Below are 69,742 nucleotides of genomic sequence, written 5' to 3' on the forward strand. Positions count from 1 at the left end.
GTCGGCGGCCGCGGCGAACACCGCAGGTGCGCACCTGGCCCGCCCCTCCCTTCCCAGCCACCCTCCTCCCGGCTTTCCTGGCCCCTCCGCCCGGCCCAGCCTAGCTTGGCTTCGTCCCCAGCCCACGCCTTGGAGCTTGTCCCGGAGCCCGGGCTCAGTGTGCTCTTATACTGCCTGTTCGGTCCCCGCCCCCAGACACACACACTCACACCTGTCCAGGCGCCCGTTTGCTCGGGGCAAATATTGACTCATGGAGGCGGAGCGCCCCCTCCCTCCCCCGCCCGGGCTCTGAGACCGGAGCTTCTCCGAGGCCTTGGTGGCGGGGGCGGAGGGGAGGGTGCTGGGGACCTGGGCGCCTCTGGAACAACACCAGATGTCACTTTTCCACCCACCTGCCTCTGGGAGGGAGGAGCCGAGAAGCAGAGGACAGAAGCTCCCGGGCGGGGGTCAGGAGGAACCGCGAGGTGGGTATCCATCCTCATCTGAGGACTGATTCACAGTGGGAGTCGCTTAGCAGGGTCTGTGGCCCGAAATCCAGTGGTGACCTCGACCCGCCCCAGCCTAGTTCCTGGCCTTCCGCGGCGTGCCTCAGTTCTTCCTCCCCAGCCTCTTGAGCACTCGGAGCTCGGCAAATGCTAAGGGGCTGGCCCTGGGGGTGCTGAGCCTCCGAGCAGGCGCGGCGCGGAAAGGTGAGGGGTGGCCGCCCTGCCCAGTGGACACCTGCTTCGCTGGCCAGGCCTGGCACTCAGTTACTGTGCACCAAGCTACGCTGGGGCAAAGGCCAGCCAGGCCCCGCCCGGAGCGCCCTCCACTGGCCAGACCCGGTCCAGCGGCCGGCAGCTAGCGGCCAGGTCTCAGTCCAGCTGCAGTGTGGGCGGAGAGGTGCATCCTCCCGGGCCCTAAGTTCCCGCCGCGCCTCTGCAGTCCGCCCGGGCTGCTCCCTGCCATCCTTCCCTCTCAGAGCTCGCGCGCGCGTTTCCCCCTCGTCGGGGAAATAAAGTCAAGGTAGATCTAGAAAAAAGACTAGATGCTTTTACTGGCGGTGGAGAGGGGGCCAGGCGTGACCTAGGGCGGCATGTCGGAGAGGCTGGGCGCGGGCATTTACGGAAGGTCGGTAGGAAGTGGCACCACCGGGTGGAGTACCTCTGCTTGCTGCGTCGGCAGCAGCGTGTCCGGGGTCGGAATCCTGGAAGACAAAAAGTCCCAGGTAGGCGTGGGGGCGAGGCTTCAGGCAGAGCCTGGCTGCCCCCGTGGCCCCTCTCGCGCGGTCTGCGCGGCCGCTGGCCCCGGCGCCCCTACCTGGGCACGCAGAACGGCGGCAGGGCGATGACGCGTGGCCGCGAGGTGAGTACCACCTCCCCGCGGCTCGCCTCCACCAGGATGTTCTGGATCACGTTCTCCAGCAGCGCCTCCTGCAGGTTGGCGAAGGCCGGGAGCCTGCGAGGGGGCGGGGGCTAGCATGAGCGCGGCCGCAGTGCCCGCGCGCCTCCTCGCTCGCCTGTCCGTGCGGTACAGTGTGCCGCGAGTTCTACGGAGATTCCCATTCGACTCCCCTCATCCACTACACTATGGGGCATCCTTGTTTCAATGTTACGGACGTTCCAAGTGTGGCTAAAAGATTCCAAGTTGCTAAATATGCTGCTGGTTTAAGGGGTGGGATTCAAACCCAGGCGATGTAGTAGGCATCTCAGGGCCAAGTTTAGAGAAAGGTAGGGAAGTGATGAGAGGGCGAAGAAGGGACTGGGTGGGGCCTAGGGAATCCCTGCAACGACATAAATCATCTGTAGGGCAGCCCCGGTGGGAAGTCCCACCTGCAAGACGGGTGGTCCTTTTCTGGCTCTAGAAGCCCATTTACAAGACTTTGCAGACTATAACAATTCTCCTGGTAAGTTGGTAAATGTCAACAACCAGTTCTCAGAGAAAAAAGAATAAAGTTCAGCGTTGGTGCCGGGCGGATACTCCCACAGAGGTCGTAAGCTACCAACATGACCTCACTAAGCACTGAATTAGGATGAGATGTGCATACAGGCAGCGGCCATCCTTGGCCATCCCACTGCCTCCTAGGAACCTTCTGCACTTCGCCTCCCTCCCATCCTCACTGGGGCCTGGCTGCTCACCTTCTGATGGCCTCCTTCTCCTCCTGTTCTTGCTCCTCCTTCACCATGACTTTCAGCTGCTGTTGCCACTGCCATTGCATGGACTCCTGGGACTCAGGCTGTGGTGTGGGCCCGATGCCTGCCCAGCTCACTTTCTCTTCCTTCTCATCCCTCTCCTCCTCCTTCTCCTCTATCTCCTCCTTGCCCAACTCCTCCTCTTCTGTCTCCTCTTCTTCCTCCTCTTCCTCCTCCAACTCTTCTTCTTCTTCTTCACACTTCTCCTCCTCCTCCCCCTCTTCCTTCTTCTCCAACCCTGGATAGTGCTCTGGTCTGTCTTCCTTCAGCTGCTTGCCCTTCCCATCCTCCCAGCTGCTGGAGGGTACAGGCAGGATTGGCATGAAGTACAGGCTGTTTTTCTGGTCCATGAACTTAGTTGACTGCTCATTCCAGAACTGGCGGAAGTACGGCACCTGCTCCACCAGGCTTTGGTCCACAGCCTCATGGAAGTTCTTGTCTTCCAGCAGGCCCCTAGGTGGCAGGGAGAAGGAGAAGCCCCTTGCTGAGGGGGTCTGAAGCCCCTGGGAAGCTCTGGCTTCAGAGCTAGGTGCTAGGTGGGAAAGGGGCTGCTAGGTGGGGAGAGGGGACCCCTTGGTCACTTGTTCCTCCTGTCCCTTCTTTCAAGGAAGACATCTTTGAGCCTCATGGATTTTTAGAAGCGAACATGGTATGGTGGAGGCAGGGCAGGTCAGATTCACACGCATGATGGGCAAGAACCCTGGGGAGATAGTGGACTGGCTCCAGACTCATCTGCCAACCCTGGAATGGGGCAGAACTCAGGATCCAGACCTGAGAATCCCTCCAGCCAGCTCCATCAGAGCCCCACTGTCCTGGGGCGGGGGGGGGGAACTGTGGCGGGATCTTGCAAAGAAGTTCTGTTTCTTTTTTTCTTTTCTCTCTCTCTCTCTCTATTTCTCTCTTTCTTTCTGGCTCTTTCTCTCCTCTTTTCTTTCTTTCTTTCTTTCTCTTTCTCTCTCTCTCTTTCTCTCTTTCTCTCTTTGTCTCTTTCTTTCTTTCTCTTTTCTTTTCTTTTTTTGAGACAAGGTCTCACTCTGTCTCCCAGGCTGGAGTACAGTGATGTGATCACGGCTCACAGCAGCCTCAACCTCCCAGTAATTAAGCTAATTAATGGTCTCAAGCAATCCTCGCACCTCAGCCTCCCAAGTAGCTAGGACTACAGGCATGCACCACCATGTCCAGCTAATTTTTGTATTTTTTGTAGAGATGGGGTCTTGCTATGTTGCCCAGACTGGTCTCAAACTGCTGGGCTCAAGCCATCCTCGCACTTCTGCCTCCCAAAGTGTTGGAATTACAGGCAAGAATCTCCGTGCCCCACCAAGTTCTATTTCTCAAGAAAGGAAGAGTGCTGGAACGTAAGGGGCTCTGGCTGAATGAGCTGGAGGGATGCGAAGGTGGCAATGAGGGCCCAGGGTGTGAGCTGGTACCTGATTATGGTGGTGAGAATGTCAACCAGGAGCTGCTGCTTCTGCTTGGAGACGGGGCCCCACTTGTTAGGGGATTTTTCCTCAGAAGTCTCTGACTCTTCCCTGGGGGCCTTCCTCTTTGGCAGCTCCCTGTGGCAGCCATGACATTCTGAGTGGCCTGGGCAAGCCACCATGCTGGGGTTGGGGGCACAAGCAGTGGTGGTAGCTGCCCAGTGATGAGGACACAGATGAGTTTCAGGTACTCCCAGCTTTAACCCAAATGTAGTGCTACTGGGTTCAGAGAACCAAGCTCAAACTCAGTTAGCGCAGGAGCTAGAGAGACTCCCAGTTGGAAAAAGAAGGAACAAAGAGGGGTAGGGGCTGCCTAGGTGTGTTCCCCAGGGGGCTCTGGCTGCTTTGTCCCCCTCTCAAAAGGGCCTAAGCAGTAATGGGGCATCCTGGGCCCAGAGGCGCTCAATGAGTCCCACTGCCACTGCCCATGCTCCACCCCTCACCATGGGTTGGGTCTGGGCAGCCCCTGCTCTGGAGTGGAAGAGGGGACAGAGAGAAGAGGAAGGTGACCCCTGCCTTCCCAAGAGCTTACCGGTGCAAAAAGTGGCAGGGAAACTCTGAGAAGAATTCAGCCAGAAAGTAGTCCGTGGCATGGGCTCGGGCAGTAAGGCCCAGGCAGAGCATGCCTGGCGAGGGTGGCTGGGGGCAGGGCCAGGAAACCTCCTCCTTTGGGGTCTGCAGTTTCCAGCTGGCAGGCCGGCTGACAGACTGCTGGTTCTTGATGGGAGGCAGCGTCTTTGGGAAGGGAGGGACACGGATGACAAGGGTTTGGGCACCACACTCACATCACCAGTGGGGTCCCTTGACCTAGTTCCCCCATCAGTCTCTTTGGGCCACATAAACGTGTGACCCCACTCATTGGCACTTTCATCCCTCCTTTCTGGGAGGCTGGTCCAGGGGTTGGAGGTCTCTCTGGGAGTAAGCAAGGACCCTCCCAAGTTGTCCCAAGAAGATGGGCCTGGGGCTCGCCACCTCACCGTGTACTTCCTCGCAGGTTCACAGGCTGTGCAGCACGTTCTCTTCTGTGGAAGAAGAGAGATCCTTGCTTAAGATACAAGAGGCCCGACCGAGGGTGGTGCCTCACACCTGTAATCCCAGCACTTTGGGAGGCCAAAGTGGGCGGATCACCTGAGGTCAGAAGTTCGAGACCTGCCTGGCCAACATGGCGAAAGCCCATCTCTACTAAAAATACAAAAATTAGCCAGATGTGGTAGCAAGTGTCTGTAGTCTCAGCTGCTCGGGAGGCTGAGGCTGAAGAATTGCTTGAACCTAGGAGGCGGAGGTTGCAGTGAGCCAAGATGGTGCCACTGTGCTCCAGCCTGGGCGACACAGTGAGACTCTGTCTCAAACAAACAAACAAACAAACAAACAAAAAAAAGATGTGAGAGGCCTAAAAAGACTCCCCCATTTTGATCCTCTCGCTGCCCTCTTGGTCCTGCCCAATTCCCAGTCACCTTTTCCTCTAGAATCTTCCCTAGAGAAGTGCTGCCTGCAGACCAGGAAATTCTGGTTTCCTGAGTGAAGGAAATGCCATCAAATGTAGGCGGGCAGCTCCAAAGGTGCTTGCCCTGGTGCCCTGGAGCTTTGTGGTTCAGTGAGGTGAGAAATCAGTCTCCCTCATTAAGATTTAATTCAGAAATTTCTTCTCTCATGCCCCTAAGAAGAGTTTTTTTTTGTTGTTGTTGTTGTTGTTTTTAGACAGGGTCTCACTCTGTCACCCAGGTTGGAGTGGAGTGACCCCATCATAGCTCACTGCAGCCTCAAACTCCTGCACTCAAGTGATTCTCCCAACTCAGCCTCCCAAGTAGCTGGGACTACAGGTGTGAGCCACCATACCCAGCTAATTTTTAAAATTTTATTTCTGTAGTGCAGGGTCTCACTATGTTGTCCAAGGCTGGTTTTGATCTCCTAGGCTCAAGCAATCCTCATGCCTTGGCCACCCAAAGCACTAGGATTATAGGTGTGAGCCACTGCACCTGGCCTTAGGAAGTAATTTGTATCCACAGTTGGGCCACAGCTTCAGAGGGGAGCAGTGACTCCCTGGGGGTTCAGTGTGGCAGACACCAAGGTGATTGAGTAGCAAGAATACCAGCGCAGGAAGGTTGTGAAATTGGGGGAGGAACCAAGATGGAAGTGTTGTCTCGTGTTTATTATCAGACCCTCCCCCTCCCAAAACACATACTAATAGCTCCCATTCAGTGAGCGCTTCCTGGGTGCCAGGCACTGTTCTAGGCACTTTACCGGTATTAACTCACTTAATCCTCACAACAACGTTACAAAGCAGATATCTCACTCACATTAAAAAATATTTTTAGACTTTTATCTTTTTTTTTTTTTGAGACAGAGTCTCGCTCTGTTGCCCAGGCTGGAGTGCAGTGGTATGATCTCCGCTCACTGCAACCTCCGCCTCCCGGGTTCAAGTGATTCTCGTGCCTCAGCCTCCCAAGTAGCTGGGATTACAGGAACCCGCCATCATGGCCAGCTAATTTTTGTATTTTTAGTAGAGACGGGGTTTCACCATGTTGGCCAGGCAGGTCTCAAACTTCTGACCTCAGGTGACCCGCCCACCTTGGCCTCCCAAAGTGCTGGGATTACAGGAGTGAGCCACCATGCCCAGCCTAGACTTTTATCTTTAACCTTTTTAATATGGAAAATTTCAAACATATACAAAAGTGGAGGGGATGCTACAAAGAATTCTCCGTTGCCCATTGCCCAGCTTCAACAACTAGCACCTCATAGCCAGTCTGGTCCCAGCTGTGCCCCACCTCTGGATTATATTGAAGCAAATCCCACATGTCACAGTACCCACCCCCACTTCTTACAGCTGAAGGAACTGAGATGTTACATAGGTTGACTGAGCTCACAGAGCTAGAAATCATTAACTCCAGGAATGAAACCTGGGCAATCTGTCTCCAGAGCCTGCCCCCAAAGCCACAGTGTCTTCCATCAGAAGGTAAACTCTAGGCTGGACACAGTGGCTAACGCCTGTAATCTCAGCACTTTGGGAGGCTGAGGTGGTCAGATCACCTAAGGTCAGGAGTTCGAGACCAGCCTGGCCAACATGGTGAAACCTCATCTCTACTAAAAATACAAAAATTAGTCAGGTATAGTGGTGGGCGCCTGTAGTCCCAGCTACTTAGGAGGCTGAGGCAGGAGAATTGCTTGAACCTGGGAGGTGGAGATTACAGTAAGCCACTGCACTCTAGCCCGGGTGACAGAGCGAGACTCTGTCTCAAAAAAAAAAAAAAGGTGAGCTCTGCTTGTCTCCCCTGAATCTCCAGTGTGCAGCACACAGTAGCCACTCATTAAATGCTGGCTACACGAGGCAGGGAATGGACAGCCAGCCTTCTCTACCCAGAGAGCCTCTCTGCATGGCTGTGGAGATGCTAAGCTGAGTCCAGTGAATGAAATCTAATCTCTTAGGGCAGGCTGGCTGGTTTGGCCTGGAGGGCCACCTTGGCCCACTACCTCTGTCCCCTCTGGTAAGGCCAGTCAGAAAGATCTGGGTGTTTGAGATCTACTCAGCCCTCCTCACCTTCACTTTCCTGTCGGTGATGGTGAACTCCACTTCCTGCCGCTCCTTCTCATCCTTCCACTCCTGCAGCTCCTTGTGATACTGCCTCATTAGCTGCTGTGAGTACAGCTATGGCCCAGGACAGAGAGAGAGAGAAGGCCAAGGTCTGGAGCTTGCCCTGGGCCTACGCTGTGGGCCTTCTCCCTTCCAAGGGCTGACTTCTGCCTTTTGCTGGGGTCTGGGGATCTCACAGCCCATCTCACCCCACCCCAGCATTGGGAGCCATGCCTCCATCCCACTTTACCCCTGGGGCTGGCTCCTACCTTGCATACCAGGTCTACACTGTAGAAGCTGGCGTGCACAGAGGCCCTCAAGGTCACCACAAATGGGACCGTCTCTTCAGGAGCCACCACCCCTATCATGGGACTCACAGACACCTGTTGATTTGGGGAAGGAGTCTCTGGAGATTCACAGGGATGGAATTGGATAGGATGGCATGGAATAGGATGGGATGAGATGGGACAGGATAAGATGAGATGGGACAAGATGGGATGGGATGGGACAAGATGGGATGGGACAAAATGGGATGGGATGGGATGGGATGGGGTGGGGTGGGGTGGGGTGGGATGGGATGGAATGGGATGGAGTGGGGTGGGATAGGGTGGGATGGGATGGAGTAGGGTGGGATGGGATGGGGTGGGGTTTTGTGGGGTGGCATGGGATGGAGTGGGGTGGTATGGGATGGGATCAGGTGGGGTTGGATGGTCTGGAGCTCTGATGGAGGTTCCAGGGCTCAGGGGACTCTCACCTCCCCAAAATCTAGAGGACTTGGCTGCCAGGAGAAGGCAATTTCCTCATTCTTGGAGATGTTGTTGAGGAAGAGCAGGCGGCTGCACTTGCTCTGCACAGGTATGTTTCCCAGGGAAATATGAGACTGGGACAGGAAGACATTCTGTGGGTGGAGAGCGGAGGTAAAGAAATAAGAACCGGCCAGGCGTGGTGGCTCATTCCTGTAATCCCAGCACTTTGAGAGGCCAAGGCGGGTGGATCACGAGGTCAGAAAATTGAGACCACTGCGCCTGGCCCTTTTGACACCTTTCAACGCCCCCACTCCTATGCCATCTTTTGACATCCTCATCCCAGTGAAGAGGGTGGGATGGAGGGCCCTGAGGCAGGTGGAGCGGTTTGAGCAGCAACACCTGTGGGCACTAGGTGGCAGGGTAGACCTCTCATGGAGCTGGTGCCGCCTCCTGAATCTGGAGGAGGGTGAGTTCCAAGGCCTCATCTCTGCCTCTGTCCCTCCTCAACTACATCTCATGTCCCTCACAGCCTCCCCATCCTTCTGTCTGGCCACCCTGGGCTCTGAGGCTCTCCCCCAAGGCCTCAGGCCTTCCTAGCTCCCCTTTCCCCACCTGTCCAGGCACCACCAGCCTAGAGTGTATGGAACTGTTGTCCCACGAGGAGATGTTGTGGAATGGGGCTGTGTCCCCCATCATATGGGGGTCGTAGCCCACTCCCTGGAAGTGGATGAGGGCCGAGTTCCATCCCAGGATGTGTATGGGCACGTCCACCTGGGGAGTTACGAGGGTGGGGATAGGGACTGGTCAAAGGGAGGCCTGCTGAGGAAGCCAGCACTACCCCGCCTCCCACGTCATCCAGGTTGCTGCTCACCGTGTAGGTCTTGGCCTCGATAGGTGAGAAGATCCACAAGACCCGTGCAGTGCTGCCTGGCTGGATCTCCCCTTTGGGGTTGAGGCAGCAAAAGATGGGGTGATCAAAATTTTTTTCCTGAACCTGTGACAGGACATCGGTCTGGACCTCATATGTCACGGGCACTGAGCCACCATTATACAGCTCATAAATCTGCAGGGGGCAGGAATAGGAAAATTGCCACATCAGCTCAGCACTGCAAACCAGAAAGCCTGGGATGCTGTGCCCACTGTGGGAGGGCAGGCTGATCTCCATGATGTCACCCTTTGAGTCTGTGAGCTCCCATGTGGCTTGATCACCCAAGAAGTATGTAACTGTATGTTCAGCTGGTGATATTTTAGGATAATCTGTAATCTTATTTGTAAAGGAGCAGCTTATTTTATTTGTCTTCAATTTAACTTCATCAAGTTTTTTTTTTTTTTTTTTTGAGACAAGGTCTCACTTTGTCACCCAGGCTGGAATGCAGTGGCATAATCATGGCTCGCTGCTGCCTCAACCTCCTGGGCTCAAGCAATCTTTCTACCTCAGCCTGCCAAGTAGCTAGGACCACAGGCATGCACTACCACACACAACTGCTTCAAATATATATATATTTTTAGAGATGGGGGTCTCACTGTGTTGGCCAGGCTGGTCTTGAACTCGTGACCTCAAGCAATCCTCCCACCTTGGCCTCCCACATTGCTGGGATTACAGGCTTGAGCCACTGTGCCTGGCCAAGGGAGTTCTGCTTAAAGGCAAGTAAGGGGGCGGAAAGGTCTGAGGGACTAAAGACCAACTCCAAAGGTTGGGAATCATAGAATGTCCTAGAAGAAACCAGAGATCTTCTGATCCAATCCTTCCTTTTAGAGATGAGAAAATTGAAGCCAGAGAGAATAGAGTCCATCTGGATTCAGTCCCAGCCCCTTTTCCCCTTTCTGAGCACTCACTCCTGAGCATGCTGACTCTATTTCTCTAGCCTGGACCACCCTTTGAGCCCCAGACCTGGTACTATGGGTTGAATGCTTGTGTCCCCACAAAATCCATATGTTGAAACCTAATCCTCAATACAATAGTATTAAGAGATGATCAGGAGATGATTCGGCCACAAGGGCGGAGCCCTCATGAGTGGGATTAGTGCCCTTATAAAAGAGGCCTGTGGAAGCTCGTTTGCTCCCTCCACCATGTGAGGACACAGCAAGAAGCCACCGAACCAGGAAGTGGGCCCCCACCAGACACCAAATCTGCCCATGTCTTGATCTTGGGCTTCCCAGCCTTTTTAATTAAGATAAATTATAATAAATTAAATTACAATAAATTATAATAAATTTGTGGTCTTTATAAGCCACCCAATCTATGGTAACTTGTTTTAGCAGCCAGAATGGACTAAGACACTTGGTGTCCACCTTCTACCTGACAAGCCCTCTTGGTTTTCTCATTAGCATCTCAAACTTGGCCAGGACCAAACTCTTCATTCTAAAGCCTATTCCTGCTCCCAGTTTATCTCCTTTTAGCAAATGGCACTATGTATTCCCAGTAGCTCAAACCAGCTTCACTGTCATAGCCCCTAGTGGGGCTGCTGGGAAGGCAGAGGGGTAGCGGGTGTGTATGGAAGTGAACAGAGTTGGGGATAGGAGACTCCCCTCTAGATCCAGGAAGCCTTGGCCTCTAGGCTGAATGGCTGGAGGCCCCTGCTCAGAAACACATGGGCTTCTAAATGATTAGAAATTGCACAGCTGTGAAACGTTTGGGAAAATATTATGTCCCCCTCTTGGAGATTACCAGTGTACATTTCCAGAGCAAGGAAACCGTATTGCCTTCAATCAGTAAAGAAAGAAAGGTCTAAAGCTTCCCAAGAATTCACATTCTAGTTCTTCACATTCCAGAAGGACATCCTTTTTGGAGCAGTGATTTTCAAATTGTGGCTAAGACCTACTGGTGAGCAGATCTAAATCAATGTTGTGGGTCATGTCCAGCATTTAAAAAATTGGACAGAATAGAATAAAAAAGAAAATATCAGTATACTTTGCATGTAGTAGTATAATTATCAATTTGTGATAATTCTACTTTGGTTGTATGTTTATGTATATACTGGGGTATAAGCATATATAACATCAAATATATTAGTATGGTTCATGGTCAAAGAAGTTTGAAGAACATTTTGCTAAAGGAAAAAAAAATCCTCATTTTTTAATTGGAACTGGGCCTGGCAAAGGGCTTAGCACCAGGCACCAGGACACTTTAGCCTCTCCCTTCAAGTCTCTCCCAGTTGCCCAGTCTGGGGGTTCAACCTGCTGGCCCAGCCCCTCAAGGGCTTCCAGAGGGCCATGTCTTTGTCACCCTCTCAAGGGCTGACACTCATACCTAGAGATCAACATTTAGGCCTTCTTGGTCAACAGGACAACGTGGACCACTGACCTGCTGTGGGGGTAGTGTGTCACCAATGGGAACAGGGATGAACTGGTGGGTAGTAGAGGTGAAGTGCACATACTTCTGCTCCGGCTTCACTGTCACACCTATGAAATTTAGCTGGAAATAAAAGTTCCCCGGGAGGAACTGACACAGCCAGCGGAGATCTGGACCCCAGTTCCCCAGGAGAACACAGCTCCCTGCTCCTGTCCAGCCAGCCCCCTCCTCCAGCCTGAAACTAGGGTAGGGCCAGGGTGCTGGGGCCTCACCAGGATCTCCCGGCCATGGGACACCTTGAAGAGCACTGGGAGGTGATCAGTACCGATGAACAGGTGGCTAGAAAGAAACAGATAAGTCTGGGAGTGAGTTCTGGAGCCCTGGTACAAGTAGGAGAGCAAATGGACATGACATTTCTGTGGCTTTGAGCTGGCCAGCCCCTGGGAGCAACTCGCCCTTGAGTTGGGATGGGGCGAGAAGGAAATTAGACCTCCTCTGCAGGTGACAAGGTGGTCCTCCCAGAGAATGGCCATTTGGGGTGCCCTGGAGTCACACAATGAAACGCTAGGGGTAGGGGTCTCTATGACTGGAAGTGCAGGGGGCTTGGGGGGTGGGGAACACCTGTATTTTAACTCCACCATCTGCTCCTGCCCGGGACTCAGGCTCCCGGCCTTGGGGCTGATGGAGAAGATGCAATTGTCCTGCACGCGCATCTGGTGGAGCTCAGTGGGATTCAACTCTGCTTGCTCTGCCCAGAGCTCCACGTCGATCCGCTGGTCACTTGGAAAGAGGAAGGCCCTGGGAGAGGGGTGCAAAGCCATACAAAGAAACTGGTCACGCAGAACAGAGAGGCAGGGGCTCTGAGATCCTGATGGGCAGGTGGAGGCTTCTTCCATGACTCCTGCACTTCATGCCCCCATTTGGCAAACTGTCCCATGTGTGCCTGAGCAAATGTGGCTGTTGTGGATTCTCGTTTCATAATGGCCCCAAAACCCAGGAATAGACTCTGGGCCATGGTGACTCAAGAAGTGAAGAGTGGGGCCTCCACTGTGTATACCAGGAGTCAAGGTGTTGCTTGAATATGGGGGCCCCTTTAAGCTGGCCATGAACCCTTCTGTGACAAAGCTCTTGGGAAAGGGCCATTTGGGACACCTAGGAAGGCTGGCAGCACCAACCAGCAGCCCCAGGGAGTGGGGTGTCCAGGCCAACTTGGACACAGGGTGGAGAACAGATGCCCCAGCAGGGCTGGCACTCTTGAAACAGAAGCAAGGCTGTGCACAGAGTTAATGCCCCGACATGCCTAGGACTGCGGTAAAGTAGATAATGCACCTTAAGTAGCCGACAAAACTAGTGACAAAGGGTCCTGAGGTCACAATCTGAAAGAAGAACCCATTTCACTCTTGGAGATGGCACAGAACTGGTTCCAGCTGCAAACTGGGTAGAGGATACGACAGGGAGCATCCAGAAAAGGAAAAGAAAGTGTGCAACATACACCTGAGAGAAAGTGTGCAACGCACACCTGAGAGAAAGCACGCAACACACACCTGAGGAGAATGTGCACAACACACACCTGAGAGGAAGAGCACAATGCATATCTGAGAGAAAGCACGCAACACACACCTGAGGAGAATGCATGCAACACACACCTGAAAGAAAGTGCACAATGCACACCTGAGAGAAAGCACACAACACACACCTGAGGAGAATGCATGCAACACACATCTGAGAGGAAGCACACAATGCACACCTGAGAGAAAGCACACAACACACACCTGAGGAGAATGCACACAACACATACCTGAGAGAAAGCACACAAAGCACACCTGAGAGAAAATGCACAACACACACCTGAGGAGAATGCAGGCAACACACACCTGAGAGGAAGCGCACAACACACACCTGAGGACACCTCAGGACCTGAGGAGAATGCACGCAACACACACCTGAGAGGAAGTGCGCAACACACACCTGAGGAGAATGCGCGCAACACACACCTGAGAGAAAGCACACAACACACACTTGAGGATAATGTGTGTGACACACACCTGAGAGAAAGCACGCAACACACACCTGAGGAGAATGCATGCAACACACACCTGAGAGAAAGCGCACAACACACACCTGAGAGACAGTGCGCAGCACACAACTGACGAGAATGCACACAACACACACCTGAGAGAAAGCGCGCAACACGCACCTGAGAGAAAGCATGCAACACACACCTGAGAGGAAGCGCACAACACCCACCTGAGGACACCTCAGGACCTGAGGAGAATGCACGCAACACACACCTGAGAGGAAGTGCGCAACACACACCTGAGGAGAATGCGCGCAACACACACCTGAGGAGAATGCACGCAACACACACCTGAGGAGAATGTGTGCAACACACACCTGAGAGAAAGCATGCAACACACACCTGAGAGGAAGTGCGCAACACACACCTGAGGAGAATGTGCGCAACACACACCTGAAGAGAATGCGTGCAACACACACCTGAGAGAAAGCACACAACACACACTTGAGGAGAATGTGTGTGACACACACCTGAGAGAAAGCACGCAACACACACCTGAGGAGAATGCATGCAACACACACCTGAGAGAAAGCACACAACACACACCTGAGAGACAGTGCGCAGCACACAACTGACGAGAATGCACACAACACACACCTGAGAGAAAGCGCGCAACACGCACCTGAGAGAAAGCATGCAACACACACCTTAGGAGAATGTGCACAACACACACCTGACAGGAAGTGCACAACACGCACCTGAAAGAAGGCATGCAACACACACCTGAGAGAAAATGTGCAACACGCACCTGAGAGGAAGCACGCAACACGCACCTGAGAGGAAGCACGCAACACGCACCTGAGAGGAAGCACGCAACACGCACCTGAAACAAAGCATGCAACACACACCTGAGAGAAAGCGCACAACACACACCTGAGAGAAAGTGCACAGCACACAACTGATGAGAATGCGCACAACACACACCTGAGAGAAAGCGCGCAACACGCACCTGAGAGAAAGCGCACAACACACACCTGAGAGAAAGTGCACAGCACACAACTGATGAGAATGTGCACAACACACACCTGAGAGAAAGCACACAACACACACCTGAGAGAAAGCACACAACACACACCTGAGAGAAAGCGCGCAATGCACACCTGAGAGAAAGCATGCAACACACACCTTAGGAGAATGCACGCAACACACACCTGAGAGAAAGCGTGCAACGCGCACCTGAGAGAAAGCGCACAACACACACCTGAGGAGAATGTGCACAACACACACCTGAGAGAAAGCGCACAACACACACCTGAGAGAAAGCACACAACACGCACCTGAGGAGAGTGCACGCATCCCACACCTGAGAGGAAGTGCACAACACACACCTGAGGAGAATGCGCGCAACACACACCTGAGAGAAAGCGCACAACACGCACCTGAGGAGCATGCACGCATCACACACCTGAGAGGAAGCGCACAACACACACCTGAGGAGAATGCACGCAACACACACCTGAGAGAAAACGCACAACGCACACCTGAGAGAAAGCACACAACACGCACCTGAGGAGAATGCACGCATCACACGCCTGAAAGGAAGCACACAACACACACCTGAGGAGAATGCACGCGACACACACCTGACAGGAAGTGCGCAACACGCACCTGAAAGAAGGCATGCAACACACACCTGAGAGAAAGCACACAACACACACCTGAGAGAAAGCGCACAACACACACCTGAGAGAAAATGCGCAACACACACCTGAGAGAAGGCACACAACGCACACCTGAGAGAAAATGCGCAACACACACCTGAGAGAAGGCACACAACGCACACCTGAGAGAAAATGCGCAACACGCACCTGAGAGGAAGCACGCAACATGCACCTGAAACAAAGCATGCAACACACACCTGAGAGAAAGTGCAACACGCACCTGAGAGAAAGTGCAACACGCACCTGAGAGAAAGTGCAACACGCACCTGAAAGAAAGTGCAACACGCACCTGGAAGCCTCAGTGGGAGTCAGGGAGGCCTAAGTCCAAACTCTCAGAAGGAACCAGTCTTAAATTTTTTCACATCTGAAGCATGAAAAATAGTAACATTCAACACTGGCAGGTTTAGAAAGAACAGACTCAAACAGAGGTGGATGGAGAGGGAACTGCTCAACCTCTTGGATGGAATTTTGGCAGCATATGCCCTTTGACCCAGAAGTCTCTGTTTGGGAAACCAATTTGTCGGAATAAAAGCACATATGTGTGCATGCATATGTGCACGCAACGCACACCTTTGTGTGGATGTCTATCGCCACTTTCTTTGTAGTGGTCATGAAAAAAAGCAGCTGGGAACACTTGGAGTTTCCAATAAAGGAGTGATTGAACGATTTAAAGTCCATCCATACTGTGGCATATTATACAGCTATTTAAAAGAATGAGTTAGATATATGTATTGATCTAAAGGAGATGTTATTGATATAATGCTGAGTGAAAGCATCATTATTCCTGAAAGTAACAGGTATAGTACTGGGCCGTTACTGTAAAAAAAAGAAAGAGAACCGCTCTGTAAATGTGTGCATGTCTGTATGTTGTGCAAATGCTGAGTGTGAAAGGCACATTCCGAATCCTCATCACCCTAGCAGCTGGACTTGGAGAGGGGGCTGTGGAGCTTCTTACTTTTTTCCCATAGCTCCTATGTTGTCTGACTTGTTACAAGTGAGTAAACCACTGTTGTCATTTTATTGGGGATATTGAGCAGCGGCAAAATTGGAGACCTTGCTAGTTTGGGGTCCTTTAATATTTCAGCCTCTCCTTTGTCCTCACTGCCTTCTGCCCTGGTCCAGTCTCCCTCTTTTTTTTTTTTTTTTTGAGACAGTCTCACTCTGTCACCCAGGCTAGAGTGCAGTGGTGCAATCTCGGCTCACTGCAACCTCCACCTCCCAGGTTTAAGCAATTCTCCTGCCTCAGCCTCCTGAGTAGCTGGGATTACAGGTGTGCACCACCACATCTGGCTAATTTTTGTATTTTTAGTAGAGACAGAGTTTCACCATGTTGGCCAGGCTGTCTCAAACTCCTGACCTCAAGTGATCTTCCCACCTCGGCCTCCCAAAGTGCTGAGATTACAGGCATGAGCCACCATGCCTGACCCAGTGTCCCTCCTAAATAATTCCAACCCCTTTCCTTTCCAGCCCTCTAGTGTGGGCTTCTATACCATCTTGCACCCCTCTATCTGGAGGACCACAACAGCCTCCCAATCTGTCCTCTTGCCTCAAGCTGCTAACCCATTCTCCTCCAGAGACCAGTGTGACAGGTCTTGAAAGCTGATCCTGTCTTTGCTCCTAACTCCCCAATGCCTATCCCATGATGTCCTCCGGAAGAAGTCCAAACTCTCTGAAGGAGGATTCTAAGGCCCTGTATGTCCTGGCCCCTGCCTGCCTCCTCAGCCTCATCTGAGACTCTCCACTCTCTCCCACTCGCTGCTCCAGCCATGTGGTGTACACACCAGGCCCTCTGTCTGGAAGGCGCTTCACAACCTTTCTGCCTTTTCCCGCCAGGCTGTGGGTCTAGCTTAGTTGTAGCTTTCTCCAGGAAGCCCTTCTGAAATTCTGCACACACCTCCTTCCCAGCACATATGACCCCACAACAGGAGGCTAGTCTGCAGCACCTGAAAGGAAGGGACTGGGCCCATCCACATTTCCATCCTGAAGACCAGCCCAGAGCCAGCATTTAGGAAGCACCCAGTAAAGGTGTGGCCAATGAATTAAAGACTGGATGAATGAACAAATGACGTTAACCAGCATATTTGACATCTGAAAAGAATCTCCCCTTAAACGCAAGACCCTACGAAGGCCAGGGCCAGGTAAAGCAGAGGCGCGAAAGGGAGAAGGCGTGGAGGGAGTGGGGCAGCTGCACGGTTCCCTGCTTCCCCTGGAGCTCCCCCTCCCACTTGGGGTTCCTGCCTGCTGCTGCCTCCTGGCCCTCTCTGACAGGCCTTGGCAGGAATAAAACCCTCCGTCTGTTCTTTATGAGCTCAGAAGAGACGGACAAGAATTTTCAAAAATAGCCTTCTAAGAAATTGAAAGGAAATACAACAACAAAAAAGCATAGGAGAGTCAATCTGCTTAGAATCCTGGAAGAGGCACGGACTGCCTTCCTGCACCTCAGATGATCTCCTGATGGATGGGCCCGGCTGGCCGGGCATGCTGCCTGGGTTTCCCCCGCCTCTGTTTCCAGCAGCCTGGACCCTCTCCACAGAGAGTGTGAGCTGGTTGCTCCTACACAAACACCGGCGCGCGGTCCACGCCAGGACACAGGCCAACACCGCTTTTTCTGCCCCCACCCCTCTCCCTGGAGCCCTGTAGGGCCTGGCTCCGGGCCCATTCAAAGAGCCCAGTGAATGGCAGGTCTGGAGCTCAAGGCAGGCCCCGGCCTTCCCCACCAGGCTGGCAGCTCTGCCAAGCTTCCCAGTCATTCAGGGCTAGAAGCCCTCAGTTACTCACAGTTCTGGCCCTTCTCAGACAGGAGCCCTCTAAAGAGCTAGTTTCCCCATCTTCCTCCACCATGGAGGAGAAAGGGGACAGTAAGAGAGTGAGGGGCTGCTAGTGCCCACCCGATGATGCAGAGCCCACCCCTCTCACTCCACATTCCCCAAGGCTCTCTCTGCTCAGGCCAGCGAGTTCCTGATCACAGAAGCCCCCACCTGCATATTTTCATTCTCCCCCACTCACTGCCATGCCCTGGCCCAGACCCCTGGATCCCTCTGCCAAGTCTGACCCAGATGGGGACACTTTTTTTTTCACCTCTCTTTAGCCAAGCAAAGTTGGAAGTCATCAAAAGGAGTTTACTAGGAAACCAAGGCACATGGTGGAGGGAGGAAAAGTCCATGCACGGAAGCAGGATGTTTGCTGGGCACAAGTTCTGAGCCCCTGGAGGAGAAAAGCCCCTCAGCCAGGACCCTCCGGGGCAGCTCTGTCCCCAGCAGCAGGTCCCTGTCCTTCCCCACCAGAGACCCTCAACTTGCCCCCATTCAGGCCCATCCTCCACTAAGCTGGGGCTCTGTCAGGCGGGCCCCAGCACCGAGGCAGTGCGTACTATGTAGAAACAACTCAGCCTTCTTGCTGACTAACTGGGGTAGGCAAGGGCTTGCTGACTAACTGGGGTAGGCAAGGGCTCTGGACTGGACAAACCCGGCTTTGAACCTGGCTCCGTCCATTCATGGCTGAATGGTCTTCGCTGAGTCCTTAACCTTGCTGACCCTCAGCCTCCCTGTCTGTGAAAGAGTCTAGAGAGGATGAGTTTCCCACAGGATTGGAGGAGAAAAGGCTTGTAAAGCGCAGGTCCTGGCATGCAGCAGATGCCCAGTGAATGTGTCTCATTTGTTAAGTTATTAAGGCCACTATGCCCAGGCTCCATCGGGGCAGTCCCACCACTTCTGAGCCTATCACCGCGTCTCAGCCAGTGACAGGCCCCAAGTCCTGCTGGCAACCCCAGTCCCACTCTGGCCTCCACAGCCGTCAATGCGAGGTCCACTCTTCACAGACGGCAAGCAGCCAGGCCACCACGGGCAAGAGAGTGCAGCTCTTGTTCTCCTTCAGCTTCTAGGCACTTGTCTCCCAGGCCCCCCAGTGGCCCCCTTCAAGCCATACCAGTCCAGGGACACCACTCCGCTGTTCTTCAGGGCCAGGAATACCACAGAAGGTGGGGCCTTGAATGGTGCGGCCCCGAAATTGAAGTCAAGCCTTAAAGGGGTGAGGACGGGGGGGATCTGGCTCATGCTGTGTGGAACAGAGAAAGGGGTTCAGAGATGGGGATGGGGCCAGGGCAGGGCCCTCCTAGGAATGGCTTGGGTACTTCCCTCCCTCCAGGTGGGAACTGGAGAATCTGGGACTCAGGGGCAAGGGTGGGCTGGCTCTTCAGACCTCAAGCCAATTCCTCCCTTCCCTGGGCCCCTCCAGGGATGGGCAAGAACTGGGGAGCTCTTCCCTCAAAGAGATGGGAAACAGTTTCCTGGTTCTGGGGGTCTGGGCAGAAAGCTCCAAGAACATCCCTAGATAGGCCCTGCCCCCAGCCCCCACCCCCACCCCAGGCTCAGCTCACCTGTGCCGGGTGGGCACCTTGTAGGTGAGCTCACAGGGGGTGGGGTCACGCTCCAAGTAACTGTTAAGCAGATCCAGAGAGAAGAGGCGCCACAGGTGCTTCCGGGTGATACCCTCGGCACTGCCCATGGAGCTGACATCCAGGACGGAAAGCAAGGGGTACACCGCCACCAGGGAGACGCAACACAGCTCCTGCTTCTCCCCAGCCTTGTTATCTGGGGAGAGGGGTGAGGAAGAGAGAAGTGGGCTTGCCTCCCACCTTCCCTGGAGGGGGCATGCAGGTTAAAGGTGCAGGAGTCCTGGGCAGTTGGCCCCAGGACCCTCATCAGGAGCAGTGGACCCCTCTCGGGCTCTAGGGCATTTCCAACAACAGCCAGCCCTTGTCTGACACTTTCTGTGTACTGGGCATTGTCCTCGGTGCCTTATACGCATGCCTGCACTTAATGTGTACCGTCATTTGTTTTCAAACTAATTTTTAATAACAGCTTTATTGAGACACCATTATATACTGGGTAATCTACCCTTTTAACACATACAATTCAGGTTTTTTTTGTATATTCACAGAGTTGTGCAACCGTCACCACTATCTAATTTTAGAAAATTTTCATCATCCCAAAAAGAAGCCTAGTACCAATTAGTCATCCCTCCCCATTCACCCTCCCCAGGCAACCACTAATCTACTTTCTATCTCTCTCTGTCTATTCTGGACATTTCATATAAATGAAATTATTCAATATGTGGCTTTTTGTGACTGGCCTTTTTCACTTAGCATAATGTTTTCAAGGTTCATGCAAGTGGTGGCAGGTATTGTGACTTCACTTCCCTTTTCTGGCCTGTGTGACATTACAATCCCCATTTTTATTTATTTATTTAATTTCATTTCATTTTTGAGATAGGGTCTCACTGTGTTGCCAGGCTGGAGAGCAGCGACACAATCACAGCTTATTCACTGCAACCTTTACCTCCTGGGCTCAAGCAATCCTCCTGCCTCAGCCTCCCGAGTAGCTAGGACTACAGGTGCATGCTACCACACCCACCTAATACTTTTATTTTTGTAGAGATGGGGTCTTGCTATGTTGCCCAGGCTGGTCTCGAACTCCTGGCCTCAACCAATCCTCCCACCTCAGCTTCCCAAAGTGCTGAGATTACAGGTGTGAGCCACCATGCCCAGCTTATTATCCCCATTCGAGACATGTGGAAACTGAGCACAGGGAGGTGAAGCAACTTCTTAAGGTTACAAGTGCTGGAGCCAGGATCCAGTTCCAGAGCCTCTGGCCCCAGTCCACACTCTTAATTTCCTCTCTGTGCTGCCCTGGACTCCTTCCAACCTGCCTGGGGCAAGCTAGTAAGAACTCCATTTTATGGAGAAGGAAGATGAGGCCCGGGGAGGCTTGGGGGCTAACATTTCACAATAAGTCAGCACAGCTCCTAACTCTTTGCACTGGGCACATGCACATATGGACACTCATCTGGACAGACATGTCTGGGGTGTGGCATTTATGCCAGACACCAAAGGCACACCCCAGCTCGCCCCACTCACCCTGCCAGCTCTGCCTGACTCTCGGCATCCACTGCCTCACACAGCCCTCTCCCTTCATTCTGCACTTCCCCGGCCCCGACTCTCTATGCCAGGCAGTCTAGGTACCTCTGTGGGAAAGGAGAGAGTAGCTGATGGTCCAGGAGTACTGGGACCGGTGCTTGGGATAGGCAGTCAGGCAGATGGTGTCCTGGGACCGGGGTGGCATGCTCCCCTCTGTTCGGTCCAGCTGCAGAGCTGCTCAGGGATGATGCCGGAGGGTCAGTGGGTAGAAGAGGCCCAGCTTCTCCTCCTGCTCCTTTGTAGATACCCTCCCCTGGGCACCAGGGGAGGACAGCAGGCCCTGAGGCAGGAAACAGGGAGTGGAGCTCCTCCTCCCAGCCTGGGTCAGAGGGACCACACTTAACTTTGTGTCATTGGCACCTGCTAAGCACTTTTCCCCACCTAGCAGCCCTGTGAGGTAGGTGCCACCTGGTGCCCCTTTTAACAGATGAGGAAGCTGAGGCTCAGAGGTGGGGTCTCGCTATGTTGCCCAGGCTAGAGGGCAGTGGCTCTTCCCAGTTGTGATCATAATGCACTGCAGGGTGGAACTCCTGGGCTTAAGCAATACTCCCACCTCAGCTTACTGAAGAGCTGGGACTACAGGCGCGTGCCAGTGTGCCCAGCAGGTTAACCGGTCTTAACCAGTACCTCCTCCCACCTCCCCCGGCCCCAGTCCCAGCTCAGGCCCAAGTACCGAGGGGGTGGTTGTCAACGGCCTCAGGGCTGCCCTGCTCCAGGTAGAGGCGGTAATAGAGGGTGCAGTTGCCGTCATTCAGGAGGACAAGGAACCTGGACAGCTTGCTGTTCACCAGCACGTTCCCAAAGTCCAGCTCCTTTTCCTTTGCCTGGAGGCCACAGTCAGCCAGCCGGAGTGGGGGCTCCTCCAGGCCCACAGCCCCACTCTCCCAGCCCCATTTTCAGAGCATCCCCCAAGGAAGGGCAAGTTTGGGGTGTCCAGGGCAGAGGGCTCCTATCCCCTGCCCTCTTGGGGTGAGGTTCCCTGGGGCCTTCCCTCCCACCTGTCCGGGCCCCTCCCCCAGCCCCCTCCTGCCAGAGCCCTCCCACTCACAGAGAGGCTGCTGGTGAGCCCCACGCCCACCAGCCGGAGCATGTAGTGGGTGGTGGCAGCAGGGTTGGCATTTGGAGACAGGCCGGCTTCCCAGACCCACATCCCCACTTGAAACAGGTACTTGGTCTCCTCCAAAGGGCTGAAGGTCCACGTCAGCGTCTGGGGTCACAGAAATGATCCCTGCAGTGGCCTTCGGAAGCCCCTCCATGGGTACCTGGCCATCCGAGGCCCCACGGCAGGGCGTCATGCTATGTTAGCCCTTTCTCAGAATCTACCCTGTGCCAGGTGTTGTACACGGCACACGTATGGAGTCTCCCCAAACCCCTCAATCCTATATCCCCAAGGGGTCAGTAGCATTATTTCCATGCCTCATTTTCTGATGAGAAACTGGAAGTTCAGAGAAGTGGGGTCCCTTGCCCAGGGTCAGACAGTAGTGAGGGTGGGAGCGGGGTGTCAACACTCCAGGCCAACTCCACAGGCTATGAGGCCTCTAGTCCCCCCAAGGGACTGTCCCCTGGACTCTTACAGATGCCTGTGCTGGTGCTTCTTGTCCCAAGTTTGGCCTCCCCAACCCGTCTGTAAGGCTCTAGACTAGGGACAGGGGTCTGCTATTTTGAATCCCAGCCAGCACCCCCACTGTGACTACAGTCCCCTTCCTCACCCTCACTGGTGGCTGGCCATTTGGGCCCAAATCCAGCTGCTGCAACCCACCCTCCCAATGACCTCCCAGCTTTGGGGACCATGGATGGGGAGGTGACATGCCCCTCGGGCCTGGCATCAGAAACACTGGTTCCAGTCCCAGCCCTGCACGGCCTAACTTACGATCTTAGTAAATGGCTTCCCCTTCTCAAGCCTCAGTTATTTGTAAAATGGTGGGGGGATGGTGGGAGTAATAATAACACCTCATCGCCAGGTGGGGGAAGTTACTGTGGATGGAATTGGGGGCTGCACATGGCAAGTCTGGGCTATGAAAGGCACAAATAAGAGATGACGGAAGTGAAGGTTGCCGTCACTCGGCAGGAGGGGAGCCACTCACAAGTCTCTCATTGGGCTGGATTAGCCCCCTAGAGGGCTGGACAGCCAGCAGCTTTCGATGCTGCTCAGAGACCCTCCACTCGAACTGCAGGGGCAGACGCGAGGGGTTGTGGAAGGTGAAGGGGCTGGTGGAGGAGCAGCCCACCCAGGTGGGCTTGAAGTAGAGGCTTCTGTGGGTGTCCAGCTTCAGCTGCAGCGGCTCCTCCCTGCTGTACATGCTCACCTCCTGGAGCCAGAGGAAGAAGGGCAGTGCCCTGACCTCACTCTGCAGTCCCAGCTCCCCCAACATGTCCAGGAAGCCATGGCTAGGCAGCTTTCCCCACTTGGAGCGGGCAGTCAAAAGCCCTCTGCCAGCCTGTGTACCGGCAGTTTCTGTCGAAAGCAGAGTAAATGGTGACTGGCCCAGGAGATAATTCTTGAAAAGAACTCAGGGACTGAGAGAGGATCTATAGACTATTTCACGGGGCCAGACATGGGCCCACCACCTCAGAGCCTATTGCTGGCCTGGACCCAAATATCCCTCTACCACCTACAGGTGTCTTTTGCCTCCCCCAGATCCTTCCTCTGGGTTCTCTGCACCCTCTTTCTTGGCCTCAGACCCCGTGAGGTGGGCAGGCAAGGTCCTGAGGGGTGGGAGAGTTGTTCACAGATGTGGTCAAATGGGTTCCTTCCCTACTATGCTACTTCCTGGAGGAGAAGTGGCCCCCTGGAAATCTTAGGGGCCAACCCCAGAATGTGGCCTTGAAAAGGGTGGTTCAAGATTGTGGCCCATTCCCAAGGAACCAGGTCCCCTCCCTCTGCCTCCTACCTTGAGATACTGGGGGGAAGCATTGCACTGCAGGTAGAAAGTGTGCTGCTTCCAGGAGCTGCCCTCGGGGTAGGTGCAGATGAGGAAGATCTGGTGGGCCCCGGGTGCCACAAGGCCCGAGGTGGGCCGAAGGATGACGTCTGAGCCTCTCTGGGGGGCCAGGCTGAAAGTCAGCAGCATGCAGTCTTTGTTGACCAGGAGCAGGCTGCGGTAGGTGGGCTCACCGGAGGACACTGCTGGAAATAGCTAGGGGTGGGAGAGGAGGAAAGCGGCCCCCCGCTCAGAGCTCCACCCTGGGACACACACTCAGGGCCCTATGGGGGCTTGGGAGGAGCTGTCTCCAAGGAGATCTGAGGTGCTGCCCTGCAGCCCAGTCAATGCCCTGGGAACGGGGAATTGAAGGAGGCCACGAGCTGACACCAAAGAATGCTTTTATTCCCCAGAGACCTCCAGACAGGGAGATGGGGGGCCACAGGCCCCTGGGAAACTCAGGCCTCCAAGGCCACTCCTCAAGGATAAAGTAGAAGTTGTTTCATTTTAGGGTGTCTTTGCATCACCCTTTGGAGAACTCATTTTCAGAGAGCCTGGTCCAGAAGCTCTGGGGCTACAGTAAGTAACCACTTCGGGCTGGGCGTGGCGGCTCTCGCCTGTAATCCCAGCACTCTGGGAGGCTGAGGCAGGCGAATCACTTGTGGCAGGAGTTCAAGACCAGCCTGGCCAATATGGTGAAGCCCCATCTCTACTAAAAGTACAAAAATTAGCCAGTTGTAGTGGCGTGCATCTGTAATCTCAGCTACGTGGGAAGCTGAGGCTACAGAATTGCTTGAACCCAGGAGGCAGAGGTTGCAGTGAGCCAAGATCACACCACTGCACTCCAGCCTGGGTGACAGAGTGAAATTCTATATCAGAAAATACAAAATAAAAAAGTAAGTAACCCCTTCTAGATGATTCTCATGCAGGTAACTGATGGAAACCGGCCCAGATAATCTCAGCTCCCAACACTCTTCAGGTATCCAGGGTGTGGCCAGCACCAGCTGAGAGCTGAGCAGGCTGCAAAACACAAAACCTGCAATCCCTGACCAGAGGTCCCCTTCCAGCTGGGGTGACAGTGGCTGTGTGTCAGCCGGTGAGGGAGTGACGCCAGATCTTCTGGGCTGCATAAAGGCCACAACCCACCAGGAAGAACTGCCAAGGGAAGGGGGCCGAGGGAGACATTGAGGGGGACTCTGTGAGGCAGGAAGGCCTTTGGGAAGCAGCTGCCTCCAAGCTGAATCTTGGGGTGGTATAGGTTTGGGATAGGAGGGCAGAAGTGTAGGTGGTGGGGGGAGCAGAATCAACCCAAAGCACATTGTCCCAAAGTGGTGCTTTTCCAGCAACCAGAAGTCTAATGCAAAACCTCCAGGCGATGGAGACTGGAGGAGACATCGAAGGCGAAACTGGATTGGAAGCCAGCGGTCTGTCCCCAGGCTCTGTGCTTTTCAGCCCTATGTCCTCTTGCTTGTCAGGTCAGACAGGGCTTCTAAGGGCCTTGGGGTGGCCTGGGAATTATGAACTCCTGAGGATGGGGCTGGCTCTCCCTCTCATAGGGCAGGGTGCTTCCCAAAGGCAGGGGCTGCTGGTGCGGCTGTCATATCCCTGGGCCCGAGCCCAGGACTTGGGGCACCCAGGCGTTCAGTAAACAGGACACAAACAAATGCAGGAGCTGGAGGGTTTTGAACCTGAGAGTCACAGGAGCCAGTGAGTATTTCCAATGGAGCAGCAAGGGGCCAGCTGTCCAGGCTCCAGACTCTCCCCAGTCCCAGTGTCGGGGCCCAGGAGCAAGTCCTCAGCCGGCCCAGATACCCAGAATTGGCACAGCAGAGGTGGGGACAGCCAGGGAGGGTGCAAAGATGTGTTTCTGAGGCCATCGGAGAATGGGAGAGGGATCTGCAGGCCAAGTCAGAAGCTAGGGCTCCCCTGTCTCCCTCCCACTGCTGTTGGGGCCACACTTACCTTGGGGACATCTAGGGAATACTGGGGGATGTGGTGCTCCAAGCCAGCAAAATAGCTGTGGCCTCGTGTCCGCACCGTCAGGCACCAGGATGGGCACATGGTGCAGTCCTCCTCAATATTACTGTAGCTCTGCAGGACCTGCAGGGGGGCCAGACCCACAGAAAAGCTCAGAGTCCTGTGTCTGCCCTGTGGGGAACCCCATTTTGCCCCTCCTTGCCCTTGTGCTGCAGGAGTCCGACACTGGACGCAGACAGGAGGGCCTCCCTGGGAAGACAGTGCAGAGAACAAGAATCCCAACCCAGCCCCTCCTGCGGGGAGCTAGGCCCTGCATCCATACAGCAATGCTCTCTTTAGTCCTCACAACCCAGGAGGAGGGTGGGGCTGGGATGTGAAAGCACCATTCATTCTGTAGGAACGAGCCTAGAGAAGCGCTGGCCAATAGAAATATCATGTGAGCCACAAACGCCAGCCGCAAATGTCATTTTAAATGTTCCAGTAGCCACATTAAAAAAGTAAAACACGTGAAGTTAATGTTAATAGTATATTTTATTTAACCCAATAGATCTAAAATCTTATCACTTTAACATATAACCAATATAAGATTAGTAACGAGATATTTTGCATTCTTTTCATACTAAGTCTCTGAAATCCAGGCTGCATTTTACACTCACGGCACGTCTCAGTTGGGACCAGCCACATATTAAGAGCTCAGTAGCCACGTGTGGCTGACAGTGGCTGTACTGGACTGTGCAGGTCTAGAGCCTGTAACCTAAATATCCGACAGGCTCAGCCTCAGCAGAGCCAGGCATCTACAACCTTATTCCTACAAACCTCGACATCACCCCACTGCCAAGGCATTAGGACGGGGGCAACTAAAGCCTCTACTTTGGAAAGCCTCCTCAAAAGATCGGATGTGGTCCCAAGTTTAGAGATGAAAAGATCAGGACTCAGAGACATTAAGGAACTTGCCCAAGGTCACATAGCTGGTAAGTGACCCTGAGCTTGAGCGCACAGCCCTACTTTTCTCTGGGCCCCAACACCTTGGCCACTGGGCAAGGGCAGTGGGGTGGGCAGAGACAAGAAGCAAGGGATGGGCAGGACTAACAGATGAGGAGGGGGCACCACGCATCTGGGGCCAGAACAGCAGGGCTGGGGACAGCCGGCACTCGGAGTTCCCTGACCCAGGGAAGCTGAGTCAGAAGCCCTTCCCATCACAATTATCTGGTGCTGCTGACTTTGTCTCTAGGCCCAGGTTCCTGTCTGCTCAAAGCTCCTTTAGAGTGACCACTTCTTAATTCAAGGACTAGTAGAGAAGCCAGGAGGCCTCCTAGCCAGGAGCCCCAGGGAGTATCTCCCTGTGCACCCAATTTTCCCAAACAGCTTGATCTCAGCTGAGTTCTCCCTTGGAGGGGAGGGGAGACTTACATAAGAATGAGAAAATCAGATGGGCCGAGCTGGGCCAGGAGCTTTGGAGGAGACAAACCCATAGGGGCCACTGTCCAGCCAAGGGAAAGCCTGGCACGCAGAGGATGGAGCCTGAAGCCGCCCTCGGTCACCCCCTGCCACCCCACCCAGACACTCAGGCTCCTAGCAGAGACCCCGCATTCCTCCCTCTCATTACGTGCACACACCTTATAGATGGCGAAGGCTTCGAGCTCCACCGCGTAAAGGCAGTTGGGGTGAGGCGGCTGGAAGTGCAGGCGCATGGCCATGGACTTGAGTGGGGGCACGTCACAGCTCTCTGGAGTCACCCAGAAGGGGCAGTCAGACTTTCGCGTCCACACCACCATGATCTTGCCCTTGGTGTGGTTCATCAGGCACAGGGGTATAGGGTTGGGGGCCTCAGGCCCTGGGCAGGCACCAAAGTCTACCTCAACAGGCTCTATACTGACGGGTGGGGGGAAGATAGTCATGTCGCTGGTGCCGTCGAAGAAGAACTCAGTCATGGGGGGGATATAAGGGTACTGCGGGGCTGGCATGTCCTCCAGATCCTGCATGGGGAAAGACAGATGGATAGGGCCCAACTGCCATTCCTCTTGCTGTTGCCCCTCCTGGGCACACTCCTGTCTAGAAAGGCTGCACCAGTCGCCCTGACTACTAATGGTGCCCATGGGACCCTGGGGGCATGGGATTGCCCAAGAATCACTAGAGAAGGGATATGCAGCTGGGGAGGGCACTGCACCTGGATGGGAATCATGAGAGCCCCGTTCTGGTCCTGCGCCAGCTTCTTCTCCTTCAGCATGGCATCCAGGATGTCAGGGGGGTAGAGCGTCAGGCCCCGGGCCAGGTGTGTGCGGTACCAGGTGAGGTGCTGAGGCTTCAGGATGGCTGGCTTGGTGCTGTCCGAGTGGCATGTCCCCATCAGGTCCAGGAACAGCGGGTCCTGTGACATTTGTCTGTGTGTGATGGGGCATGGGGGGGGTGGTAGGGCAAGGCGGGTGCTGGGGGTTGAACTGAGGACAGAAGCTGGGCAGACAGGGTAACAGAGGCGGTGGGGCGGAAGCTCCAGGTGGCCAGTGAGCGAGCACTCAGCAGTGGTCTGGCTCAGCCAGGGCACCACAGGAGTCCAGGGAAGGTCAGGAGAGAGCACCCCTGTCCTTAGGACACTCAGCCATTACCCACCCTTCCTCTCTGCCATGGTCCCTGGGCATTCTCCCAGCCACCCTACTGCCAGCCCAGAGGCCTGCCAAACTAGAATTCAGGCCCTCCCAAGGGAGGAGAATATGGGGGCTGCCTCATCAGGCCTCCCTCTGGGCTTCTGATCTTTCCTCCATTTCCAAGGCCTCCCCCAGCCCATACTAAACTGTCACAAGAATTAGAGAAAGGCACCCATTCCTCCAGGTACACAGACACAGCCCAAGCCTGGGCACCAACTCAGGGAGGGATCATGGGTTACATTTCAGCCCCGTTTGCCATCTTGGCCAGGCACCTGCTGGTCAGGGCACAATGTGTCTGATCATGCCCAGGGGCCTAGGGTTGGGGTCTAACTTGAAAGCTCTCTGCCCTATGCATGCTATGTGGGGTGGCTCCAGGGAAGAATTAGTCTGTGAAGTCATGGAAGGCAAAGAAAAGGCAAAGCCTGCAGGGCTCAGCGGGAGGGTGGGAGGCTGCGGGTCCAAACTTCCCTCTCCCAGCCCATGAGCACAGCAGCAGCAAAGCGCCTGGCCTGGTAGCAGGGCAAGACTGGCACAGAGTGATCTCCCCTGTGCCCAGGCCGCACACTGGCTCCAAAAGCCAGGGCTGGGGTCCAGGAGTGGGAGACGACCAGGCAGACAGCCCTAGAAGTTCCAGAATACAGGGGAGTGCCCACCAAGCCTTGTCATCATCACTGGGCCCCAGGGGAGCCCCTCCTCCCTCAGCCTCACACCCTCCCCACGACTCACCTGGTGGTGGATGAGACAGGCCACACGCCGAAAGCAGATGATGGGGTGAGTGGGCTGGAAGGCACAGTGCAGGGTCATACGGGCCTTGCCCACCAGGGTCCCAAAGGCAGGCCTGATGCTAAAGACACTCTCCAAGCAGTCGATGGCAAACTGGAAGTGGGCTGTGCAGTCCGATTGGTTCTCAATCCACAGGGGCTGCTCGGAGCGCTCCCCAAGGTTGACCCAGCTGAAGTTGACACAGTAGTGCTGCAGGGACACAGCAGGGCCTGGACACAGGAGATGGGGTATCAGCTTCCCCAAGAATGTCTTAGACAAGGTCCCACTGAAGGGAGGTGGTACTCTCAGGGCCAGGCTACAGGCCCAGAGCCCTGGCAGCCTGAGCAGAACTCCAGCATCACTGGATGCCCGTGGGACTGGGATCTCCAGGTAATCACAAATGATTCCCCATGGGGCCACCAGGGGGCAGCAGACACCCAGGCTGAGGCAAGGTGGCCCCCGCCTCCTAGGAGCAGGGAAGGAGCTCTTCAGAATCCTCAGCATGGGCTGTTCCTGTCCCCAGGGGAGACCCCTGGGGTCACCAGTACCTCTACAGAAACCAACGACTTTAAGCAGGGTCCTGGAGGCACAGCCAGAAGGCATGATGGAGCAGTAGTCCACAGTTCTGGTGTCCAGAGTCTTGGGGTGGAAGAACACTGACACACATTTGTTCTCTCCCGGGAGCACGATGCCATGGGCCGTGGGGCATGAGAAGGCCTGGTCTTCAGCCAGTTCATCCGGGGAAATTTCAATCCTGAAGGGGGCATTTACCTGTGGGGCCAGGCAGAAGGACAAAGGGTCAGGTCACAGAGTGGAGCACTGTATGATGGGACAGTCTACGCATTGTACTGGCGTGCCCAGCCAAGAGGGTGGGGGCAGCTGGCATCCAGCCTGTGCCCCACTGGCCAGACTGCCTCCACCAGGAGGAGAGAAGGGACCGAGTCATGTGCCCTGCGCTGGGCCTGCCCAAAGGGGGCACCTTTTAATTCTCCCCAGGGTACCATCACAGCTAACTGTGGTCCTGGGGTCAGGACAGTCTTAGGACTGCTTGTGGCTCTGGGGAGACAGGGTATACCCCAGCCCAGCCCCCATCTGAGGAGGAGGACACACCTGTTGACAGCTGACATGGGTTACATGAGGCTTGGGGCCAAAGGTGTAGAGAGAAAGGGGGGCATTCTGTAAGGCAGTGATTTTAGGAAACTCCAGTCCTGGGGGCGTGAGTCCTGCCGCCCCTCCTGCCTGGTACCTACCGCCGACGGGTTGTGTAACCTGATCTGCCTCTCCGAGGTGCAGCCCACAGCAACAGAGCCAAAGTACAACAGCTTCTGGAAGCCCTCGGCATCCTGGTCCTCCGGGCACTTGTGCTTTATGCTCACCAGCAGCTGGGCGCACTTGGCTGGGGCAGAGATGGGGGAGTCTTGGGGGATCCTGCCAGGGCCTCTGTGGCCCCAGCTGAACAGCCCCTCGAAGAAGGCAGGTGGCCCCAGGGAAAATTTAGTCTGTAACATCATGGAAGACAAAAGGCAAAGCCTTCGGGGCTCGGGGGAGGGCAGGAGGCCAGTGGAGGCGGGGGCCAGGCCAGATGGGAGGTGGGGGACACTGAGGCCTGGAGGACCCAGAAGGTGCAGCAGGGGCCAGTCTGGGGACAGTGGGAGGTTGGGCCTCACCCACAGCCTGCAGCTGGATGCTGCTCCTCTGCCGGCTGCCAGCCCCGTACCAGCACGTGGCCTGCACCTCGTAGATGACGGCTGTAAGGGGCTGAAAGGTCACCTTGATCTGAGAGGCCTGGCCTGGCTCCAGGAGCCCCATGGCGGGCAGCATCTGGAATGGGCTGGAGAACTCCCAGGTGAAGAAGGTGGGCAGGTCCCTGGGGGTGGGGGGCAGGTCAGGGCACTGGGCTCCCGGCCCCTGCTCCTGTAGTAGCAAGTCAGGGATGCTGGGCAGAACCTCAGACTACCCTACTCCCACAAGGGTATGCCTGTCTCTCCTGCTTCCAGGCACCCTCCTCACAGCTGTTGCTCTCCCCCCGCCCGCACCTCAGCCTCTTCCTCACCCCACATTATCCAGGCAGAACGAGGCCTCAGTCATATCTCCCACAGCACACATGGGCAGCTGCAGGGATGGTGGGCGGCAGATCAGCCTGTGGCAGGGCAGGGTGGCCCGTAGGCCCACACAGAACATCCCCTCTGCTTTCTCAAACCACAGCTGGTCCATGTACTCCTTCTGCAGTGTGAGGCGGGGCAGGGGCAGTCACCCATCAGTGGCACTCAGGGACTGCACATCCCGCCCACCCTCAGCCACCCCCAACACAAACACTGAGGGGAGGGCTGGGCCGTGGCCCCCACGTCAGACTCTGAGGGGAGCTGGGCACCTAATGTTGTCTTGGTCTCAAAGATTAGAGCCTCTTTTGTGGAAAAAGTATTTTGAGGAAATGTGGGTGGGGAGTGGCAGGAAGAGGCCAAGAAATGTAGAAGGGGTTTCTTTTCTTTTATTTTTTTTTGAGTCTCGCTCTGTCACCCAGGCTGGAGTGCAGTGGTGAGATCTCAGCTCACTGCAACAGCCGCCTCCCAGTTCAAGTGATTCTCCTGCCTCAGCCTCCCAAGTAGCTGGGACTACAGGCATGTGCCACCATGCCTGGTTAACTTTTGTATTTTTTAGTAGAGGTGGGGTTTCGCCATGTTGGCCAGGCTGGTCTCGAACTCCTGGCCTCAAGTGACCTGCCTGCCTCGGCCTCCCAAAGTGCTGAGATTACAGAAGTGAGTCACCGTCCCTGGCCACGGAATGTAGGGCTTTCTGATGGCCAATATAATATCGCAGCCTTTACCCCCAGCATCTCCTGGGGAACGCCCTCTGTCTAATGAGATGAGGGGCTAAGCCCTTGACGGGGCCTCCCAAGCTGGACTGCTGCTGGAGCGGGCAGCATGTGTGTGTGCCGGGGCGCTCCTGGTTGCTCTGTCCTGTTTTCTGTTCTGAGGTCACTGTTCCCAGGTACTTCCCTGCCCTCACTCGCCGTGGCAGACCTTACCGCCTCCAGAGGCCGGAAGACGATGGGGAGCGTGAGGGTTATGCCTGGGCTCAGGAAGATGGGCTGAGGGATGACCGTGAAGAAGAACTTGGTCTTGGGGGGCCTGCAGGAGAGAGCCGGGGGGGAGCACCTCAGATCAGGGCTCAGAACAACTGGAAGAGGCAGGAAACGAGGGAAGCCCTGCAGCCAAGGGAGCCTGAGTCCCTGGGACCACAGAGAAAGAGATCAGGAGATGAGCACATGGAGGTGGAAACTCAGGGGTTTGGTCACAAGAGGACCCACCCTCCTCCTCCCCCTCCTATTCTCAGAGATCTTCACTCTGAACAAAAAGGGAGTAGTGTTTGTACCTCTGATGAGCATGGAGGCCTGAGAGGGACAGGGACAGTGAAGGGTTACCCAGATTTTAAAGAGTCCCCAAGCACTGAGGTGGGGGAACCAAGGCTGAGGAGGATGGGACCAGGGATGCCTTTCCAGAGACCTCAGCAGAGCTGTAGCATCCCACAGTGGGTCAGAACCACAGCTGCTGCAGACTTTCAAAACATTAATAAGACAATGACATTGTCAGCAACTTTACACCAACAAATGTTTAAATTTAGATGAAAAAAAATTGCTATAAAATATAATTTACCAAAACTGACCCAAGAATTGTACAATAAATATTATGGCTGCTCTGCCTAAAAACATCAAAGAAATGGAATGAGTGGTCAAAAATCTTTCCACAGGCCAGGCACAGTGCCTCACATCTGGAATCCCAGCACTTTGAGAGGCTAAGGCGGGAGTATCATTTGAGCCCAGGTGTTCGAGACCACCCTGGGCAACATGGCAAGACGCTGCCTATACCAAAATTTTTTAAAAAAATTAGCCAGGCATGGTGGTGCATGCCTATAGTCCCAGCTTCCTGACAGGCTGAGGTAGGAGGATTGCTTGAGCCTAGGAGGTCATGGCTACAGTGAGCCATGTCAATGCCACTATACTCCAGCCTGGGCAAGGGAGTGAGACCCTGTCTCAAAAAAAACAAGAAAAAAAGAAAAGAAAGAGAAAGAAAGAGAGAGAGGAAGAAAAGAAAGGAAAAAAAGAAAGAAGAAATTAGATAAACTTTAATGTGTGTTTATGAGAAAAACTCTCAGCAAAGCAGGAATAGAAGAATATTGCCATAATCTGACAAGGTGTACACTTTTACAGAAATCCTACAGGAAATCAATCCTACCAGACAGCTTAATAGTGAAACATTGCAGTCCTTTACTCTGAGATGATAAACGAAACAAAGATGACTCTATAACCACTTCTGTTCAACACTTTTCTATTTAACAATGCAGTAAGGAAAGACAAAAGGTGTAAGGACTAGAAAGAAAAAAATGTCATTTTCCATTTAAAATACAAATGTGTGCATGAAAAAACAAGAATATTAACAAATAAATTATTAGAATAAGAGGATTTGCCAAGATCACTGAACATAATACCTATATAAAAATGACATTTTAAAAACTAGCAACAAACAGAAATAAAACAACTAAAAAATATGTCATATATAACAACAGCAAAAATATAAAATACTTATGAATAAATCTAACTAAAGATGTGCTAAATGTCTATGGAGAAAACTTTGCACTTTATTGAGAGACAGGAAAGATAACCTAATGAATACAGAAATAGCCCATGTTCATGGATTAAAAAAACTCAATATTATAATGATATCATTTCTCCTCATATTCATCTATAGGTCCAATTAAATCCCAATCAAAATATCAAGAAGTGTTTTATGTGCATGTATGATAAGCTGATTTGAATATTTATATAAAAGATCAAAGGAAGGGCCAAGAATAGCCAAGACAATCTTGAAGAAGAATTAAGTAGGAGGACGTATAGTACCAGATATCAAGATTTACTATTCATAAAAATCAATTCCATATAGATAAAAGACAAATATAAAAGGCAAAAATATAAAGTCTTTAGAAGATACTAGAGGAAAATATCTTAATGACCTAGGGGTAGAGAAGGACTTCTTAGGAGAAGCATAAAAAAGCACCAATCATAAAATAAAAAGACTGATAAAGTTGATACCTTTAAAATTCAGAACTTTTATTCTTCAAAAGATACAATAAAGGGAGTAAAGACAAATCATAAGATGACAGAAGATATCCACAACGCATAACTGGCAAAGGGTTTGTAATTGGGATAAGGACTTATACCAAAAAGCATAAGAAAAAAGACAAGATAATGTAAGAGAAAAATGGCCACAGACTTGATCATAAATTTCACACATAAAGAAATGCAAAGTGTCAATAACCTACAAAAAGACACTCATCCTCATTCATCAGTAATCAGGGAAATGCAAATTAAAACCACAAGTTACCATTATTGGCAAAAATTTTAAATTCTGACAATAGCAGTTATTGGTAAGGATGTGGAGGAATGGGAACTCTCTAATGCTGCTGGTGGGTGTCTAAAGAAATCCATGCACTTTGGGAAATAGTTTGGTTTATCCATAGCAAGTGAACAGGTACATGGCCCAAGCCTCAGCAATTCTACTCCTACATCTATTCCCCAGAAAAGACAGAAGGTGGAGCAAGGTGGTGGAATAGAAGGCTCCATCCCGCAAGGTCACCAATTTAACAACTACGCAGAAAAAACAAAACAAAACAAAACAAAACCTTCATAAGACTGCAAAATCACATGAGCCTTCATAGTACCTGGTATTCCCCAGAAAAACTCTTGTACTTATGTAACCGGACACATATATACGAATGTTGGTAATAGTCCCAAACTAGAAATAGCCCAAACTTCCTTCATTCTGGATGAATACATTATGGTACAGGGACACATTGGGACACTATACCACAATGAAAAAGAATGGACTACAGCTGCATAATTATTCATATTGCACGTGTTTTAAACACTCACTGGATTTTATATGGCATGTTAAAGGTTTTTTTGTTTGTTTGTTTTGTTTTGTTTTGAAGAGAGCCTGCTTTCGGGGCTCAAGGCTCTGGCACTGGGTCCTTGATCCCTTACACTGGTACCTGTACTTCATCTTCTGGAGTTTCAAGGATCGATTTTTCAGAACCAGACTCCTTGTGGTCTCCTTTCCTAGCTCCCAGCCTTTCCAGTGCAGCTCCTCGGCCACCTCAATGCCCCAGATGACCCTCTTGTTCACTCTCTCCTGCTTCTTTGGGGAGTGCATCTGAGTGTCCATGGAGCTTGCAGGCTGTTCGGGTGGCAGGGAGAAGGGGGAGCAGAAAGGATGTATCAGCAGGGTGGGATGCCAAGACCCAGAGAACAGGTGAAGGTCTTCCTCCTCCACCACCAAGAAAATAAAAGACAAGACAGAAAAACGATGATTGACACCACCCCTCACCCCTTGGGGATGGTCTGGAGACAGATGGTGAGAGGCAGGTAGGCCCTGAAGTCAGACATCACCTCTTCCAAGACTGGAACTGTTTGGCAACTAGAGCCCCTGCCCCTGAAGCCTTCCCTGGGCAGCTCCATCAGCCACTCTGTGCAAACACACAAATGCAGGCTTCTGTTCTGTTCCTCAGTGCACCCTCAGATACCACCCCAGCAGGTGCCTCCTCCCCTCTTCCTCCTCCCAGTCCTGCCCCTTGCTACACATGCCTCTCCTAGCTAGAGCAGTCTATCCCAGGCCCTTTTCCAGACCACATTTCCCTCTGCACCATTCCCTCTCCCATTCCTCAATTGGCTGGTGGGGCAGAGGAGGAGCCAATTTGCTTGCTGTTCACCCCACCCATCCCCTGACTTCTGGGGCCACTCTAAGTGCTGTTCCTGGTGATTGATGCTAGTGCTGCCATGTGTGGCGTTTCCATCTATAATGGAAAATCTTTCCATAGGCTTATCCATCATCCCTTTCTAGATGAAGAAGGAGGGGGCATGGAAACCCCCCTGGGGCAGTAAGGTGGAGGGAGGATGAACTGGATGCCTCCTCCTACCACAGTCACTGCCATGAGCACTCAGCTCATTGGCATTTTATCTTTTTTTTGTTTTTGTTTTGTTTTTGTAAGAGTCTCGCTCTATCGCCCAGGCTGCAGTATAATGGCACAATCTCGGCTCACTGCAACCTCTGCCTCCCAGGTTCAAGTGATTTTCTCACCTTAGCTTCCCAAGTAGCTGGGATTACAGGTACCTGCCATCATGCCTGGCTGATTTTTGTATCTCTGTAGAGACGGGGTTTCACCATGTTGGTCAGGCAGGTCTTGAACTCCTGATCTCAGGTGATCCACCCACCTTGGCCTCCCAAAGTGCTGGGATTACAGGTGTGAGCCATCATGCCCGGCTAGCATTTTATTTTATCTTTGACCAAGTATTGCTTTTATATTGTTGCATAATATAAGGATATAGTCATCCATTCAACAAATATTTTTTGAGGACCTATCATGCACCGGGCACTGTGCTAGGTGCTGGGACTACAATGGTGAACAGGACTGACAAATCCCTTTTCTCTTGGAGCTTACATTCTCAGTTTCAATATTTACTGAGTGTGTCTGATGGCCAATATACTATTTTCTTTCCTGAGTCACCTATGGAAGAAAGGTGACATGGATGATGGGAGGTAATTTACTATAATATCGGTTGGTGCATCAGTCAGTGTCCAGGCAGGAAAACGGAAGCCACTCTGAAGGTTTAACATAGGGAATTTACTGTGGCCGGGTGCAGTGGCTCACGCCTGTAATCCCAGCACTTTGGGAGGCCGAGGTGGGTGGATCACGAAGTCAGGAGTTCGAGACCAGCCTGGCCAATATGGTGAAACTCCTGTCTCTACTAAAAATATGAAAAATTAGCCAGGCATGGTAGCAGGCGCCTGTAATCCCAGCTACTTGGGAGGCTGAGGCAGCAGAATCGCTTAAACCCGGGAGGCAGAGGTTGCAGTGAGCTGAGATTGCACCATTGCACTCCAGCCCTGGTGACAGTGCGAGACTCCGTCTCAAAAAAAGAAAAACAAACAAACAAACAACAACAACAAGGAAATTTACTGCATAACCATGAGTAGTGAAGGAACCTGGGAGTTGGCAACAAGAAGCTGCCACCACACCTAGGTTAGAAGTGGTGGGGTCAATACAGCCTTGAGGCTTGTCTGGTGAGAACTGGAGCCACAGGGGAAATGCAGCTGCTGACAGAGACACTGAACAACAGAGAGAGGAAGAGAAATGCCCTGGCTTCTCCCTTCATCCCATCTTCCAATCTCCTCCTAGCTCAGAGCAGAGCAGGGAAGGGCAGTGAGTGAATCCAAGGGCAAACAGGCCCGGAATGGCACAGAGGACAGAGATGTCTTTTAAAACATGACCCTCAGTCCACAGGGAGGCAAAGGCAGCACACCTAAGGAGCTGGGCACCGTACACCACACAACACAGACACACACTGCATCATACACAAAGCCATACCCATAGTCAAACCCCTGGACAGCTGCATCGTCACATAGAGAGAACTACAAAGAACTGCAAAAAGTAAACAGTATCCATACATTATTGCTCAAACACAAAGTCCTAGGGGTCAAGGCCGGAAGAACTTTCTGAGGAAAGAGAAACCCCGTCTATCCAACCAGCCTCTGACTCGTTCCTCCCTGGCACTCTTCTACCCCACGGCCTCTTGGGCACTCACTGCTCCTAGCACTGCAGTGTGCTTGGTGATACAATGGTGAACAGGACTGACAAATCCCTTTTCTCTTGGAACTTGCATTCTCAGTTTCAATATTTACTGAGTGTGTTCAATGGCCAATATAGTATTCTCTTTCCTGAGTGACTCATGGAAGAAAGGTGACAAGGAAAGTCTAGACAAGGTTTAGTGCTAAGATGCAGAGGGAAGAGTCAGGGCCTGTCAGATTCCCACCCCACTGCCCTGCCACCCATGCCCCACCCTGGCCCTGCCACACCCTGCTCTGCCTGCCCTGGCTGTATCCTTACCTGGGCGCTGATGGTGCTGCAGGCACTCATGGCTGCACTGCTGTCGTTGATGGCAGGGATGGCCACTGTGCTGGCACTCAGGCAGGATCCACCAGAGTTCATGGTGTGGTCCCTGCTGTTCCTGGACCTCACGACGGAGCTTGGAGCCTGGGTGAGCATCAAGCCCTTGGGACACAGTCCAAAGGGAGCACTCTGAGTATGGAGCTGGGAAGAGAGCAGAGGGGAGGGGAGACAGGAGTGACATGAGAAAGAGAGGCTGAGGGAGGAGACTCTCATGGCCATCCTTGTCATGGAGGAGAGGGTCTGCTTCCCAGGTCTGGCAACAGGTGCTAGCTGGCACCATGAGGAATGAGGGTGTACACGAGATCCAGGGCTTTGCCTGGGAGCCTAGGGACTCACCATCAGGAAAGGCACTCCAAAGAGGGACTTGGGGACAAGGCCCACCCCACTATGCCCCTCCGTGGCCACACTTGGCACTGCTCAGCAAGCTCCAGTGGGTGTTACTGAAGTGTGTGCATTACCTTTATCTGGCTTTTACTCTCTGCTTGTTTCCTCTGAACACTCTTGCCTCTTGTGAGAAGAGGAATAAGGGGGAAAGAAGAGGCAAATGAGACTGATGGATTCTCTGCCTTCTGGGTTTTCTCCACCAGTCTACAACCTGTTAAGGTAAACATCACTGAAATAGATCAATCAAAGCATAAGTCAATCCATCTCTAGAGCATAGGGATCCCCGATGACTGTAGCTGAAATCATATGCAAATATATGTGACACATATGTAAAGTATATGCCAGATGCTATGTATGCATACATATCTGTTTTCCAGGTGGAATGGCCACAGTTTTCACCAAATGCTCAAGAGGATGGTTGACCTCAATCTAAGGGACACAAAGTATCTCAGACTAGCTCTGGCTCCATCACCTCGAATCCCCTCTTCCTTTTGCTGGCTTCCTTTAGCACACACACTCAAGTGTGACTTTGTTACCTCGACAAAAGGACAGCAATTTTCACACTCACACACCAAGACTAAGCCAGTCCCACTCAGGCACATGTGGAAGTGGTTTGCAGATCCCTATAATGACTTACCTCAAATGGTTCATCTCTGATTTCCCTTTACACTTGACACGAAGCCATCATGCATGAAACCATAGAACACGGCACTGCCCCCCAAAATATAATGCAATCCACATGTGTACTTTAAAACATTCTAGTAGCCACATTAAAAAAGTAAAAAGACACAGGTAAAATTAATTATAATGATATATTTTATTTAACCCATCATATCAAAAATACTACATTGGATATGTAATCGATATGCAATTATTGAGGTACTTTACTTTCTTATTTTGTATTAAGACTTTGAAATCTGGTGTGCATTTTACACTTACAGCACATCTCAATTTGGACTACCCATATTTTCAGTGCTGAATAGCTACATATGGCTATTGGCTACCACATCGGACAGCATCACTTTAATACCTTTTCTGAACGTATGTTTATTTTTCAGACTACTCAGTATCGTCCCCCACTTCTTCAAATAACAATCTCAAAAATCATAATGTCTATTAACATGTACTGAGAACCCACATGCCAGGAAGCCTTGTAAGGTCCTTACAGGGATTTTATTTGTTTATTTGTTTATTTAAGACAGAGTCTCACTCTGTTGCCCAGGCTGGAGTGCAGTGGCAAGATCTCGGCTCACTGCAACCTCCACCTCCCGGGTTCAAGCAATTCTCCCTTACAGGTATTTTAATTCTTACAACAGTTTACGATTACGTGTGACTCGCCCATTTATTTGGCCTAAAATGATCCTTTTTCAAGTTTGTCGTTCAGTTCCTTATTTTAATGTATTCAGATTTAGCAAACAATTTCATGATCACCCTTTAGGAATTTATACAGTTCCATCAGACACTCTCTTATCCCTCCCCCACCACCCACCAACACCCTTCCAAAGCGGAAGATTCTGTTGACCCTGGTTTTCTTAGTTGGCAACATGTCTAAACCCTCTGGAGGGGACCATCTAGATTCAGTCGTTCGTTCATTCACAAAGCACTTACTGAGTGCCTATTATGTACCAGGTACTGTGCTAGGCACCAGACAAGGCAGGCAAGGCTCCTACCTCCAATTGTCAACTGGACATTCAGATGAAATCAAGGAAATGTAAGCTGAGGAGACACAGAGAGAGTCCATTACTTTTCTGCCACGGGATGGTCTTGCAGCCCTGTCCTGACTCATTAATGCCTCTGACCTCAGGGGATTGTACAGACAGCTCCTGCCTCATAGCTCTGAAAAAGTCTCCACTCAACACATGAAACTATTCCAGAGAGTGCATAGAAGAGATGAGAGATGATGGGGTAGAAAGCTCGTCCAACCCAGGTCATAGGGCTAGGGAAGTGGTCCCAGGGCAAGGGACGCTGGGTGCCAGCATCTTCTCAGACTCTACGGGGACAGGCAAATTTCTCCATCTCCCGGAGCCTCAGTCTCCTCGCCTGTAAAATGTGGGTTATCCTGACGATTTCACAAAGTTGATGTGCAGCTCGAATGAAACAGAGGATTTGAAAAAGCACTTAACAAACCCATGTTATAGTAATTAACAACCATAACTTTCCCACTAGCCTGCACTATTCTTCCAAAAGACTCACACATCTGCAGTCGTTGTGAAGAGACTGGGCAAGCGAGGTTTTTTGTTTTGTTTTGGATTTGTTTTGTTTTAAATTGAAGTTTCCAATTTCGAGGACTTTAAAAAATATATATCATGAGCTTCCTTTATTTGCCTAATTGCTGATCTAAAAATCTCCAAGATGACCACTAGAAAACGTGGCAGGTCGTCGTACAGAGTCGAGGGAGAAAGAAATAGATGAAACAAAGGGGGACAAAATACACTTAGAGCTGTTTCTTCTTTCTCTTCGGGATCCTTAGTCTGATTGATCTCACCCAAGACTCAGTCCCATGGGGCTCTCTGAAGGGCACGGAGGGGACCTCTGGCCACGATTTCCCGAAGGATAGGGTCTCCCGGGACAGATACCTTCCCTGGCCACTCGCGCCGCTCCCTGGGACCCTGGGACCTTGGGACTAACGCTCAGAACTTACATCGCCTCCATATTGCCGTCTCCATAGATACAGGACGCGCAGGAAACGGCGTCTTCAGATATCCCAGGGCAACGACGGCAGCCCGAGTGAGTCAAGATTCGTAGAAGGCGAATGCGCCGCCCAATTTTATTTCCTATATTTAGTTTTGATTCCCTGACTTTTCCTGCTGGTGGTAACTGTGGGCTTCTACCTGTCGCGACATGGGAATGTAGAGCCTCCTAGTTGTCGTGACGTTCCAGCAATCATGACTTTAATTGACGACCAAATTCACAGGAAGCTACTCGGTGGGCTTGGCCCTCTGACATGCATAGAGAGAGAACCTCATTCTCTGTGATTGCAATTGTTAACTTAAAAGCAGCCCGCAGTTATTTCTTATTTGAATACTGCTTTGCAAATAGATCCCTTTTGCTGATGAGAGGGAATGCGTCCTCTGCGTTTTCTCCCAGCATTTCTTCTTGGTCAGCAACAAGAAAAATAACTCTTTTGAAGGGATCGGAAGGTTAACGTATAAAGGAATTATTATACATAATGTAGACTTTCGGGAGCCCATTGGTTCATTTGTTGGTATGTGTGTTGGAGGAAGGGTCCTATTTTGTGAAGACTCCTTAGTAGGTGAAGCTGAAAGTCTCAAAGTTCACTCTTGGGTAACTAAGGATGTTTTGCTCCTCAAGACAGGGAACCTGTTTCCTTTCAGATGGAAGGGGGGATGTGACTAGGGGGAGAGGGCTTAGTGAGTCTAGGGGTAAACACAGAAAATAAGCTATCATTTTGGGAGAGTTGGAGTTGACTTGTGAAAGGTGAAAGATGGACTGAGATGACAAAGTGGCCTGAGCTGGCTTGGGAGATCACATGGCCAGAGACTGGCAGGGCTGGAGGGAAGGGGCAGGCAGGGCGCCTGGTAAATTACGCCAGCAGGATCAGGAGTTTTCCGGGAATCAAAGAATGTGGCACTCAGTGAGCTTTTCTCTGGTTTTAACGGGATTCTCAGAATCTGAAACCTGCACTTTGGACATGACGACTTTTATGCTGTTTGTAGTTTCTATAATTATTTCCTTTTTGTTTTTCCCCAAATTCTTTTTGAAATGGTCAGCCTGACTCAGCTGGACCTTAGGGACAAGGAAAGGAACTGGTTCATTCTTAGGCGAAAATGAAATAGGGACTTTGGGGGCAGGGTTTGGTGTTGGCCCCAGGAATCTCAGTGGGAAAACCCCAAGGAGGAAGAACAACTCATGCTAAAGGCGTCCTTGTGCCTCTTCACCGGAGATTCTCCTTCCTGAGCTCTTGCCTGCTCAATGGTGGATTCTGGGTTTGGAAAAATTAAAGGGAATGGTTCCTCCTCTTAGCAGGGCCCCTGTAGCCTCTGCTTCTGTAGGCATCTAGCTGCCTCCTAGAAGCCCTGATGCCTAGTGACCGCAACTGACATCAGTGGACTCCTAGGGAAAAGCCTGTGTGCTGGACTTTGCCCAGGGAGGCACACACATGGAAAGAGGCTTCACAGGGGATTGAGCCTGAGGAGGGAAAAGAGGAAGCTGGTTTTGCTTTGAAACTCTCCCTTTCCAGGAGCCTGGAACCAGTGGAATAATGGGTCCTGGGACGTGTTGATCATATTTTCCCTGGACCCAAAAATAGATCATGGGGGAGGCGGCCAAGTGCGGTGGCTCACACCTGTAATGCCCACTCTTTGGCAGGCGGAGGCTAGTGGATCACGAGTTTGGTCAGGAGTTCAAGACCAGCCTGACCAACAGGGTGAAATCCTGCCTCTACTAAAAACATAAACATTAGTCGGGCATGGTGGCTCATGCCTGTAATCCCAGTTACTCGAGAGGCTGAGGCAAGATAATTGCTCGAACCTGGGAGGCGGAGGTCACAGTAAGCTGAGATCGCACCACTGCACTCCAGCCTGGGTGACAGAGCGAAACTCTACCTTAAAAAAAAAAAAAAAATCACTGGGGAGAGTTTGCTGTTTGGTTCAAGGCTGGGTGACAATACAGAAAATTGATTATCAGGATGTAGGAGAAAGGAGGAAGGATGGAAGGGAGATGGCCTCAGATCCTCCTGGCCTGGAAGCTGGCGTGAGGAATAATAAAGGTAAAAGCACACTCCATGATTTGAACTTCGACACACATACAAACAAATATATTTTCTAAGCTTTTTTTCCCAGGTATCTTCCCACACCTCTATGCCCCCCATCATATAGAGAAGACCCAGGGCTGGGAAATCAGGCAGAACTGAGATTAATCCCAACTCTATTACTAACTGCTTGTGTGACCTTGGGCAAGTCACATGACCTCTCTGAGCTTCAGTTTCCTCATCTGTTACCTGGGGATAATTCTCAAAAGGCAGGTGGGAAAATTGGGTGATAAGATATGTGTAAAGTACTTGACACATGGTAGGCAATCAACAAAACCTCTCTCTCTCTTACACACACACACACACACAGAGACTATTCACTAAATGGGAGGTCTCTGTAGGTAAGCCACTCAGCCTTCTGCGCACCTGCACCTCCTACAAGCATCCAGCCTCTCGGCTGCATGCTGGAAAAGTGGGAAGTTTTTGCCATCTCCATGTCCTCCTCCTTTGTTTCTCCAAGAAGGAGCCTACCTTGCTGCTCTGGGTGGAAAAAGACAAAAGGAGACACCAGGGTGCCTTGCTACCCAGTTACAAGTCCACCCAGATCCAGCACTTAGAAAGCCCTCTCCTGCCTTTCTCCATCCTGAGATTCTGACTCCATTTTGAGTGTTGGTTCTGGAATCAGTTTGTATTCAAGTTGTACTTGAGGGATGGAGGCAAAAAGGTCAGCTCTCCCCACAAGAAAGGATGAGTTCATGTCCTTTGCAGGGACATGGATGAAGCTGGAAACCATCATTATAAGCAAACTATCACAAGGACAAAAAACCAAACACTGAATGTTCTCACTCATAGATGGGAGTTGAACAATGAGAACACATGGACACGGGGAGGGGAACATCACACACTGGGGCCAGTCGGGGGTGGGGGGCTGGAGGAGGGATAGCATTAGGAGAAATACCTAATGTAAATGACGAGTTGATGGGTACAGCAAACCAACATGGCACATGTATACCTATGTAAAAAATCTGCACGTTGTGCACGTGTACCCTAGTACTTAAAGTATAATAAAAATAAAATAAAATAAAATGTAAAGGTATACCTTTAAAAAAAAAAACAGAAAAAGAAAAGGTAGGCCCTCCCACAAAAGCTCCTGTTCTCAGAAATGAGTGAGGTGAGTATTCTCAGCCCAGTCTGGGGTGGGGGATAGAGAGTGAGAAAAGGCTGTAGCTAAGAGGGCCTCTGGGTACTTTAGGGCTGGATCTAGGAGCAGATAGGGGGCTTTCTCTGCATTAGAGGGTCCTGGACCCCTGCAGCTACTGTATTGGAGGGTGTTAAGAGACTGGTTGCAACTCCAGCCTGAAAGGGTTGCCAGGACCCAAAACTGGCAGGGTTTGGGGATAGACTGCCAAATGGCAAGCAAATTTAAAGGAAAACATTCCTTTCTGCCTGGGACCCCTATAGGATTTTCTTTTATTTCTTTCTTTTTTTTTTTGAAACGGAGTCTCACTCTGTCACCCAGGCTGGAGTGCAGTGGCGCAATCTCAGCTCACTGCAAGCTCCCCCTCCCAGATTCACGCCATTCTCCTGCCTCAGCCTCCCCGGTAGCTGGGACTACAGGTGCCCACCACCACGCCCGGCTAATTTTTTTTTTTTGTATTTTTAGTAGAGACAGGGTTTCACCATGTTAGCCAAGATGGTCTCTGTCTCCTGACCTCGTGATCCACCCGCCTCGGCCTCCCAAAGTGCTGGGATTACAGGCGTGAGCCACTGTGCCCGGCCAGGATTTTCTAACTCTCCTATGCAAACCAGGCCCCATAGATAACTTTCTCCCTCTATTCATTGTCTCCACCACAGGGTAGAAAGACATACAAGCTAATAGTAGGGGGATGGAGGAAAAATGACATGAAGTCTAATCTCAGAAAACTGAAGTTCAAGTCCTGGTTCCAGCTTTTAATAGCTGAGCAATGTCAGGAAAACGGTTAAACCTCCCTAAACCTGACTTTCCTCATCTGTAAAATGGGAACAAACAGGAATGTAATCAAAATACTTAACAATTGGTAAGGCGTGTGCACCTAGGAGCACGAGAATGGACCTGTGAGCTGGACACCAGCTGGCCTTAGAGCCAGAGCCAGGGTCCTGGAAGCCCACATTGTGCCAGGGTCATAAGGAAGCATGAGTAGTTTGGGGAGGGGACTGGAAGAGCGTCCAGGGCAATGTAGGGCTCAGTAAGTGACTGTTGGCCAGCTGGCACTAAAGTATTTCCAGATATAAACAACCAGTATAGCCATACTGTACTGGGTGCAAGTCAGACTTAGGGGCAAATCCCTACCTTATTAGCTACTGCATACACGGTTATTTCAACTGGAAGTCTTTCCCCTTCTTGATCCTCCTCACTGGAGGAGGAACTGTGAGCACAGCTAACTGCTTGTTTTCTTCTAGTCTAAGCACTGCTCCTTTTCTGTGGTAGCTCTCTCCGCTGCCTTCACCTACACAGTCTCCAGCTGGCTCTATGACCAGCACCACGGACAGCTCCTGCTGGCCAGGCCATCCCCCTTCCTCCTTCCTCCAACCTTCTATCGCCTCTTTCTCCACTTACCCTAATGCAGAAATCCCAAGGTCTGAACTGAATGAGAACACCCCTGAGGAGACAGTACAGTGGAGTGGCTAGGAAAAAGACTCTGGAGCCAAGCAGACTGGAATTTTAATCCCAAAACCATCAGCTATCAACTATATAATCTTTTCCTTCATTTCTATAAGAACCAGGTTCCTCATCTGTAAACAGGCAAACCTATAACTGCTACCTCAAAGGTTATGAGGTTTATGGGAGACAAAAGAATTAAGAAACTTAGCACAGTGCCTGGTCCATTACAGGTTCTGAGTAAATGAAGAACACTATTATTCTGTGACTTTCCATCTTACTTAATTCCTCAAACCTTCTTCCAGTCCACTTCTGACTACAGCCGTCTTACCAGCTCAGTGTGGCTGGCCTTCCCCAGTGTGGAAGTCAGCCTGGACTCAGGTATGGCAAGAGAGCCCACCTTTGACTGGTCCATGAGATTCTATGTTTGTTAGTTATTTTTGCATTTTAAAAATTTCAAGTTAATTTTATTATTTTTCTTTTTAAAATTATTATTATTGTTACCCAGATAGGGTCTTCTTCTGTTGCCCAGGCTGAAGTACAGTGGCACAATCATGGCTCACTGCAGCCTTGACCTCCTGGGTTCAAGCGATCCTCCTACATCACCCCCTAACCCCCACCCAATCTGCCACCACCAGTAGCTGGGACTACAGGTGCGAGCCACCATGCCAGACTAATTTTTTTTTTGTACTTTTGTTTTGCCATGTTGCCCAGGCTGGTCTTCAACTCCTGGGCTCAAGTGATCCTCCTGTCTTGGCCTCTCAAAGTACTGAGATTACAGGAGTGAGCCACCGCTCTAGCTGAGTTAATTTTAGATGTACCAAAGGTCACAAAAATAGTACAGACAGTTTTCATAAATACTTCTCCCACCTTTCCCTTACATTAACATCTTACATGACCATAGAACAAAACCAGGAAATTAACCTTGATATGTTGATACACAAATGCTGTTAACAAAAGTATGGCATTTAGATTTCTCAAGTTTGTCCATTAGTGTTCTATTCCTGTTCCAGTAGCTAATTGAGGATCCCACTTGGCAGTTAGTTTTCATGCCTACTTAGTATCCTTCACCGTATCCTGAGTCTTTCCTTGCCTTTCATGACTTAACTCTTTTCAAGAATACTATCAGTTATTTTGTAAAAGGTTCATTCTGGGTTTGTGTCATGATTTCTCATGATTAAAGTGAGGATAACACAGAGGTGATATGCCCTTCATTATCAGTGATGCTAACTTGATAACTTGGCTAAAGTGGTATCTGCTGGGATTCTCCACTGCAAAGTTGCTATTTCTCTCTCTTTTTAGATTTTGATCATCTCCATCTTTTGCTTCTCTAGGATTAATAGGTTGAAACCAAGAACCCTGTCCTCACACTATCCTTTCCACCCCTACATTACCAATCACTCTCCCAAGCCACACCCATTCCCTATCATCTACCTGGTTCCTTTTCTCTGAGTTTTTCCAAGTTGTCCATTCAGAAGTGTGTGCAGAAGCCAGATGCAGATGCACCTGGAATTTGTTAGGGGAACAGGGTACTTTCTGAACCTTCTTGCTGAGGTCCTGCATTTTCGGCTTGCAGGGACATTCTGAGCAAATGTGGCCAGCAACGGTCCACAGGCAAGTCCAACCCCATTCCCAGCTCTGGCTGCAACCCTTGAGCACTTTCTTCAACATTTAACGTTTGGGTTTTAAAAATATCTAATCACATTTCTCTCCAATCAGCCATGTATAACTTCTTGCTAATCACAAGCTTGTATCCATGAGCTTCCTTCCTTCTAGAATCACTGCAAAGCTCCTTGCTTCTGTGGAGGTCCTGCCAGAAGGGCAGACATGCAGTTGATTTTTTCAATCAACTGAATGTGGAGAGATGTGCTCATCCAATCCTCCCCTTTGTCACCATCTCCATCTGCCCCAAGTTTATTCCATTTCAGAGTTTTCTTGTGCTGCCCCTTCAGATGACAAAGGGTTAGGCCATACCTCCTCCAGGCTCATGCAATCTCCATTTTTAAAAGCCTTTATGCCAAATTGTGTTTTGAGGCTCTGGAAAGCCTCAAGAGATGCCTTCATTAGTCCACATTCCCTCTTTGCCCTTTGTCGTGGTTACCATCGCTGTGTAAGGAGTTACTCCAAAATGTCAAGGTTCCAAACAGCCATTTTATTTTGTGGTTTTGTGAATCAGGAATTCAGAAGCAGCTTGGCCATGTAGTTCTAGCTTGGGTTCTCTCATGCGGTTGCATTCAGAGGTTGGCCAGGGCTGCAGCCATCTGAAGGCCCAACTGGGCTGAATGTCCAATATGGTGCACTCCCATGGCTGACAATTGGCTCTGGCTGTTAGCTGGGATGTCAGCTGGACCATGGACTGGAACACCTCTCTATAGGTTAGGTGCACACACTCTCCAGCATGGCAGTTTTAGTGTGGAACCAGGCAGAAGCTGCATGGCCTTTCTGACCTAGCCTCAGACCAGATTTGAGGTAGACAAGGCATCTCTACAGGAGAAGTGTCAAAGAATTTGTGGACACATTTTGACCGTCCCCACTCCACCTCCCCCCCCGCCACCCAACCCTATCCTGGATCTCCTCACAGCACCTAGAACATTGTTCCTCCAGCACTCTCTTCTCTAATAGGGTTCTGGTTACTCCCAGGCTCACCAGTCCTTTAGGCTGAGGTGAGGAGTATGTCCCTCTCGTCCCCTTGGTTTGCTGCTGCGGGAGACTCGGGTTCTTGTCTGCTAATGTTTGATTTTAAGAAAATGACTTCACCTCTCTGGGCCTCTGTTTCTTCAACTGCAAAGTAGAAATTAGGAACAACCTCATGTCACACACTGTTAGGATGAGAAAAGATCATGTAAATACCACATGTAGCGCACCTAATCCATAGTAGGTGCATAGTAGATTATGGAAGAAATGGCTGTGGGCGAGGCATTTTCCCTCTTGGGGCCTTGCTTTATTTATGTCTGAAATGGGGATAATAATTCCCCTATTCTGCTTCCCCATACAGACGAGAGAGCTCTTAAATAGGCTGCAGGGAAAGCCAGCCCAGAGGTCAAATCCTGGCCCAGCTGGGATGTGCATGCGTGCCAGGCAGCAGGTGTGACTCAGGCCGGTGAGGCGCTCAGGGCGGGGCTATATCTACCCAACTGAGCCTTATCAGATCCGGGCTCGCCACCACTTGGCCCCGTGAAACAAAGAGGCTTTGAGAACCAAGCTGAGGTGTGGGAGGTGCCGAGCCTCAGAAGGCACAACCACCTAGGGGCCAGAGGGCACAGGCTGGGGAGCTGCCACCACCTACCCTGCCAAGGAGGTTTGCCCTGAAGGGGCGCCCCACCCCCCCAGGTGGGAAGCTGGGTCTGTGTTCTCCAGAGAAGGCCTCCATTGCTGGAGCCCAGCCCTCTTTGGGGCACTACCTGCTGGGGCATTTCCCTCCAGGCCCTCAACTCCACTCCTGCCATGGAATACAGCATTTCCCTCCTGGCCCTCAACTCCACTCCTGCCATGGAATACAGCATTTCCCTCCCCTACCTCCCATTTTGAAGTCTCCCCTCATCAAACTTCTAGCCCCAACTACACTGGCTCCCAGTCCCCGGGCATGCCCTGAACTTCCCCTCTGTACATCTGCTCCTGATGATCCACCCACCTGCCCTTGCCCAAGTCACTCATACCCCTGAAGACCCAGGCCAACACCAACCCCAGGAAGTCCCTGAGCATTGCGCATCCTGCCCCCAGTCCTGTCTAATCGCTCTGCACTTCCTCTGGTGTCACACTGTATGGAGCTTCTCTCTGAATCTTCATCCCTGGCAGAATCTGCTGAGCCTGGCAGAAGCCCAGGCCCACCAGGACCAGAACTGATGGTTGTAAAAGTTGTACACTGCACAAGGGCTCTAGGCTGAGGGAGCAGGGGGACTGAAATCCAGACACGCTCGGAAAGCCCCAGCATATACCCTGCACTAGAGTCTCTTCTAAATGGACTTCCTGCTGCTGGCACCAGACCAGGAGAGCTGCCTTTTCTAGTTGAATATCCCTGAGGGGGCACTTCTTACTAAATATTTCAATGGAGAGCTCCTATTTCCAGTTCCCACACAGGTGGCATAGGTGCTAGCAGCAGGCTCTGCTGCCTAAAGGATGTGTGCATTGGGTTCAGCCCTTTCCAACACAGGACCACTCACTGTCAGAAGCCATTCCACCCTGAGACCTGTGTCTCTTAGGGAAGATGGCTGAGTGCAGGCCTGCAGGGCTTCCAAAGAGCCATGCCAGCAGTGAGTGGGGCTTTCCAAACAAAAGAGAGGAGGCTGTAAGGCCAGCTTGAGGAAGGGTACTTACAGAGAGGCCCCAGCACAGCCAGATAGGGGAACCAGGATGCAGTGAGCTTCTATAGAAGGTAACTGGCCCAGGCAGCTCCAGATGCCTCGCAGCCAGGAAGTTCCCCCATTGTGACTCCTGGACCCTGACACTCCAGGGCCTCCCAGGGACCTGTGGACTTAGGCATAGGTCTGGCATTTTGCCTGGACTGGGATAGCAGAGGCTACTCTGAATTTCTTTCCCATACATTTCTAAGATAGAGCAGAGAGGCAGGCAGACAGAACAGGTGCCTGGAGGGTCCCTTGAACCGAAGTAGACCCTTGGATGACAGGGAGAGAGTATATCTATACAGGAAAGCCCTGGACATCACCCTTACAGGTGCAGCCACTAAAGCCAAAGAAGACCAAGGTTCAAGGTCAAGGATGCTGGTGGTGGGGGAGCTGGATTTCCTACTTAAAACCCCCGAAGTTGACTTGGGCCCTTTTCTCATCCCCCTGGCTCATCCAACCCAGGCTTCCATCCTGGCCATTCTATTGCCTAAGTATCTACAATCCATCACCTTCTTTACGACCCTAGAGCCACTTCCCTAGTCTAGGACACCAACTCCCCAGTAGTGCTTCCATGATTGTCCTCTCTGGTCTGCCCTCCATACTGTAGCCAGATGAGCTTTTGGAAGCAACCTAGTCATGAGCTTCCCCTGTTTGAGGGCCCCCGGGATTGAGTCCTATTGCGTGCAACACAGGCTCTGTGTCATCTGCCTCCTGCCTACCTCTCCACTTTGGCTTTTGCCAAGCCCACATGACCCACATAGCTTTACCATGCTGGCCTAATGGTGGTTTCTCTAAGCCCTCAAGCCCCCAAACCTTTGATTTAACTATGTCCTTAGCCTGGATCTCTTCCACATGCTTGCCAGGCAAACTCCTTCTTGCCCCATGTTGTAGCATCCTCGTCTTCAGGAAGTCTTCCTAGTCACCAGCCACTCCATGGTGCTTCAGTAGCCACTGTGAGGATGTCAGCCACAGCAGTTAGTGCACCATGCGGATATCCCTGTCTCCCACACTTCTCCCTCCCAACTTAGGAGTTTGCTGAGGGCAGGCACTGCCTCTTTCCCCCAACTCGGGCACAGTGCCTGACATGGAGTGGCATCTATTAACACTGACTATGAGATTGGCCGGCTGCGGTGGCTCACGTCTGTAATCTCAGCGCTTTGGGAGGCTGAGGTGGGCAGATCATTTGAGGGCAGGAATTTGAGACCAGCCTGGCCAACATGGCAAAACCCCATCTCTAATTTTTTTGTAAAAATACAAAAAATTAACTGGGTTTGGTATGGCACACGCCTGTAATCCCAGCTACTCGGGAGGCTGAGGCAGGAGAACTGCTTGAACCTAAGGCAGAGGCTGCAGTGAGCCGAGATCATGCCACTGCACTCCAGCCCGGGTGACAGAATGAGACCCTGTCTCAAAAAATAAATAAAATAAAATAAAATAAAATAAGCATTGACTATGAGTGAACATCACAGTTCTGGATGCAGCAGCCTTGGGGGCTAAGCTTGGGCCCAAGTGGAGAAGCAGGCATTGGATCTGCACTGCCTGGGTCTGGGTGGTGCAAATGACCCTCCTCTGGGTCTCAGCATTGTACAGAGGATGGGAGAGATTTGGGCCACCACACTGCAGACGTGAAAGATGATCTCCAGGCTGTCTCCTTGTTTCTTCATATCTGGGCCCAGAATTCCAGGAAAAGCTGTAGGGTCCCATTCCACCCCAAATTTGTTCTTTTGAGGGCCTGAATTCATACAAAGTTCTTTGCTGAATCTTTGCAATCTTTGTCTGACGAATGAATTTGTTCCCTGAGGAGGCCCATCTAGAACAGAAAGGTCTAAGGACACCAAATGGCTCTGTGTCTGCTGGACCACATGTGTCCAACCCCAGTAGGAAAGGCACCCCCCAACTCCTTCCCCCGTGAGCTGGAGAGTCATCTACTGCATGCATCCACACTCACCAACAACTTGTCACTGCAATCTGATCTCCCAGGTAGAATGTCTACAGGGAGAGAATGTGTGAATGAATGGACAGGAGCATCTTGACCTTGGCCTGATATTTCTCACTGTGAATGAGTTCATGAACATTTTGGTCCCTGTGAGCCTGGTCAGTAAGAGTCTGCCACAGAGAGATGGGTCCACGCTACATGTGTTGACAAAGCAGATTTCCAGACCTCAAATGCTGAGTGCGACCTTCCAGAGAGAACCTGAGTTCCCCAGGGAAAAAGCTTGGGGATAAAAACAATGGACCCAAGAGCCAGTCTGGAAGGATTCAAATTCTGCTTCTGTCACTTGCTGTGTAATCTTGGGCAAGTTTCTTAACCTCCCTGTGCCTGTGTGTTCTCTTCTGGAAAGTGGTAATATTAAACAAAGTACATACCACATAGGGTCATTATGAGCATTAAGTGGGCTACTGAGTGTAAAGATCTAGAATAATGCCTAGCAATGGCTAGTCATCAAAAATGATAGCAGTTATCAGTACAGCCAGTGGGGCCCTATTTCTCCAGATGACACAGACCCCAGAATAATGGTTTTTTCTGGCATTTTCTTCAGTGGATGTGAGGACAGGGTAAACTAAGAGTCTGAACAGTCATCCCCACCATTTTCAACACAGTCATCTGTGTGAGAGGACAGAGCCTGGGCAGTGGCACACTTCAACAACTGGCTCCCCAAGGTGGGGGGAAACCCTAACTGGTAGTCTCTGCCAATTTCCAGAGTTCTATGGCCACTGTGCCTATTTCAACTGACTCACAAAACTCCTGAAAATTTTGTACCACTGGACCCAGAATCTCAGCTTATCTGTAGTGAGTATAGAAAAACTTGCCTTGGGATGGAGAGATGGAGGGAAAGTAAAGAAGGGGATCATGCTGTCTTGGCAGTAAACCAGGCCTCCTCTGGACTAAGCAGCAGTTCTTAAGTGTGGCCCACGGACCATCTGCTATGTTTGGGGTGTTTGCAAAACTAAGCTCCTGGGCTTTGCACTGGATCTATTAAAGTGGAATCCTGGGCCAGTCGTGGTGGCTCCTGCCTGTAATCCAGCACTTTGAGAGGCCGAGGTGGGTGGATCACGAGGACAGGAGATCAAGACCATCCTGGCTAACACGGTGAAACCCCGTCTCTAGTAAAAATACAAATAAAAATTAGCCAGGCATGGTGGCGGGTGCCTGTAGTCCCACCTACTCAGGAGGCTGAGGCAGGAGAATGGCGTGAACCCAGGAGGCAGAGCTTGCAATAAGCCAAGATGCGCCACTGCACTCCAGCCTGGCCAATAGAGTGAGACTCTGTCTCAAAAAAAAAAAAAAAAAAAAAAAAAAAAGTGGAATCCTGGAAGCGGGGCCAGGAATGATCTTTAAACAAGCTTCCCAGGTGATCCTGACATTTGAGAACTGCTAGATTAGGGATCTCTGACCTGTCCGAGAAGTCAGAATAGCCCACAAGACAAATGTGAAGTTTACAGAATCTTTTCACACTGTGGTCCATTACCAACAGGGAAGAGTCAGAAGCCCACGCCCTGAGAGCACAAGGGCATGGTTATAGATGAGTGAGGTGACCATGGACTAGTCATCTCTGTTCTCTCTGGGGTCCATCCTTGTTTGGGGTAAACAGTTAGGTCAGTGTGGGAAGGCCCTGCCCTGTGCAGAGCACAGCTCTCTGTAGGGGCTTTGCAGAGCTACTGGGTGGGAATGGACCTGCAGTGAGGGTAGGAGGCCTGGAGTTTTTGTCCTTGGAGGAAGGTGAGCCAGGCCTCTCCGAGCAGGGGAGAAAACCCTGGACACACCCTTCCAGGGCTCCAAACTATCCGTGAGCATCCTGGACTCTGTGGCTCTAACAACTTAAATAATTTTTATTACAAAAGGAAGAAAAGACCAAAACATCCCCAAAATTCTCACATGGGCTTCCCCCTCCGCGCCAATAAATAAGGTATGGGAGACTGACCAGCGGAGGGGGTGGGGATCATGGTTCAGCAGAAGGGGGAGCTTAGCCGGGGCGGGGGGTGGCAAGCACATCCAACCCACCTCCCCCAGTCCCCGGCACTACGGTCGCATTGGCCAGAACACAGAACTCTGCCCACAGACAGCAACAGTCTCTGGATGTGTCTTGAGGAGTGTGGCCGGGGAGGAATGTCATACCTCAGAATGGCCAGGATGGCTGCCCCACCCCTGTGGCCTTCCCAGTTCTGGACAACATTGGGTCCAGCCAGCTCCATGCTGGCTCCCAGGGAATTTAGCAGCATCAACTGAGGTGCAAGCCCACCCAAAGGGGCCTAAGACAGATGGAATGGGCCCTCCCCAATGGGGGAGGCAGAGTATGAAAACTCATAGTGAGAGCAGGCTGAGTTAGGAGTCGCCGTGCCAGCCTCAAGGTCTCTAGGAGAGAGGGGTCAACAACCACCCCCTCGCCAGCTCAGCTTGCAGCTCTATGACTACACCATGACGGGGGTGGGGGAGGCTGGTGTTGCCCAGTCAAGTCTCAATGGTGTATCTTCATGGCAGAGGAGATGGCAGGAGCCAGTGCCCCCCAGCTCAGGTCCTTTCCAGGGCCAGCTCCCTCCTGGCTGAGAGGCTTCTGGACCCAGTACAGCAGTTCCAGGAGGGCAGCGGTGGAGTCCTTTCAGCTCCCTGCCCCGGACATGCCCAGTGGGTGGAAGCTGCCCTCTTCTAGCAGGAGACGCCCCAGGCGGTAGAGCAGCTGGGGGTACCAATGCACACCCTCCCCCGGGGTCCAGCTGCCCCACACCAAGCTGTGAAAGAGTCTCAGGGGCCAGAAGGCCAACTGAGCCAGATGGTGGTCAGCCACGGCCGCGAAGCAGGATGCCACTACATCCTCTACCACCAGTGTCCCGTGCCTTGTGAGCGGGGCATAGGCCCCGAGGGCCACGTGTGTAGAGACAGCTGCCACACGGGCAGGCTGCAGGCCTGGCACCCCAGCCACCAGCACGTACTGGCCAGGCTGCACGTGGCTGGCAAATGTGGCCCGGAAGCGGGCTGCCGGCTCCGTGTGATTGTCAGCCGTAAAGAGCAGGTGAGCGGGTGTGAGTGCCAGGCGGCGTGGGGGGTCCTGAGTCTCGATGACCTGGAAGGCTCTCAGCCTGTGGGGCTCGCGGTCCAGGAAAATGAGCACATCGCTGAAGGTGGGGCTCCCGTCCTCCCCCATGGCCAGCACACGGTCTCCCGGCCTCACGGCTGACAAGGCCACACGCGCCCCACTCTCCAGGCGTACCTGGGCTCCGGCAGGGAAGCAGCCGCCCGTCTTGGCTGCGGCCGAGTGCTCTGTGGGAGAAAGGGACATGAAGGTGTTACTGCTGCGCAGCTCAGCCTCCTGGTCACAACGACCCTCCCTTGGCCACCCCAGCCAGCCAGAGCTCCTCTTGCTCCCAGAGAGCCCCCGTCACCATATCCTGGCTCCTGCCCCCCACTTCCTATGCAGGCTTGAACCCATACTTCACTGCCCCCATCCCCTTACTCCAATGTGATCTTCTGTGACCCCCTCCCCAGCCTAATACTTTGCCAACGAGAGGAGCATAGTGGGGCTCCAAGACCCAGTGGATGAGAAGGAAAGGGCTACCTCATGGAGGGGGGAGGTTGCTTATCTCCTCCGAGGCCTAGATGTTCTGTTATTTCTCACCCCTTGCTCGGACACTTCCCAAAAATTGCCCTCTCAGGCTGACTCCCCAGGTTCTGTAACAGAGCTGGACCTTTGAATGTAGGGATGTGAAAGGAGCCCACCCAATGGGGCGAAGGCAGACTCCTGGGCAGCCTCCAAGTGAATGTTTGGGTCAGGAGCAGGCCAGGGGCGAGGACACAGTCACCATCTTCAGTTCATGCGCTGAGTCCCTGTGCAGGGACAAAACACTGTGGCATCAGCAGGTGAGCAGGAGAACAGTGTTTGGGGGTCAGGAGTAATGAATGGAAGTGGTTGTCGTGGGTCAATGTTTGCAGTGAAGGGTGGATGGGGCTTGCAGTAGACACAGTTGGCAGGGGAAGTATTGAGTGGAAGGTTCAGGGTATGGTTGTGGGTCAGGGTAGGGTCAGGAATATCAAAATGTGGGCCTGGGCTCAGTGTGCGGGTCTATGAGAGTGCAACTACTACACGCTGCCAGTGTGAAAGGCTGAGCCAGCAGCCAGGTGGGGTTTGGCTGGGAGCCACACAGGAACCATTTGGAGCCTCCATGGCTGGGTTCAGTGTAGGTGACAGGGTGCTGACAAGACTTGAGGGAGGGGTGAGGCCCCAGTGCCTGCCAATTCTGATCAACAATGCGGCCAATCTGGGAAAATCCACTTTATTGAGTCCACTTTGTTTAGTCTGGCTCTCCTGGCTGGCTTTGCCCCGAAATGTCCAGCTTCAGGGCACAAGGGGAGAGGTTGGGGACGCCTGCGCCCCAGGAAGGGCTGACCTGCAGCTGGGTGGTGGGTGCTGAGCCTCTGGGCTCCTGGTCAGGCATGCAGGTGTCTGGGCATACCCCAGCCCCTGGCCCCACCACCCGCCGTGTTCTGTGCCAGGTGGGGTGGGGAGGCCTTGTCTGGCAGCCTGGCTTCCTCCATCTGTCCAGCTTGCTCTGTCTTGCACCTCCTGTGGCAGGCTCTGGACTGTGGGCCACCAGGTCAGCACCCAGCAGCCCTGGGACAGGGCCCTATCTCCCTAGGTTCCTACCATGACACTACCAGGCATGGGATGAGCAGGCAGTCACGGTCAGGAGCAGCCTTGGAGAGCGCCGCCGATGTCCTCTTCCCCCATCCCTGCCTCCATTCCCGGGCAGGCCTCTTCACCTTCTCGGCACTACGCCTCCTGCCCACGCCCTGCGGCCCCGGCCCCGGGCCCAGCCCCCCGGCGGCGGCTCACCGGACTTGACGGAGCAATGCACGTGGGCCTTTGACTCGTAATACACCCAGTCAAAGCCGGCCTCCACTGCCAAGCGCGCCAGCAGTCCATACTTATTGCGGTCGCGGTCTGATGTGGTGATGTCCACCGCGCGGCCCTCATAATGCAGGGACTCCTCTGAGTGGTGGCCGTCCTCGTCCCAGCCCTCGGTCACCCGCAGCTTCACACCGGGCCACTGGTTCATCACTGAGATAGCCAGCGAGTTCAGGCGGTCCTTGCAGCGCTGGGAGAGGAATGTGTGCGAAATCAGCGAGAGCGAAATCAGCCGGAGGAGCCGGCCGAGGTGCAGGTGTAGGCGCAGCCTCGCCCAGAACTCTCTCGCCACACCCACGGGAGCTGGAAGCCCAGGAGGGTGCTGTCCCTCTCCCTTAGGAACAGAGAGCCCTGAAGTTCTCCCTCCCTAGCATGCAGCCGCCCCCGGAGATCTGGACCGCACGGCGGTATCACAAATCTGGAGGAGGCATGGAGGCAAGCGCCCTGGCGGCGCCTTTTCTGGTAGGTGGAGGTCTCCTCCCTCCTGTGCTGTCTTCAGCTCCGGGTACCCATCCCTCCGCAGACAGGACTACACCTTTCAGCGCCCGGTCCCTCTGTGCCTCCAAGGCAGGAGGGCCAGCCAGCGGCCGGGAGGGAGGAGTGGCCGCTGAGCCGACTGCCTGCGGCGGGCCTGCGAGGCGTGCAAGGCCCGAGGTGCCCAGTAGGTGTCACCGCAGCCTCAGGGCTGAGGCCTGGGGACGACGGGCTCTGGAGGCGCGGCAGGTGCAGAGCGTCTCGGTAGCTTCAGGGGGTGTGTTGGAGGGGAATCGCCGGCCTACCTGGATCCCTCGAGCACCACCGAGGATTCCTGCCGGGACCCTCTTATAATCCGAAACCGGCCCACACCCCCAGAGATGACAGGGCCAGGGAACCAGAAACCGGCGGACTAGCACCAGGGCCGCCCAATGAGGGGTCACATGCAGCGTCTTCCTCTGCAAGGCGCATAAAGGGCTGACAATCCCAGACCTCCAGGACCTCTGCACCGGTGCCCCGCCCCTATACCGTAGGAAGGAACTCCATAAACCAAGCTTCTGATCTCAGGGAGCCAGCTCCACCATCCTCCTCACGTGGAGTTGGGGTAGAGCCGCGCCCTGGGGGAAGGACCGAAGCGGTCATCCTTGGTTGCTGCCTCCTGGTGTGCCTGGGTCCTGAGAGCCCAAGAGACTGTGCAGCTGACTCTGAGAAGAAGAAGCTGGGGCCGGGGCCTCGGTCTGAGGGGAAAGGCCCTTCCGCCATGCCTCCACTCTGAGATTCGAGGCGCCAACAAGTGTGGGCAGCCCAAGTCTCAACCTACCCCCACCCTGCAGAGCCCGGGCCTCACAGACCCTTGGACTCAGCCTGCCAGGAGCCAATAGCAGCTACAACCCAGGGCCTCGCAGGTCCTCGCTGGTGCACAGCCTGGCTGGGGGTGCTTACTGCCCAGGGAGGGAGTTCTGCTTGCTCCTTTGTAGACTCTGCCGTCAGGCTTCTAGCCCCCCACCTATGCCCGCCTGCAGCCCTGGTTCCCCGCCTCTCTCCCTCACCGCCACCGCCCCCTCTCGGGTCCAGAGCCCGGGCGTGCGCTGTCAATGATTGCCCAGCCCGTGGCCCGGATCCTTATCTGCATTCCTCGGCGCCCGGCCCGGCCCGGCCACCAGCCAACCTTCGGCCCCGACACTGGCCGGCCAGCCCCGGCGCCAGGGTGCATGCTGAGGGCCCTGAGTCTAGCTGCTCTTCCCAACGGATCTAGAAAGCCAGGGGCCTGCTTTCAGGAGGAAGCCTCGGGAGACCCCGAAGGAAGGGGGTGAAGGTCTCTCCCCTCGCGGACCTGGCTGCTAGGAAGGAATTTGCGCCTCTAAGCTTGGGTGGAGCGCGGGTCCTGCTCCCAGCATGCAGAGACTAGCGTCAGCCCTGGTCCCTGCCTCCCTCGGCATCTCAGCCCCTCTCTTCCACTCCTTCTCGTCCCCACCACCAAGCCCAGGAATCCCCTAAGCCCAGTCCCAGAGCTCGAAGGCCCCAATAACCCACCCTTCCACTGCAGTAGCACCCCTCAGCTCTCCGGACAGACACGTGGGCTCGCTGGGCAGGTTCCCTTTCCCACCTTCGCCTCCCTATTCAACTCTTCCTCGCTGTTCTTAACCGCAGACCCAGCCGGGACGCTGCTCCTGGAAGGGGCAGCCCATAGAACCAAGAGCGCACAGGAAGGAAAGGCCGTGGTGCCCCTACGCACCCAGAGATTCTTTGCCTCAGGGGTGCCGAAAAGTTTCAAAATGAAAGGGGCACAGCTGTGCAGAAGGTTAGGCCAGGAGGGACTGCGTGGGTCCTGGAGGCGCAGGAGGCAGACGGGTAGAGGTACCTCCGGGTGCAGCGTCTGGCTGAGCTGCCAGTACTTTGGGGCAGAGGAGCCGCCGCCAACCTGCTGGGTTGTGGGGCTTGGCAGCGGGGAGCTCTTCTAGCAGTCTCCGCCGGGCTTGGGGATGCCGACACTCCTGCCTGGACCCCTGGCCAGCCCATCTTGGGCAGGAGGCAGCGGGGCTTGGCGAGAGGGGCAGGTGCCAGGGAGCGTGCCAGCCAGTCGAGAAAAGGTGCCAGGGGGTGGGTAGGGCCGGGCAGGTGGCGGTGCTTCGGTGGCGGCGCGCTGGTAGGGCGGATCGCGCTCACCTGGGTCATGAGGCGGTCGGCGCCTGTGTTCTCCTCGTCCTTGAAGATGATGTCTGGATTGTAATTGGGGGTGAGCTCCTTGAAGCGCTCGGAGCTGCGAGCGATCTTGCCTTCATAGCGTCCGCTGGCGCCCAGGGTCTTCTCGGGCACGTTGGGGCTGAACTGCTTGTAGGCGAGCGGCACGAGTTTGCGCGGCGGTCGCCGGCGGCTGCCCACCACCCGGCCCGGCCCGCAGCCCCATGCCGCCGGCACCACCAGCAGCAGCAACAGGAGCAGGCAGAAGTGCAGTCGGGGCCGGATCCGGGCGGGAGACATGGCCAGGGAGCCCGGGGGAGCGGCGGGCGAGGTCTCCTGGTGGGCTGATGGGCAGGCGCGTCGACGGGAGCGCTGCGGGGGCTCAGGCGTCCGGGTGGCTCCGGGGGGCTCCAGGCGGGGGCGCCATGGGCGGCGCGGTGCGGCCAGGGCCGGCGGGACTCAAGTGCGGGGCGGGGGCCCGGGGCCCGAGCTGGTGGCGGCGCGCTGTCCCCCTCGGCGCCTCGACTCTGAGCTGCCGGGCTCGCCGGCCGCCAATAAATAGGCCGGCCCGTTTGTTTTGGCAACGCGGCGGCGGCGGGGGGCGGCGGGCGGCGGGGCTGCGGGCCGCCGGGCTGGGCTGGGCTGGCCGGGCCGGCGGGCTGCAGGGCCCCGCGGTTAGCACCCCGGCCCGGCGGTCAGGCGGCTCGGGCGGAGCGGGAGCTGCTGCCGTCTGCGGCGCAGCCCGGGGCCGAGTGAGAGGGGAAATGGAAGAGATCCGGGCTCGGGCCCCGCGCAGACCGCACCCTACCCATGTCCCTGCCTCCTGTGCGCTCGACAGCGAACCTGCAGCAAGGGCAGCACAGCCTCCTCCCCCTCGGGCGGGCGGCCCCGGCACTAGCCAGCCCTCGTCCCGCTCGCGCCTCCGCCGCGCGTCCGCCCGCCCGCTGCCCTCTGCGCCCCCTGCGCTGCCCGAGTTTGCCCTCCCCGCCTGGACGCGCCCCACCCCGCCCTGGCCTCGCCTACCGGCTCTTCGCGGCTCTGGGGTGCCCCGCCAGGCGCAAACCTCCCGGACAGGAGCTGCCACCCCCACGGAGACCGCAACCCACGGCGCGGCCGGACGCGAGGGGCGGGGGGCAGTGGCCGGACCGCACAGCCGCCTACGGTGTCCCCTGCGGGGAAGCAAACCCAAAAGGCAGGAGGCCGCTCATAACCTGGTGCCCCACCCTGGCCCAGGCGACGCGCCCTTTCAGCTTGGTGGAGCTGGGTTCTGTATCAACCCGGTGCACATCCCACAGCCTGCCTGTCGGTGTCAAACTGGGGATGGGGAGTCTAGCCTTTTGAAGAGTCAAGTAGGGGGTTTTAAGTTGGAAACACTGTTGAAAGTGACAATATGAAGTTGCAAAGGGATAGGTCAATATGCAGAGAAGGGTAGCTAAAATGGTGACGTCAACAGAATACCGAAGAACCCCGACTGACCATGTTAAGAGGGGCAGCAAAGATCTCAGTAATGGGGGCTTGGTATGAATGCCAAAATGATGCAAAGCCACCGGAACTGCTAAATAATTACTTGGTTCTATATTACACATTTAAAAGAGCAGAGAATATGTACAAACAACTAGGAACGTGAACATGTGTTATGTGTTTTTATATGACATTCGGGAAAGCTGAATGAATTAGGATCCCATCTGCCAAAACAAGTAAAGGCAAGTGTGTTAAAAGCAAACAAAAAACATCACCACCACAACACCAAACTATGATTTGACTGTAATAGATTCTACAAATCCAATAAAGGTAGAAATGAAAAGATGAGAAATAAAAGGACTTAAAAATTCTCACTCAAATGCTATTAATACAATACGTACCATTTTATTGGTACTTATATTCCTGAACATGGGAGTTATTAGATATTATTGTACTATGTCTTCTACTTGCATTATCTAATTTAAACTCAAAACGGCCAAAGGAGCTATTACTGTCCACATTTTACGAATGAAGATATTGAAGTTCAGAGAAGATGAACAACTTGCTAGTGGCTGAAAAGCAGGGATTGAAGCCCATGACTCTGGCCCAGCCCCAGTTTTCGCCTATGCAGGTGCATTGTCCCTCTGTGCAGGACCAATCCACTCAACACCACTGGGTTCGGAGTTGAAGTAGCTGTTCACAGATTTACTCACACTCTCTGGATCAGTTTTATAAACACAAATTCAGGATTGGATGAGACTCAAGAGAGTGCTTAATCTAAGCGCTTGATATTACAGAAAAGGAAACTGAGGCCCACAGAAAGAAATTTAGGATTGCTCCACTAGGAGTGGAATGGTGCCTGCAATGTGGAAACAAAATGGATCGCCTCCTTTCCTCCCCTTTGCCCGCACCTTCTCCCCACCCCGCATGTTCTTTCTTGCATTAGCATTCAGATTCTGTTTCCTAGTCAAAGATGAATGTTGCTTCTTTTCCCTGAAAGCTTTCCAAGTGCTTTAACTTGTATTTTCCAGGGCTCAAGAACTATCTCTGCGATATTCTCCATCCCCTTTCCCTCCTGCCCCACTACCTCAGATTTCTGGAGCAGGGTCAGTACCTCTCACAAACCAGACAAACAGGGGCTCTCTGTTTTTATGGAGTTCCATGAAAGAAAATTCCATAGGCTTCTGTGGTCACCTATCCCACTGTTTAATAATATTCTTCTAGAGAAATTTCGCCTAAATTTAATCTATCTCCCTCCCTCTCTAATGCAAATTCAACTCGTTCCTCTTTTTCTGGCCTTAGGGATTAGGGCCATTATCCTGCTGATTATCCTTCATGCATTGTCTTGAAGAGTTGTTAAATTGCTTTCAATCTTCTTTTCTCCAAGTAAAAGACAATTTCTTTAAGTTCTCTCAGAGGTTCTAATTTATAACCATTTATTAGCTTTTCCATTCTTTCTCTCATTTCTCCTCTCTCAGACTGTAATTCTAACCTATTAAATACAAATCTGGTAAAGATCTGATCCATGTCAAATAAGTTTTTATGCTATAAGTACTCCCATAGCTTGCCATCAGGTATGCCTCTGCAGCAGAGCCACCTCGTTGGTTGAGACTGGGCTTCACTAAGACCAGACCCTCCTCTGCTAGGCTAATTTAGGAACAGTGATTAGGGTGTGTGCTGGAGAAGCACAGGGAGACCAGCATGTATCAAGTCTTTTCTCTCTGCCAGGTGCTTTACACAATTAGTAAAATCTCCACAATAATCCTCTGTGCACGACATCATTCTCATTTTACAAATCTATAACTCCAAGATCTAGATGCCAAGTAACTTGCCTGGGGTCTCAGAGCTAAAATTTGAACCCAGAGCTTTTGCACTCCAAAGCTATACTCTTTTTCTCAGGACATAATGGTGCTCCAAGATCTGAATCTCAAATTTGGGTCAACATCAGTCCAACCTCCTTCAGTGGAGGAAGGGTGGAGACTGGGAACACCATAATTTCTACAGCAGTGACCTGGAGCACTTTAAATCCAACCTGGGGCCTCAGTAGCCGGGTCATTTCTTGGCTGCCTATGTTCTTAGCTGTTCAGTAGGTGTAGGGTGGCTTTTAAACTGGGCTAGTAGTTCCTTAGACCTATCAAACAAGGCCTGGTTCTTTTTCTGATCATTGCCAGCCTCTGTCAGCAGTATTAAAATTGGACGGGGGCAGAGTATGCCACTCTGGAAGCTCCAATGACCTACAGCCTGGGACATGTGACCTCATTATCAGGAGAGAGATGCAGTGATCGAGCCTCACTGGGCTCGACCCTCCTGGGCCTGCTGGTAAAATCACTTTCTTCTCTCACCTTTAGATCTCTTCTATCCTTCAATCAGCTCTATTTTGAAGAGAACAAATTATCTATTGCTTTGGATAATATGATTAATTTTTTGTTTAGAAAAGTGAAAGTTAAAAAATAGGTTAGAAATGGAGGGAAATACATAATAGAACATAATTTAAATATCTACTTAGTAGACTACCATGTTAGTATTTTTAGTCAATCTTAATTTAACACTATATAGTAGAAATACATTGTACTTATAGTATATACATGATTTTCTATAGCATATCTTCACATCCACATACATACTGCATAGGTCTGTACTTCTATAGTCAACTAGTATTTTTTCTCCTAATCCTGCCACTTGACTGGATCAATCCAGCTCTAAATCCAAGGGTGGTAAGCCACAACCAGACAAGTTTCAGGAATGCAGTTAGTCCAACACCCTCCAGTGACCCAGTGCACAGCAACCCTGGCTCAGTAGAAACAGTAGACCTGGAGGTGGCAAACCCGTGCCTGAACACCGTCTTTGCTACCTTCTACCTGTGTGACCTTAGACATGACTCTGAACTTCCATTTTCTCATCTATAACATGAAAATAATATCACATACCTCATAGAGTTGTTGAAAGGGTTAAAAAATATAAGCTTTAAAGTACAAATGTTACTTATAATTCACTTTTATCCTCTGCTGGGTTCACTTAGGGACAGCAGCAGTTTTCTGATTCCTATTACTCATCTAGGGGGAATACATAAGGAGGCTCATGTGTGGTGCCTCAAGACAGCAGTGGTGATTAGGAGACGCTACCTCTTTCTATTAGGGAATATCTACCTTGATGCTGTAGTATAATAGGCACATAAGAACACAGAATGCAAACAGAAAAGTAGAAGATACAGTTGTCCTTGAGGAATTTACTATTTAACCTTAAAGATAAATCATGAAAATAAAAGACAATTACAAAGCCACAAATGCGATTCATAAATGAATACAGAATAATGCATACAAACTAGATAGGCTAATAGATTAGATGAATTTGGTCTAGGATAATACGGAAATAAGAAGTGATTAGCCTGGGGTTAGATCTCTTGGATAAAATCAGTTCTGAAGGAGGGAAGGGAATGACTGAAAAGAATGAAGAGGATACTCAGGAAAAGGGAGTGGTACAAGTAAAGATGATGGCCTAGTAATGATGAAGAGCCAAGTCAGGTGATCTAAGAAAGAGAGTAAACCCTAATATCATCTCACAAAACCTTCACAAAAACCTTATGAAGTTCACACTACTATTTGATTTTACAAATGCAGAAACTCAGGTTCAGAGCTTGTCCAACAGGGAGCCGGAGTTGGAATCCAGGCCCTTGTTGACTCCACGGTAACAGTCTCTTAGTGAATGATTCCCAGGGCAAGCATGCTGGGTTGTCCACCTCTGTTCAAGTCAACCATTTTCCTTCCTAAATCGAAGAAACTGTTCTTCCTCGTTCTAGAACTGTTACCTTCTTCTTGGGCTTTTAACACCTTATACTTTATTTGACTGACCACTTCCCCAACAGGATGGTGTCACTCTGACTTCTACTGTTGATTTTTTGAAAAGGTAAGCAACTCCACTAAATTTGGCCCCATATGCAGAAATAAAAGCATACCTGTCTTTCAAGCCTCTGATCAGTCCAGGTCACATTTGGAGATCCAACTAGAGCCACTCAAAACTAACAATGCTTTGAAAGCTTGCTGTTGATCAGAAACGGGAATGTCAAGTTACCTTTGCTCAAACAATAAGCTCATTACAAGGTACTTGAGAGAGAGTCAGGCATTAAAGACCTCGCTTTGATGACTTTGAAAAGCTAGGAAAAGGCAGAATTAGTTACAGAACGTTTTTCCCTCGAATCAGAGACCAAGGTTGTGGGAAACTCTTATCTTACAGAAAGACATTTACAGAAAAAAAAGACAGACGTCTTTTTTTCCAGGGCTGGGCTCGGTGGCTCACACCTGTAATCCCAGCACTTGGGGAGGCCAAAGCCAGTGGATCACTTGAGGTCAAGAGTTCAAGACCAGCCTGGCCAACATGGCGAAACTCCTTCTCTACTAAAAATACAAAATTTAGCTGGGTGTGGTGGTGCGTGCCTATAATCCCAGCTATTCAGGTGGCTGAGGCACGAGGATGCTTGAACCCAGGAGGCAGAGGTTGTAGTGAGCCAAGGTTGCACCACTGCACTCCAGCCTGGGCAACAGAGCAAGACTCTGTTAGAAGAAGACGAAGGAGGAGGAGAAGGACATGGATTATAACATATTGACTAACTAAGGAGCTTTATTTCTGAGCCACCATGCCCAGCCTTTATTTCTACTCCAGTCTCTATTTGAGAAGAAATGAGTTGCTTAATAGAAAATCTTAGAAAACACTACTTCAGTGAATGTTCAATAATACTCAAGTGATTCCCTGGCACACCTATCAGCTTTCTGTAACTGGGTTTGTACTAGTCTACTCACACTCTCTCACCCAGTCCCTCTGGGTAGAGACGGTACCCTAAGGATGCTGGGGATCTGTAGCCAAAGAAAACAAGAAAGGATATAGTCAATTGCTTTTTAGTAACTTGTATTCTTAGCTTCTGCAAAATGACAAGTTTATTCTATTACGGTTATAACTAACAAAAGGATATTTAACACTCACTCCCACCCTACAACAGAGTGCCCCAAACAAAACAGACTTCATTTATATCCACAAATTCCTAAAACCACCCAAGATACTGCTGGTGTGAACAGGGGTGTCTTATGTGTGTGATAATCTTTCTTCATTTATTCACTCAACAAAAAAAAATTTTTTGAGAACCTACTAAGTGCCAGACACTGTTCTAGGTGCTTGAAATGTGAGAGAACAAAAAACAAAACAAAACAAAATCCCTGTCCTCATGGAACTTTATTCTAGTAAAGAGGAGTTGGGGAGACAGACAATTAAAAACGAACATAAGAACAAATAACTGGCTGAGTGCCATGGCTCATGCCCGTAATCCCAGCACTTTGAGAGGCCGAGATGGGCAGATCATCTGAGGTCAGGAGTTCGAGACCAGCATGGTCAACATGGTGAAACCCCGTCTCTACTAAAAATACAAAAATTAGCCAGGCATGGTGGTATCCACCTGTAATCCCAGCTATTCAAATGGCTGAGGCACCAGAATTTGCTTGAACCAGGGAGGCAGAGGTTGCAGTGAGCCAAGATTACACCACTCCATTCCAGCCTGGGTGACAGAGCAAGACTCTGTCTCTAAATAAATAGGCTGGGTGCGGTGGTTCACACCTGTAATCCCAGGGAGGCGGAAGTGGGTGGATCACCTGAGGTCAGGAGTTTGAGACCAGTCTAGAAACATGGTGAAACCTCATCTCTATTAAAAATACAAAAATTAGCTGGGCATGGTGGTGTGTGTCTGTAATCCCAGCTACTAGGGAGACTGAGGCAGGAGAATCACCTGAACTCAGGAGGGACATTTCAGTAAGCCGAGATGATGCCACTGCACTCTACCCTGGGCAACAGAGTGAGACTTCATCTCAAAAAATAAAATAAAATAAAATAAAATACATAGTTGCACTTCAGTTTACAATGGGGTTGTGTCCCGCTAAACCCACTGTAAGTTAACAATATCCTAAGTCAAAAACGCATTTAATACACCTAACCTAGCAAATGTCACATCCTAGCCTACCTTAAACATGCTCGGAACACTCACATTAGCCTACAGTTGGCCAATATCATCTAACATAAAACCTGTTTTATAATCCAGTGTTGAATATCTAATGTAATTTACTGAATATTATACTGCAAGTGAAAAACAGAATGATTGAATGGGCACTCAAAGTACAGCTTCTATTGAATACAGATGCACCATCATCAAGTCAAAAAATTGTAAGTTGAACCATCGTACATTGGGGATCATCTGTAATAATAATAATGGGTTAGAAGGGAATAAGAAAGGACTATGGGCAAAACACCACATTCCAAGCACCTAAAACAGGGTGAAAGGATTGGGGTGCAGCCAGCTTGTGGCAGGAGGGGGATGCAAGGTCAGAAGGCAGATTCCTCTGTTAAGTAGAGTGGTTAATGTTGGTCTCATTGAGAAGGTGCGATTTGAGCAAAGGCCTGAAAGAGGTGAAGGTTTTGAGCAAGCAGATACCTAGGGGAAGAGCATTCTAGGCAGACAGAACCTCGGTATGTCAGGGAAATAGGAAGGAGACCATTGTGACTAAAGAAAATAAAGCTAGGTGGGAGAGTCGCAGGAGAGGAGGATGGAGTGAGTGAGTTTGACTTTCTACTTCTGATCACGAGGGTGTTTTTCAAACTTTTTGTAAAGCTCAGAGTGAAGATAACTTACCCTTTAAAGAGATTTATGTATTGACATGTAAATATAGACACAACATAATTAAGTAAAAGTAGGTAACGAAACAGTATTTACATATAGGATTCTTTTAAACTTTAAAAGAGAGAGAGAGAGAGCCTGTCATGGTTCTTTCTCCTTCGTACACTTAAATTTTTTTTTCTTCTGAGACAGAGTCTCGCTCTGTTGCCAGGCTGAAGTGCAGTGGCACTATCTCGGCTCACTGCAACCTCCACCTCCTGGGTTCAAGTGATTCTCCTGCCTCAGCCTCCCGAGTAGCTGGGACTACAGGTGTGCACCACCATGCCCAGCTAATTTTTGTAATTTTAGTAGAGATGGGGTTTCACCATGTTGGCCAGGATGGTCTCGATCTCTTGACCTCGTGATCCACCCAACTCAGCCTCCCAAAGTGCTAGGATTACAGGTGCGAGCCACCTCACCTAGCTCCCACACTTGAAAAATTTGAGAGGAATGCTGGGTGTGGAGGCACTCGCCTGTTGTCCCAGCTACTCAGGAAGTTGAGGTAAGGAGATTGTTTGAGCCCAGAAGTTTGAGACCAGACTGGGCAACTTAGTGAGACCCCGTGGGGGAGAAAATAAAATAAGAAACAATTTGGGGGAAAGAATCTACTTTTAAATATCAACTTTGGGCTGGGCCTAATGGCTTTCCTTCAGCCCAGGAAGGTGAGGCTGCAGTAAGCCATGATTGTGCCACTGCACTACAGCCTGGGCGAATGAGTGAGATACCTCGAAAATAAATAAATGAAAATTTTAAAAATAAACGGGAAATTTAACACGGTGATATTTTCAGCAAAAGGCAGAGAAGACTCCTCACTAGGACACCCAGCTTGTGAGGCAGCTGACTTCGAGTTTGTACTTGGCTGTCATGCACCCAGGATGCACTAGGCACAAGTCACAGCCACACTGTTTTTGGAGGTGTCATCAGTCAACGAGGTGAAGTACAGTGAGGCCCCGGTTCCTGCACTATGGACTAGTGAACGGTCAAAATATGTGTGCATTTTTAGGGTTTGACAAGTGAAAATAGCAGAACTGTGCCAAACGAAACTATTTAATCTGTTCATATAGGGTAGGGGTGGAGCAACAGCAAAGAACACTTCAGGGTTTCTCACCTAGGGTACTCTGTGATGACTCAGGGATTGGCCTGGCTCCTTTGGGTCATTCATCAAAGCCATTTTGAAGCAAGGACTGCTTAGTAGGAGCTGAGCTTTCCACCAGAAAGACAACTTAGGAAATAGTTCCTGGCTGTGAGAACCTAAGAGGTATGCATGGTTCTGGATGGGAATCTCAAAGATAATGGCGGTCATCAAATGGAACTGAAGCAGGTAGAGAAAGTGGTTTCAAAAGGATCTAAAGATGATGGAAAACATTTCAACAGTTAAACCACTTAGATAACTAATAGGAAGAATTCAGTGGGAAGAAAAATCCCCACTGGAAGCTCCAGAGAATGGGCTATATTGCTGACCAGGAAGAGAGATACAGGAAGCCTATAAAGTTGGCTTAAACCTCATGTTGATTAAACCTCATGGTGTTCACAGACTTGAACTGCAAATGAGAAAATCCAATGGGAAAACATTCCAGATCGCTATAAAGCAATTCAAGGGAATGGCACTGGCTTGTAGGAAATGTATTGGGAATAAGATAGAGAAATCCACATTCAACAAGAAACAGGAATCATTAAACATGCATTAACTCAAA

General features: G+C 51.8%; 2 protein-coding genes and 1 long non-coding RNA gene across 4 annotated transcripts in view; 1 reads left to right on the forward strand and 2 right to left on the reverse strand.

Moving 5' to 3' along the window:
• Positions 1-1,012: 1,012 nt before the first annotated feature.
• CFAP65 (cilia and flagella associated protein 65) lies at positions 1,013-41,367 on the reverse strand. 2 transcript variants are annotated; one of them, XM_054549852.2, is made up of 35 exons: positions 41,295-41,323; positions 40,262-40,369; positions 38,728-39,411; positions 38,207-38,410; positions 35,315-35,499; positions 32,295-32,397; positions 31,323-31,492; positions 30,937-31,136; positions 30,520-30,665; positions 29,818-30,040; positions 29,234-29,499; positions 28,033-28,233; positions 27,482-27,841; positions 25,851-25,988; positions 23,859-24,104; positions 23,052-23,276; positions 22,016-22,174; positions 21,641-21,791; positions 21,013-21,141; positions 19,369-19,582; positions 18,918-19,046; positions 11,877-12,053; positions 11,528-11,594; positions 11,268-11,378; positions 8,835-9,026; positions 8,576-8,734; positions 7,972-8,115; positions 7,487-7,600; positions 7,185-7,292; positions 4,627-4,671; positions 4,182-4,384; positions 3,599-3,727; positions 2,118-2,624; positions 1,300-1,437; positions 1,013-1,186 (listed from the first exon to the last, which is right to left on the reverse strand). In XM_054549852.2, the coding sequence occupies exons 3-35, from the start codon at positions 38,878-38,880 to the stop codon at positions 1,102-1,104; spliced, it is 5,781 nt and encodes a 1,926-aa protein (XP_054405827.1). In that variant the 5' UTR covers positions 38,881-39,411; positions 40,262-40,369; positions 41,295-41,323; the 3' UTR covers positions 1,013-1,101. The 2 variants fall into 2 exon arrangements, with proteins under 2 accessions (XP_054405827.1, XP_009236398.2); XM_009238123.4 differs by lacking the exons at positions 1,013-1,186; positions 1,300-1,437; positions 2,118-2,624; ... (17 more) ...; positions 23,859-24,104; positions 25,851-25,988 and having other exon boundaries at positions 26,378-27,841; positions 38,728-38,776; positions 40,324-40,369; positions 41,295-41,367.
• Positions 41,368-54,156: 12,789 nt separating this feature from the next.
• Positions 54,157-60,653, reverse strand: IHH (Indian hedgehog signaling molecule). The gene is made up of 3 exons (XM_024243601.2): positions 59,885-60,653; positions 57,173-57,434; positions 54,157-55,602 (listed from the first exon to the last, which is right to left on the reverse strand). The coding sequence occupies exons 1-3, from the start codon at positions 60,197-60,199 to the stop codon at positions 54,944-54,946; spliced, it is 1,236 nt and encodes a 411-aa protein (XP_024099369.1). The 5' UTR covers positions 60,200-60,653; the 3' UTR covers positions 54,157-54,943.
• Positions 60,654-65,062: 4,409 nt separating this feature from the next.
• LOC129058133 (uncharacterized) overlaps positions 65,063-69,742 on the forward strand; it is a 17,960-nt gene continuing 13,280 nt past the window's right edge. The window contains exon 1 of the long non-coding RNA XR_008523024.1: positions 65,063-65,263. This is a non-coding gene — a long non-coding RNA (uncharacterized LOC129058133). The remainder of the gene's footprint in view (positions 65,264-69,742) is intronic.

This window comes from Pongo abelii, chromosome 11 (genome assembly GCF_028885655.2).
Source record: "Pongo abelii isolate AG06213 chromosome 11, NHGRI_mPonAbe1-v2.0_pri, whole genome shotgun sequence".
Classification (NCBI taxonomy): domain Eukaryota; kingdom Metazoa; phylum Chordata; class Mammalia; order Primates; family Hominidae; genus Pongo; species Pongo abelii.

Bases quoted from the DNA above. Each gene is read 5' to 3' on its own strand.
- CFAP65 (XM_054549852.2), bottom strand. From the start codon at position 38,880: ATGTTTACCTTAACAGGTTGTAGACTGGTGGAGAAAACCCAGAAGGCA. The intron at 9,027-11,267 runs GTCAGTGGTCCA...TGCCCCCTGCAG, and splicing joins ACACACTACCCCCACAGCAG to ATTTATGAGCTGTATAATGG. The intron at 4,385-4,626 runs GTGAGGTGGCGA...CCCTTCCCAAAG, and splicing joins AACCTGCGAGGAAGTACACG to ACGCTGCCTCCCATCAAGAA.
- IHH (XM_024243601.2), bottom strand. From the start codon at position 60,199: ATGTCTCCCGCCCGGATCCGGCCCCGACTGCACTTCTGCCTGCTCCTG. The intron at 57,435-59,884 runs GTGAGCGCGATC...TTCCTCTCCCAG, and splicing joins CCGACCGCCTCATGACCCAG to CGCTGCAAGGACCGCCTGAA. The intron at 55,603-57,172 runs GTGAGCCGCCGC...TTTCTCCCACAG, and splicing joins GCATTGCTCCGTCAAGTCCG to AGCACTCGGCCGCAGCCAAG.